Consider the following 72,089-nt stretch of genomic DNA (forward strand, 5'->3'; position numbering starts at 1 on the left):
CTTTCTTTAGGTTAGGGAAGTTTTCCTCTATAATTTTGTTGAAGATATTTACTGGCCCTTTAAGTTGGGAGTCTTCACCTTCATCTATACCTATTATCCTTAGGTTTGGCCTTCTCATTGTGTCCTAGATTTCCTGGATGTTTTGGGTTAGGAGCTTTTTGCATTTTGAATTTTCTTTGACAGTTGTGTCAATGCTTTCCATGGTATCTTCTACACATGAGATTCTCTCTTCTATCTCTTGTATTCTGTTGGTGATGCTTGCATCTCTGACTCCTGATCTCTTTCCTAGGTTTTCTATCTCCAGGGTAGTCTCCCTTTGAGATTTCTTTGTTGTATCTACTTCCATTCTTAGATCCTGAATGGTTTTGTTTAATTCCTTCACCTGTTTGGTTGTGTTTTCTTGCAATTCTTTAAGCGATTTTTGTGTTTCCTCTTTAAGGGCTTCTACCTGTACTTCTTTAAGGGAGTTGTTTATGTCCTTCTTAAAGTTCTCTATCATCATCATGAGAAGTGATTTTAATTCTGAATCCTGCTTTTCCCGTGTAATGAGGTGTTCAAGGCTTGCTACGGTGGGAGAACTGGGTTCTGATGATGCTAAGTAACTTTGGTTTCTGTTGCTTACGTTCTTGTGCTTGCCTTTCACCATGTGGTTAACTCTAGTGCTACCTGCACTCACCGTCTCTAACTGGGGCCTGTCTTTCCAGTTATCTTGCTTGTGTCAAAACTCCTGAGGGTCCAGATGCCTCTGCGATCCTGTGATCCTGAGCTCCAGCTGCTCTGAGTGCAGTGGCTCCTCCAGGATGTCTCAGGATATGGTGTCTTCACAGGAGCAGACCAGCTAGGTGTCTGCCCCAGCCACAAGGACCAGATGAGGGGCGGAAGGGGAATAGTATTCCACAGGGGTGGGGTTGGGTGCCTGGTGGGTCCTGTGTGCCCCCTGCTCCCAGTTGTAGCTCTGGGGCATAGGGTAGTGGGCGAATGTTCTTACCCTCTGCTCTGAGTGCAGTAGCTCCTCTAGGATGTCTCAGGATATGGTGTCTTCATGAGAGCAGTCCAGCTAGGTGTCTGCCCCAGCCACCGACCCATGGCTCATAAAGTAACAAAAGTTCCAACACTAGAACCTTTGGGGAACACATGCCATATACATGAAGCAATCACCCTAGTGATACGTGAGCACAGACTCAGATGCAAATCAACTCTGGGATTTCCAAGAGCAATCCTGTTCTCAGGAAATAGACCATCACTGCCCAAGTTCTCTAGTTTAGAGGGTAGGGAAATTTCACTCAACCAGGCTTTCTCATCTCCCCTGCTGGGACTAAGACACAGCAAATCAGTCTCAGGCCAGTTGGTCAACAGCCAGTCTAAAAGCCTAAGGATAGAGAGTCCTTATGGTATGGGTCCCAGCTAGACCATCCCTCTTAGCATATGGCAGTGTGGAGTTAGCATCTAGATCTCTTTGGAACTTAGGGTTTGTTTTGGGGTTTTTTTTGGGGGGGGGTGGGGAGGGTTGGTTTTTGGTTGGCTTTTTTTTTTTGACAATAAAATGTAAAACTTGAGAAGGTTTCCAAGAAGCTAAATCATAAGGCATAGACTGCGTGATAATTAATATTGATTATCAACTTGGTATGATTCAAAATCACCATGGAAACACACTTCTGGGCATGCTGATAAGGGCATTTCCAGAAAGGTTTAACTGAGCATGGAAGACCTACCCTGAATGTGGGTGGCATCGCACCATCAACCTGGGTTCCTGGCCAAATAAAGATGGGGACAGCAGAGAGTAAGCTGATTTTCAGCATTCATCTCTGCTTCCTGACCTTGGATGCAGTCTGACTGCTTTCCTCAAGCTCCTCCCTGTATGCCTTCTTCATCATGGTTGATTCAAACTGGTGGCTAAAACAAACGTTTCCTTCTGTCTTAGTTAGGGCTACTGTTGCTGCGACTAAAACACCATGACCAAAAGCTGTGGTAGAAATGGTTTATTTCTGCGTAACTTCCATATAATAGTTCATTGTCAAAAATCAGTGAGGGCAGGAACTCATGAAAGACAGAAACCTGGAGGCCTGAGTGGATGCAGAGACTATGGAGGGATGCTGCTTACTGGCTTGCTCATCATGGCTTGCTTGACCTGCTTTCTTATAGAAGGCATGACCACCAGCCCGGGATGGCTCCACCCACCATGGGCTGGGCCTTCTTCCATCATTCACTAAGAAAATGCCCTAAGGCTTGCCTGCAGCATTATTTTACTGAGACATTTTTCTCAGTTGAAGTTCTCTCCTCTCTGGTGACTCTAGCTTGTGATAAGTTGACGTAAATTAGCCAGCACACCTTCCCTATGTTGCCTTCGCCAGACATTTTGTCAGAACGATGAGAAAAGTAGTTGATACAGACACCTGCCTGGTCTCTCTGTGTCTCCTTTTCACCTTTTTTATGCAGCCAGCATGCTGAAAGGAACTCTCAGGACCCTGCAGGTAGATCTACCCTTTTGCCCTTCCCTAGAGAGGATGATGATGATGGTGATTGTGATGGTGATGATGATGGTGGTGAAGGAGAAGGCAGAGGAAGAAGAGAAGGAGGAAGAAGAGGAGGAAGAGAAAGAAAGTGGAGGGGAACAAAGGAGGAGGAGAAAGAGGGGGAGGAAGAAGCAGAGAAGGAAGAAGAAGAGGTAAAAGGAGAAGAGGAAGAGAAAGGAGAGGAGGAAGAGAAAGATGAAGAGGAAGAAGATAGTGGTGGTGGTGGTGGTGGTGGTGAGGAGGAGGAGGGGGAGCACGAGCAAACTGCTGTAGAATGAAGTGTTAAACAAAACAATCAGGAGCCCGTACAAACAAACCCTTGATTCAGCTTCCCTCAGATTCCACCAATAGTCTGAGTTATTCTTAGTCCAAATCACCATGTGAGTCCTGTTGAAAGGCAAAGGACTGCCAGGCCCCCTGGAGAACCACCCTCTCCCAGGTGCAATGCCAGGTGGGTGTGCACCTTCTGCTCCTCTATACCAGCCAGCTAGCTTGGCTCCCCCGTTTCACATCTATCCTCAAATCTGAACCCTCAAAACCAGGTCTGTGTCTTCACAGTGACCTCACCAGTTATTTTCCACAGTGAAAACTCAAAATTTGGGGGAAAAAAAAAGATGTTAGGGACAGAAAGGCAAACGGCTGCCATCCAGAAGGAACGCCTGTCCTGAAGAACTGAGCTGCTCCCCCTCAGCAGCCACACACCAGCAGAGGCAGTAGACTCTGACGCCAGTTAGGATGGCAGCGGGATAATATTCGCTGTTCTTGAGGGATTGGTGTCGCCTACGCCATTGGGCCACACGCAGCACGCCGGAACCCTCAGAGTTCGAGCTAATCTGAAATAGATTTTAGTTGCAGTTTTCACCAGATTTTAAGTGATTTTCCACGGGCCGAAGGAAGAAAAGGGCAGGGAGGACCGGGAATCTGCAGGTGGAAGACGGATCCCTCCCTCATTCGAGCACTGTGGAGGTCCCTCACTCGGGAGAGCAGCCCTGGGGGAGGACGACGGGTGTTGCTGCTCGGAAAGTCCTTTCCTGCTCTCAGCACACCGGTCAGCGCCAGAAAAGGCGTCTGGTGTGCTTCTCCGCCGCATTTTGGAAAGCAGCCGCCAAGCACAGCCTGGCCATGGAAAGCCGAGACACTGCTGCCAGCAGTCAGGGATGGGGTGGGGGGAGCAAGCCAGTGAGGGCTGGGTGGTTTGGCTAAAGGTTTGCTTTACTCTAGTCGTGACTTTGAAGGGGCTGTTCTTTAAGTTTGCGGCAGACCTGCCCTTTCATCCCGCTCTCCGACCTGACTTTTTAATCAGTCCTTAAGAAAGAGTCCCTCCTGTCATCTTCGGCTCCCACCACCCAGAACTGTTGCGTAGAAAGATTGGGCTCATTCGTCTGATTGGAAGGATTAATAAAGAGGTTGATTTCCACCTTTCCTCTCTACGTTGTCCTAAGGAGGTTAAATGGGATATGAGGCCTGGACCCCAGCCACAGCATTCGGGTTTAGGGACCAAAGAATGCAGTGATTCTGAGAGAACCTATTAGCGCGCTCAGGCTAGCCCTTCCCCGGCTCCCCAGCGCACGCAGCTAGCACGCAGCCACGAGAAAACAGTGCGGGCGCGCACCGCTGTCTCCCCCCAGCGGCCGTGCGTGTGTCGCCGCAGGAACCCGGCGGCGGGGGTGGCACGGTGCAGTCAAGCCCGCGGCTCCGCCCCGCGCTCCCCCTCCCGGCCGGCAGTGCCGCCCCCTCCGCGCCGGGCTCGGCTCAGACGGAGCAGCCGCCTCTGCAATGTCAGCAGCCGCAGCGGCGGCGGCGACGAGAGCGGCAGTGGCCCGGGCCCCGCGGTAGCCGCCAGCGCAGCACGGCCCGGCAGGCGCACAGCGCGACTCCGCGGCCACCTCGCCGCCTCCGGGACGCCGCGAGCGGTTGTGCGCGCCGCGGTGCAGCTCACAGACTCGGGGCCAGCCGGTCTGCGGCCGCGCACAAAGGACCACGGACACCCGGCGTCCGGGGACTGCGCCCAGGAACCGGTTAGGGACAGCGGCTACGCCGTGTCTCCACGCCTCCCCTTCGCAGGCTACCGGAGCCCTTGCCGGAGAAGAGCCGTCATATGACAGCGGCGACACGGCGGCCAGCGAGCGCTGGTGCTGCCCGCTCCGCTTTGCCACGGCCGCCGGTTCCTAAGGTGGCCCTCGCCGCGCCCCACTGAGCGGTCGCCTGCCTCCCCCCACACGCCCCGTGCATCCCAGCTATCCGGCTCGGGGATCAGGAACCCCGGGGAGCCCCTCGCCAGAGCCGAGCCTAAGATGGCCACGCTGCTCCGTAAAATCGGGCTCATTCGCCTGCACAACCGGGACACCGAGGACCCCAAGCACCACCACAACCACCGCGGCGGAGGCGGCGGCCAGCAGAGCGCATCGCTGCGCGGCAAAGGTGGTGGTAAGAGCGGCGGCCACAAGCAGCAGCAGCAACAGCAGCACCCGGGGGGTTCTGGCGACGCCAGCCCGGGGCCCGGCAAGGGCAAGAGTAAGCGCGCGGCGGAGCTGGCCGCGCGCGACAAGCAGCCGCAGCCAGCCGCGGGGGCGGCGGGGGCGGCGGGCGCCGGGGGCCCCCGGGAGCGGGCGGCGGGCGCCAGGGCGGGGCCGGGCCCCGCGGTGGCCGCGGCGGCGGCGGGCGGCAGCCTGGTGCCCGCGGCGCGCCAGCAGCACTGCACACAGGTGCGCAGCCGGCGGCTCATGAAGGAGCTCCAGGACATCGCGCGCCTCAGCGACCGCTTCATCTCGGTGGAGCTGGTAAACGAGAACCTCTTCGACTGGAACGTGAAGCTGCACCAGGTGGACAAGGACTCGGTGCTGTGGCAGGACATGAAGGAGACCAACACGGAGTTCATCCTGCTCAACCTCACCTTCCCCGACAACTTCCCCTTCTCGCCGCCCTTCATGCGGGTGCTCAGCCCGCGACTGGAGAACGGCTACGTGCTGGACGGAGGCGCCATCTGCATGGAGCTGCTCACGCCGCGCGGCTGGTCCAGCGCCTACACGGTGGAGGCCGTCATGCGCCAGTTTGCTGCCAGCCTGGTCAAGGGCCAGGTAAGGCGGCGGGGCCAGGAGCAGGGGGCTGGGTTGGGTGTGGGTTCGAGGCTAGGCCTGAGATGGAAAGCGATGTTTGATCCCTTTAGGCTCAGGTGAGAACTGGTCCAGCTCATTCTGAACTGAGCCTGCTGGGGACGCTTCGCCCACCTCCTCCGCTTCTTTTCCTAAAGGATTTCTTCCTATCTGTTTCTGGATCTGGTCTCTGACACTGATCCTAATTGAACCGCGGGGCTCTCTGGTTTGTCCGTTCTCTTGCTTTCTGCTTTCTGCTTCCTGCTCCCAAGTCCTCCCTCCCTTCTTCCTTTCGGGTTAACCTTCACTCCCTCTTCCTCCTTCCCCTCTGACTGTCCTTCTTCCCTCCCACCCCTCTCCTACCCCTCCGTTTCCCCTCCCACCTTCCTAAGTCTCCCATACTTTTTCTGCCCTACCCCACCTCTCGCCTCCAGTCTGCTTAGGTGGTCTCTAGTCAATGTAATTGTCACGAAGGTGTGAACTTTTCCTGAAGCCCAGAATCTAAGTGTCCAGCCTAGAACATCATACTCAGGTACACACGTGAGCGCGCGCGCGTGCACACACACACACACAGAGAGAGAGAGAGAGAGAGAGAGAGAGAGAGAGAGAGAGAGAGAGAGAGAGAGAGCAGGGTTGGGGGAGGATGTTCTTCAAACCTCTCAGGTAGGCTTGTTTAGACCGAGCCAGCCGCCTGCTGCTAAGCTCTCTCCCCTGTTCCCTCCTACCAGCGGCCATCCTGGTAAAGGTGAAAGTTCTCCTGGAAGACTCTATGCAGGCAGGAGTCTGTTAAGTCCTTCCTAGTGGTTACATCCAGGAAAGCTGTTGTAGCTAAGCCCCCTTCCCAGCCTAGTACTTGCCCCTCAAGAAACATCTCTGGGACAGACGGTGAGAAGCTGTGTCTTTCAGACCTTGCTGCTTTTCTTTGCGTCCGGTGTTCCCCCTACTGCGGGGGTGGAGGGGTGGGGGCGGGGGCGGAGGGAGTTTCAAAGCTAAAGATTCAACCAAGCACCGACAGGAGTGCTGAGCAGGTCACCTGAGCCTTCTCACTTACTGCACCACAGGGCTTCTTCACAGACAAGCAGCCCCCAAACTTACAGGGGAAAATGGATTTTCTGACATTCACCTCCTACCCGGCTGCAGGGAAGGAAGGGCAAGATGGTTTTGTTCTCTCGTGCGATATGCTGTTGGCCATATTCAAATCTGCGGTGGGCATTTCCTAAAGTTGATCCTTTTATCGTTTTTACCAAATCCCATTGCTATCTGGCACTGGGGTCTTCAATATTTACAGAGGATTCTCGTTTTCTTTAACACCCCCCCCCCCACACACACACACACAATGACCTCCACGCTGGCTTTCTACAGACTTGCTTATCAGAAGCAATCATTTCTTCCCAGTGCCTGCCTCTGCCCCTTTCACGGCAGGGTACACCACACTCATCAGATACAGCTCATTCTGCCCATTTCTTTCAAGGCCGAACCCTGGGATTAAAAAAAAAGAAAAGAAAAGAAAAAGAAAAGAAGAAAAAGCAAAAAAAGGTCACTGCATCCTGAGCCATCAGGAGCCCCGTCTAGAGCAGGTGCTAGAACAGAGTAGGCTTATGCTCTGACAGCCAGTTTCTTCCATCCTACAGTGAAACACTGGCGGAAATACTGTGTGTGTGTGTGTGTGTGTGTGTGTGTGTGTGTGTGTGTGTGTGTGTGTATCTGAGCGTGTGCCACTGAGAGAGGGGTCCTAGGCTTCCTTTCCAATGGGGCTTATCTGACTGCACTGGGAGGCTGGTCCTCGGAAATAGCCATGTTCATGTGATTTTCGGTCAGTTCTTCACAGAGAAGATGACTTGGAGGCTGGGAAGCGAGAACTGGTATTTGCCCCACAGAGTCTATAGCATTGTGGATGTGGGTGATATTTTATTCTCCAGCATGCATGCTGAGCTCCAGGGAAATAATGGTTTTAAATGAGGAAGCGGGGTTTGTAAAGAGAAATGTCATGATAAATAGTTTTTACCGTTTTTACTTAATGCTGTGAATGATCACATCCCTTGGTGCCCAGCTTCTTCCAGGACTTGCTGTGTGTACATGTTCTCTCTCTCTGTAACCGAAACTGAGAGTCACTGCAGATGAGAGGATTTCTCACTGAAAACAGCAACATTTTCTCCGTTAATTTGATGAGCAAGGAGTCCCCATTCCCTCCACCTAGCAGGTCACATTGTACTGTCTGACGGATGTGCTACTTTTAAAAATGATGGCCAAGACTTGGTACTTTTTAAAACAGCAATTTACTTTCTCTGTGTTTCCTACCCCCTGGTTTCAACGTACAGTTCTCCGCATGAAACAGTCAAGTGCAGTGAAAGAGTTGAAGAGGTGAATACTCATTAAAGTTTTAGGGACCTGGGTATGACAGAATGGCAGCATCTCTAGTTACCTGGGGACTGTGGCGTGTTGTTCGTCCCTTTGCAGATTCATGACCCACAGGCCAGCCACTCCACATGTGGCAGTGACTGAGTTATTTTCATAGTTAGTAGTAATGTGCTTTGAACCCATCCAAATACCTAATTAGTTATTCAAAGCAAGCAGGGCTGCTACGCCCTGTGATTACCTTAAAGGGCCATTATACTTTGTGACTGTCCTATGTGTTTGCATCTCATTTTAGGGCTCATCTTTTTAAGCTGCCGTTAGAAAAAGTTTGTTTGTCCCTTTTATAGCAGAAAACACTCAGTTAGCTTCCTGAACTGGAGGCAATACCCTCAAGTGTCTTCAGAAAGAATTCACTACAGCTTTAAGGGTCTAACATGTAACATCCCCAGAATACGTTTATCTATGATGTCTATAAAGTCAAAAGCTCAGGTTTGTCCCCTAGCTGAAAAATTCAGGAATTTCATGAGGTTTTGCTGGGCTGAATGTGTGCGGTCATGTTACCAGAGTGGCTTTCATGTTGCATTGTGGATGATTCTAAATTGAATGAATACATTTGTCTCTCATATGCTACATTCTGGATATAAAGAGACAAAAGCCTTTTACCTCTTTATGACTAACTCAAAGGATTCTAAAAAGAGACACCCTTCTCCCCACCCCCACCCCCAAGATTGTGTGGACATGGAGCTGAAGGCAATCCTCTTGCATCAGCCTCCTGACCGTTGGGGTTACAGGTGTGTTCCTAAACACTCAGGAAGACTGGGTTTTGGCAATACATGGTTCTGTACTGTTGGATGAACAGTTTCTGGACCTTTGAAATAAGCCAGAGCAAATGTTAAGAGCTTTGGGAGAAGCTTTTTCCTCCTCTGCCACACACGGAACCTTAAGAACACAGTTCAGAGTTCCAGTGTGACAATGTTGCCATTGAAAAGCTTTCAGAGTTTGGTCTTCAAGCTGGAGGAACTGCTGAGGCAGCCCAGAGCTGTACTAGCCGCCATCACAAGCAGGAAACTCCATGTTCTGAGATTACTGAGAACAACCCCTGCAAGCCTAGACCACCTGACTCCAAGAGTCAGGAGAAAGGCCTGTCACAGAGGCTCACAGGCTCAGCAGTGTCTCCAAGAAGGGGCGGACAGCCCACCTACAGCTGCAAATAAAAGGCACTTGATTATGACCTAACTCAGGGTTCTCCTCAGACACTGGCACACCTCCTGAGTGTCCCCATTTAATTAATTAGCAATGATCGTCATCAGAGAACCAGATGGCCTGTGAATGACAGTTCCTCTCCCTTCCTTGTCCCCTCAGAACAGGAGTGACAACAACAGCTAGCATTTTCTGTTTCCAGTGCCACAGTATGGTCCAGCCAAGCATAGAAGACACCAAGCCTTCCTGGGGTGGATTCTTTCTGAGACCACCACACAGGTGTGGAAACAACCACTCCTTGGGGTCCGTCTCTACTTCGGGTTCTCATAACATCTCATAAGAGGTCAGACTCATGAGCCAAAGGTGTGAAAGGCAGTCTCAGGTAGGCTGCCTGAGTTCCTTGATGCTCCAGGTAGTGAGACTTTATTTATCATCTACATGACCATCACCACCACCCACAGAGAAGCAGCAGCAGCCAGCTTCCTGCAAACGGTTTGCAGGCCCTCAGGACCAAACCATCCTTGAGTCTTAGTGTTTGGATAACAGTTGATCAGCAACTGCAAGAGTGCCACATTTCTAAGATCTTGTTGATAAGGTGAGCTGGCAGGAGTCTCTGCTTGTGTGATACCCAAGTGGCTCTGTGCAGCCCAGCTGGGGCCAGTAAGATGGCTTAGCCCAGGGGTCACACCAGAGCTTGCAGTGCACAGCCAGGCCTGTGCAGCCATCTTAAACATACGTGGTGTTCCATCAGCTCTTTGAGAATGTGTATGTGCCCACAGTGTATTTTGATCACACTCACCTCTCACTTGTCTCCCTAACTCCTACCAGATCCACACCCCACACTCCTATCTCTCACAACTTCATGTCCAGCAACTTACTGTCTGATATCCTGCTCATATACTTAGGGATATAGGTTCATCAATGCCTGCCTGAATGACTTACCAGAGGCCAGACCTTAAAGAAAATGACTCTCCCTTCTTGCAGAAGCTATGAGCTGCCAGTATCTTCTCAACTAGGTGTGGGAGCTCATGACACCCCCACCCCCATTGCTGGGATGTCTACTGGTTTGATTTGGTACAGGTCTTTCAAAGGCGACTGTGGCTGCTATGAGATTATGAGTGCAGGAGTCCTGTCCTGCCCAAAAGACATGGTTTTGATCTAGTCCTCCCTGACCTCTGGGGCGCTTTCTCTCTTTCTCCTTCTTTGGTGGTTGAGTGGGCACACGGATGTCATTTACTCTGCACATTGACCGGTTGTCCGTTTTTATCCTAAATGCCCTCTGCCCAACCTTTTGGCACTTTAATACCATGTTTCTATCTATCTATCTACAATATTCGCTCAAGAATAGCAATACGTGCACACGCGTGCACAAACACACACACACACACACACACACACACATATATATATTTTTATTTGGTGGTTGAGTGGGCACACGGATGTCATTTACTCTGCACATTGACCGGTTGTCCGTTTTCATCCTAAATGCCCTCTGCCCAACCTTTTGGCACTTTAATACCATGTTTCTATCTATCTATCTACAATATTCGCTCAAGAATAGCAATACGTGCATGCACGCGCACAAACACACACACACACACACACACACACATACATATATATATTTTAAAGATATATATATATATATATATATATATATATATATATATATCTTTAAAGATATATAAAGTGTGAAGTTTTGGGTCATATCGTGACTGTCCTGGAGTGTGTGTGACCCCTAGACCTCAGGTTGGACACACCACCCTTTGGCACCACTGTGGAGTACCTAGGTCCCCATGGACACACAGAATCACAACTCTTACCTTCCTTAGACATTCTTTCCTTGGCTCTCCCTCCAAAGCAGTGAACCAAGCAACATCATGTGCTTATGGCTACACAAATACACACCACTGTAAAGACCGACCAGGACCATCAGCCTGTGGACTGCTCAACCCTACGGAGTCTAAGCATTCTAACATCGGATGTCCAAAGCTCTGTTGGTTTGCAAGAGCTCTCGTCTGGAGGTGCTGGTGTCTGCCATGGCAGACCTCCATTCTCTCACAGATCTGAAAGCTAGATGACAACGATCAAAAATGCAATAGAGCCTGCTTCCCCTGAGACCTCTGTCTTGTAGATGGCATCGTCCCTCTTGGCTCTCACACCGTTGTTCCTCCGTGTGTGCCTCTGTTCTGGCTCCGTATGACGATATTAGCCCTATTGCATTAGGGCCTATCCTGAGGACCCCACTTTATCTTGATAACCTCTTAAAGGCCCTGCCTGCAGATAAGGTCGTGTTCCCAGGTTTGGAGTGTGTGGGTTCCACATTTAAACAGGGGTGAGGGAGACACACCCATAGCCAACCCATATGAAAATTTGTTAACCAGCTCAGCATCTTAGTCCCAGAGAGCTTGCTGCTGGTTTGTCAAGCATCATGTGCCAGGCTGTAGAGACACAGGATGGTAAATTTTGCCTGCAGTACCAAGCAGAGAAATGCTAGTTCACTCCACGGGAAGTCAGGGAGCCTACATCCTGAATAATGTCAGGTAGGGTCAGGGTACCAAGTGTCTGATTCACCCCCAAGAGACAAGAGTTTTTAAGCTTGTGAGTCACTGTGTTGTTTTGTCCCGGGCTGCATGGAAGGGACAGAGATAATTACCAGTGACGATGACTCTGCAGCTTTAAGTATTGATATGCCTGACTATTTGGAGAAAAAAAAAATAGCTACTTGTTCTCCTATCAAGTAGGGCAGGCAGGAGGACACCGATGGGACTTTGCAGCCTAAAATTAGCCTTGTGCCAATCCCAGTGCTCCGCCCCCAGCACCTAGCACAGTTAATAATAGGAGGTACCGCCTCTTCTGCCTTGGGAGTCCAGAGAATTGGAGATGGCTACAGCAGATGCTAGTGAGTATTTGCTTACCTTTCTGATTTAACTGAAAGGGGGGATTTTTTCTGTTTGAAGAGACAGTGTGTAGGTACCACTGTGTGATGGAATAACAAGTTGAAATCTGACAGTAAGATGGCCTAAGACTCCAGCATCCTCTCCACATCTCCTCTTTAATCCCCAGGAATGATTCTCCTGGACCCAAGTTTAGAGGTAGAAGCACCTTAGTACCCTACCATGTTGGGGACAAATACGGAACCAGCCATAGTGACCTTCACTTGCCTTGGTGTTTGCATTTTTGTAATTGCTTGAAGAAGTGCATATTCATAGAGTATTCACAGACCTGGCAATGGTCAATTCCCCAGATGAACACTGGGACCTAGGTGTGAAGAGTCTCCTGCTGCTCTAAGTGACATTTTCAAAGAAAACATCCAAATTAAGGTAGCCAAGCCTTGACGGGAAGCCTGCTTATTCCTCTGCCGTGTTTTTGTTGCTATGAAGCTGAAAGGTGAAAATTTCCAACAGCCCACCAAGAACTGTAATGACAGCTGTGCTTCCAGCAGGGGCCATCTTTTCCTGGTGAGTGGCTAAGATGACCTGATATTTCCTCATTGCCATCCGGTGATGGGCTATGGTTTGATTGATTAGCTAGTTACTCCTTATCCCCCACATCAGTTGGTCAGCACCCACTTGCTAAGGGTCTACCATGATTTGTAATGACATCATTATTGCCTCTCCTGTGTATCTTTTTCCTACTCTGTGAGTTATCCCTAGTTCTCTTCATGATGATGCATTAATCCTGTAAATCTCAAAGAAATCCTGTGAGTGGGGACACCGGGGTACCAGACTGAGGAAGCCAAGGAGGAAGGAGATTTGGGAACATCCAGGAGGAAAGGCTCACAGATGAGGGTTAGTGAGGCTGTGAAATCGAGAGAGGAGCTAGTAAGGTGTGCCCTTCCTCAAGCAGCAAGGGGACACATACATGGTGGGAGTCATCATGTGTATTCCCCCAGGCTCCAATCTCCCCACATCCTTCACTCCCACACACACCTACCATTTCCATCATGGTGTCTCTTTTGCTCAGACTATGCATTATAAACTTTTGTGAGACACTCCTTTCCTCTGTGTCCTCCTAGAAGACTGTATGGTGACAATTGTATTTTCCTTGTCTTCACGGTGTCCATCTGTCTGAACAGATGCCCCACACCCTCCACTTACCCAACTGCAGTATAGCCTAATAATGAAGATGTGCATTGGGTGCCTCTGTTGTCAGTGAAAGAGGACTGTGGTTAGGCAAATTCAATGGTAGCCATCCTGGGTCCTGGTTGCTTTGAGCGTCCAATCCCTGAGACCTGATGGTCTATTGCTCTGCTCTTTAGAAGCCAGAGACTTAATGGCTCTGACTTCTCTAATTAGAGGCTCTCTGTGGATGTTAACTCCCAGCTCCCTGCTACTGGCAGCTACCATGAACCTCAGCCTGAGGGTTCACTAAGCAGTGAGCAGTTGCAGCAGACAGTGGCAAGAAACAGCAAGGGATGGTTTCAGGTCTTACAGGCACAGTGTGGGCCTCAGATGCTGGACACTCAGTGGTATGTATGGTAGAAATGTGACAGCTCTGAGGTCTACGATGCCGGGATGCTCAGCCCTCGACAGTAACTACTGCAGCTTTCAGACCCAGGGTGCCTGCGACCTCTAGCTCTTTGGTATCTTCCAGGAAACAAGTCCTGCATTTTCTCATCTTCACCCCTCTGTCATCTCTGCTCCCTGTACTTCTGCCCCAGAACGTCACTCAGATGCATCCACTGTTCTCTCAATACTGTTATGACTGTGGCCAGAACCACTACACCTTCCTTTCTTCATGTTAACAGTTTAGCCCACTGGACTAATGACAAAGATCAAACATAGGCAAGGGAAGGCTGCTGAGAAATGCCTTTCATTGTCCAGATGTTGGTTGTCCAGATGTTACACAGGAGGCTTCTCCTAGCTGACTCAAGAGTGAGGAAGCAGCCTACACTGATAACCAGAAAGGGAATTTGGTACAGCCACCTGCCAATCATAGTCCTGGATGCAAATGAAAGGTTACATTAGCCCCAGTCACTGTGGCCCCTCATGCAAATCAACGACTATACCAGCTACTGGCCTCCCTCCTGGGCCACTGGGCGAAGTGCTGCACCTCTAACCTAAGCAAAAATAGACTGCAGGGTCATCTAGAGCTCCCCGCAGCTTGTGATAGCAAAAAGCATGGTGGGAGATGTTTTTGAAACAATCTGGCAGAAAGCAAATGTGACTGCCGTGTAGCTTCCTCATTGTGTGAGGACCATCCGCAAGGACAGTCCGGCTGGCTGCTTGGCTGATCGTCCTTGGCTTACCGCATCTGCATCTGGGGCATGGGATACTAAGTATCTAGCAGCTGTCAATCACAGAGGTAAATGGTCCCACTTTACTTTATTTAAAGGAAAAACAAACAGTAGGAAGAATGCTGGCAGTAAAGACTCCTCACTAACATTAATGATGTTTTGAGAGTATTTAACTGTGCTCTGACTACCTGACGCCCACACAGTTACCCCAGGAAGCATGGGGTCGCTCTAATTGGTCCCACTTTCTATGAGCTAGATGTTTGCTGGTCTTTCCCGTGGATTGTTTCATTAAATCCTGGCAGCAGCCTCTGAGGTAGGCACTGATTTTATTCATACTTCACGGAGGAGGAAATGGGGGTGGGGGGGGATCTCCGATGAGTTCACATATGCCAGAGGCAAAGGGAGAGAGGGTCAGGGCTGAGCCACACCATCAAATGCTCCTGGGCCACAGCCATCCATTCTAGTGGGCAGCAAGAGGCACCTAACTAAATGCCATACAAAGCTGGTCTGTTCACCATGGGTGACTGTGGGTGGTATAGCAGCCTTCATAGAGTGGCCGTGTTGCTTCCGCTCTCAGGACTGAATCATAAGGGGACAGGCAGTGTGTCCATCAAATCGCAGCCACAGCTGTGAGGTAGAAGCAAAGCCCACATCGCACAGAACTTGTTGCATCTATTGTGAGCACGGTAAACATGCTTTAATTCTTTGAAACTGTAAGAGAAAGATAATTATCACCGTTTTATTTCTTCTCTGTACAAAAGAGAAAGGCATTTTAAAGGTTCTGAAAATAACTCGAGAATGGAGTGCTTTCTAAAGATAATTACCACATTCGTAAAATCGGTAAGATTGGAGAAATTACTACTTTAAATATAATTTCTGTAAAATAAATACCAATTCCCCGTCACAATATTTGGCAAGCATTTCCCCTCACCCTCCCCCCCCCAGAGAAACTGTTAGATTTGGTTTTTTTGATGAGGGAGATAAGAAAATTTCTATTATTATACTGATTAGACCACACTTCAAGTTAAAATGTGCCCTGCCCATTAAGGAATAGCAGAGAAAAAAAATCACCAGATAAATGCCGTTAGGGGTGTTTCTAATTTTAATATTGAAAATCAGATTTTCCAAAATTCAGAATATAGAGTGACAAATTTTCCTTTTTTATGGCCGTGGTAAATAATGGCTTTGGGGGTGGTATCTGGAGCTTCTGGGAACACAGCTGCTAGAACCCTGATTCTGCCCTCCTAACACCCAGGCTGACTTCTGAGAGTCAGGAGTCACATGATGTGACTTCCTGAGAGAAGGTAGCCGGAAATTGGGTGTAATTGTATTAAATATATATTGATTGATGCAAGAATTCATTGGTTTGGGGTCCTGGGAGGTTAATGGCATACCTTGTTAACACGCCTTCCTGGCAAAGGGGAAATAAAGATCTTGCAGGAGAAACTTACCAAGAATGGAGTTTGTTACCAGTTTACAGGAATTGTAGGTGATCGGACATTATAAGCCAATGAAACATCACTTTTTGTAAGTCATCAGAGTATCTCTTTAAAAATACTATTTTCTATTCCCTTCCTGGAAAGATACACAGAATAGTATTGTTTTTTGTTGTTGTTTTGTTTTGTTGGTTTGCTTTTTATTTCTTGGTTTTTGTGCATGGTGGAGGGGTGCATACATTGCAGGGAGAGGCAGAAGACAATCTCAGGTGTCACTCTTCAGTGTTCATTCAAACAGAAATAAAAACAAAGCAAAACAAAGCAAGCAGTCTCTCTTCACCAGCTTGGAACTCACCAAATAGTCACCAGATAGGCTAGAGTGTCTGGCAAAGGGCCTCTGGGGAGTTGCCTGTCTCTTGCTCCCCAGTGCTAGGGTCTAGGGCTCCAACTTGGGTCCTTGATATCGCAAGGCAAGCACAGTGGCAGCTACTCTACCTCCTCTTGTAATTGGAAGCCCTTCCTTCAGGTCATGCCTGCAAGTGTCCGAGAACTTGTGGTGTAAGTGCCCAACACCCCTTCCCATCTCCACCCCCACCTCACCCCTGACCCCTGTCTTCTTGTCCTTCCTCTCCCTTGAGGTTGGCCTGGAGGAGGCAGAGGGCAAAAAGGAGGTTTCTGGCCCATGGTAGCAAGCTCATGTTCTCCAGGGACAGCACCTGCATTCTACATACAGGAGAGATGTCCTGCGAGCAAACAGGATACCAGGGGCTTCTGACCACAACCCTGTGCTCGGTGCTCTCTGACCATCTTTATGATGGGTGTTATACAGCATGACAGTCGGAGAAAATGTTTCTAACTGTATCAACCCATAAAATCACATAAGACTTTAAGGACATTAATAAATAAAAATAACCTGATAACGAGCAAGCCTGAACTCTACTGAATTGAATTAAGGTGATGATTCTATTAGTAATTTTCTTTTAAAAGGATGCTGCCATCAGCCTTTTCATTAACAGGAGAGATGGAGGTTTCCTGGTTATTCCTGAGGATCAGGCAAGGAGAGACAGAGATCCCTGGAACCTCTCCCCCCAGCACATGAGCCCCTGCAAGGTCACCCTCACAGAAGACTACCTTTAGAAGCACAGAATAAAATGCATGAGCAAACTGTCATGGTTGGCTACAGTCACTACATTTGTAACAGGATGAGCTGAGCTATGAGGTTAGACAGCACTCCGCTAGAACACTCTCAGGGCTGAGCGGCACGGCCATCGGTCCCCAGGTCTCACAGCCATGTTTACAAATGTGGGCTACCATGTGACTTTTTTTAAAACGTGAAGTGTAGCCATATATCTTTCTCAACCTACTTTAATAAGGGTTCAACCTCCCCTCGAGCCCACCACCCACCAGAGGTGGTGGAAAAGAAGGGTTATTAGGATACCAGGGAAGTGGACCTATCTAGAAATAGTTCTCTGGGGGCGATTCCAATCTTCATTATTCTCAGTCCAGACCACTAGCAAACACCAAACATGAATCAACAGCTGCAACTCAATCCAGTCGGCAGATGCCACACACAAATCAGCAAGGGCAGGTCAATCCAGAAGAAACCGCAAGGTTCTCCAATCAGCCAGAGTCAGCGGAAGTGGCAAGATGTTCTTTAGTGAGTTTATGTCTATGAGGTCACCTCAAGCAAAGCTCAGCAATGCAGTGGAAGGTGAACTAATACATGCACGTCATCAGCGAAGACTAGCGAGCGAGGCAGAGCAAAGCGAGCCGATGCCTGAGCTCCCAGTGTCTGTGGAGTCAGATTTATATTCGTTGTATGCATCCTTTCCTATGTCTGCAAAATATCTTCTCACCCGTGTGCGCCGGCAAAACATCATTTGACGTAACTGGCTTTCCAAAGAAACCAGAAGTTTCCGCTTCAGTGGAGTTCTGTTTTCGCTTGTTCTGTTGTTTGCATCGGGATCTCACTCTTAGTACAAGCTAGCCTGGAACTCATTATGTAAACCAGGCTGGCATGAAGCTCATGGCAATCCTCCTGTCTCAATCTGACAAGGGCTGGGATTTCTATTGATGATGAAGTCATGCTGTTGTTATTGTGGTTTAATTCAAGCAAGTTAGTGAAGGTAACTAAGCTTTCTCCCATCCAGAGTGACAGCCACTGGGAGCCCTTGGTTCACACAAGAAAAGGGCATTGCTATGAGATGGTGGTAGTCTTGGGAATGTTCTTAAAGCTTATTGTCCAGTTCATAACCAGAACGTTGGGAGAGAGGTTTAAGAACCACACCTATTTTGTTTTGTTTCTGTCATGTTATTGTTAGGTGGAGTTAACCTAAAACCCTAGATCTGTTGGTAGACGCAGGCTCCGATCACATTATTCCTCTGGACCACACTTTAGCTCTGGTTTAAGGTGTCTTGCCTAAAGATGAAAACCACTCATCCCACTGCACAAGGGTAGCCCACACTCAGTGCCAATGGTGGACATGGTAATGAGTAAGTGGAAATGCCAAATAGCTGGCCCTTCTCTGGTGGACTAGAACTTGCTAAAATACAATAATCATCACAGGCCCAGCTATGCATTTGCAAGCCACACTCACTATGCAAAGGGATCTGCTGTCGTTATCAGTGTCTCCTGGTCACACTGACATCAAGTTGACTCAAATTTTCCACACTTAGCTCCAACTCAATCAGAAGGAGCACCCGATAACCCCCCTTTTGCTCTGGAACCACTGTAGCCTCCCAGGATGGGCCCTTGTCATCACGGTCTTTGTGGGCTTCACCTCATCAAAGCATCGTGCACAGTGAGACACTGACATCTGACAGCTGAGGCATGCGGGCCTCTAGTTATTGCCCAGCCACCTCCCCCAGCACTGTACTAATTAAACTTTGCTTTCTGTTGGAAGTTGGAAGTTCACACCTTTATAACTCTACTCAACTCCAGTCTCCTAAGAAGACCCACTCAGTGGTAGAACTATTTTCAGTAGGATTAAGAAGTGTGGCCTTCTTAGAGGAGGTGTGTTACTAGGTGTGTACTTGGAGGTTTCAAAAGCTCAAGTCATTCCAGTTAGGTTGTGCTGCGTGCTTTGTTCTTTCTCTATGTCTCTGTCTCTGTCTCTGTCTCTGTCTCTCTCTCTCTCTCTCTAACTTGTGGATAAGATGTAAGCTCTCAGCTAATGCTTCAGCCCCTTGCCTTCCTGGGGCCATGTTCTCCCTACCATAATAGTCATGGACTCACCCTTTGAAACTGTAACCAAGTCCCCAATTAAATGCTTTCTTTTGTAAGTTGCCTTCTTCATGGTGTCTCTTCACAGTAATATAACAGTAACTAAGACAATCAGTATCTAACTACAAAACACACCTACAGCCCAGTGCCCTCTAACCCAAAAGTGGGAGGAAGGGATGTTGGTATAAGAAACAAGAAGCCAGCAGTCATGTGAACCAAGGCATGTTCACTGTTTTCAAGGGTTCCTAGTAGTGACATGACTGAACCATGATCTACTAGGGACACCCCAAGGCTTTGACTCACTCACCTTTCTGTTTAACACAAATTCCAAGGGTATCATCATATAAGACTTGCCAAAGGCCCAAGACTAACAGACCTCTAATTAGAGAAAAATCTACCCAACCTACAGACAGAACAAGTGAGCCCATCAGAGGATTCAGGAAGTACAAGACCACCCAACCCTCACCCAGCTGCACCCAGGGCAGAACAAGCCCTTCTACAGTTATGAGACAGTGGGTCTGAATCTGATGGGAATGCCCAAACTTCACCATTAAGTTAAGACTCCCAGCAATGCTGAGGGATAGTCATTGTGGGGAAATGAATAAAACACCCAGCTATGAAATATACTGTGAGAGACTATTTTGTAAAAGTTGAGTCTCAGTAAGGACGACACGAGTTGGTGTCAACTGGTCCTGTAAGTCAAGAGGAGTGGAACAGAACAAAGAGGGGCACATGGCCATCTTGTCTTCGGGAAGCACGTGTCTGTACGTTATGCAGTGTTTGCCATTTAACTTTTCCTTTGCATGTTGTTCTTTCTCCATAATTATTATAATTGGTGCAATCTTCATTTTGTACCCGGTCTTAATTTCTTCACCTCCCTTCAGTTCCTTTTATTTTTCGGTCTCCTGCTGTTCTTTTAAGCGAGTAAGTCATAACATTCGGGGATAAAAATGTTTCGGAAAACACTGCAGAATATTTGGGAAGGTCTTACTTTGAAATTGGGTGAGTAAACCCTTTACACTTTAGCAAGCTGCGTTTTAAACATGGCATGCATGTAAGGGAGGGAGATTATGAGTTTGGGGAACAGAAATTACTGGACACCAACGAGCCACATGAGTAGGTATGGAGGTACTGTGTCATCAGAACAGACATGGGGGGGTGCGCAGGGCCTGTGACACGTGACACACTCCTCATTGGCCCATGGTAGGCTGGTGCAAATTTATGATGGAATTTTATACCGGAGTTTCATCCTAAAACATTCCTAGAACTTTTACAGACAGATGCCTTGAGTCACACACTAAGCAAAGTTAGGAAAATAGGTCTCGTGATCAAGGACACACACAAGCCCAGATCTCGGTGACGTGTGCTAAGCTCGGAAAGGCTTAGCGCCATCTCCCTAACCTATGAAGATTCTTTTTATTGTGCAGTACTGAGTTTTGCATATGAACAACAAATCCCACCTTGGACAAAATCCCAAGTACAAGGTGATGAGATGCAGTGTCTAGACAAAGAGAACCGAGAAACAACAACGCGTGTTGCTTTCCTAGGACACCACACACAGCTGCTGGGTGTTGGGAGCCGACTTTTAGTAGAAAGCGGCTATCAGCTTTGCAGCCATCTAGAGCCATATTATACCCTGATGTGAAACTTGTTTTTCAACAGCCTACAACAGCTGAAGCACACTCTGATATCCCACAATTTTTTTTTTCTGTTTAGTGCCCCCAGCTGTAAGGCGCATGTGGTATCCAAGCCTGCAAGGCGTGCGGTGCATGTGCTATCCACGCTATAGACGCCTGTAAGGCTTACGTCATATCTACACCTGCGAGGCACGTGGCAAAAGCCTATAAATACCCCAGATTTCCCTTCAATAGGAGAGACAAAAGAGAATACGGGAAACAATGAGAGAGACAATAAAGGAGAGAGAGACACACAATAAAGGAGAGGAAGCTTCAATAAACTAGACTTGAGACTTGATCAGACCCTCTGTCTTGTCTCCATTCTTCATGTCGCTTGCCCCACACTGTCTCTCGCTACACCCGGACCTGCGGAACAGAGCGGCCGTTACAGTTTGGCCGCCCAACGTGGGGCGCCTGGGTGCTTCTCCACTTGGCTGTTTAACATTCTGGGGCCTCGTTAGACGAGGCTGCTTCCCTGGTGTGATGGAGGGTGCTCATTCATTCCTGGATGCATTCCCCAGTTAGAGAAGGCCTTAGATAGCCTGTGGAGGTCACGAAGAGGACAAGATAACTGTTGCTTTTGCAGTGCCCTGCCTGGATCTCAGAGTCTGGGATGCATGTCAGGAGAGGCTATCTTAGTCCTGGAGACTTTTCACTGGTTGTACCACAAATGTCCCAGGCAGCTCAGGTGCAAAGCTAGACACATTAATGACCTTTTGACAATAAATTCATTCTGATTTGAGGGGCCAATTATTTTTAGTCTTTCACTGAAAGGCATTCAGAACTCTTAAGGGCCAGTGGTCCTGCTGCCCAGAGAAAAGCTGTAGCTTGGGGAGATAAAGACTATCACCCTTTCATAGGACCTGTGAAGCCTCATCACAAGAATCAGGACACTTTTTAAGTGTAACTACTAATTTTTATTTCATAGAGTCTCCAAATTTCAGAGCTGAGGGGGAAATGTCGGTAATAACGAACTGGTGTCTGCATGAGAGAAAACCTTTCAGTCTCAGAGCAGGAAGTCAGGAGGAGAGGCAAAGGCGGTTGTCACCAAGTCATTTGCACCAGGTTCCCGTGCTTCTCGAGTTTGATTAGCACCTTCTGGTCACTAGGGATCTCTATACCGAGCTAGGACAGACTCCTTGTCCCCCTTGCTTGCCCACCCTGAGAATGTTCCCGTGGGCCCAAATGTGGACAACACACAGAGGGGCACACGCATCTCTTAGTCTTAGCGAACCTTCACTTTCCCGTTCCCACTTCCAAACATCAGAGCAGGAGTGTGCCAGAGGTCTTCATCAGGGCCCAGTGGTCTGTGTGGGACACATTTTGCTTGTTACTAAGTGCATATGAACAGGTCACAGGTCTCTTTCCAAACCCTAATGTCAAAGCCCCCTGTTGTGTCCCACTGTCCACCCAGGATACCTCACTGTCCACCCAGGCTACCTCACTGTCCACCCAGGCTACCTCACCGTCCACCCAGGCTACCTCACTATCCACCCAGGCTACCTCACTGTCTTTCTTTCCATGAAGCCTGCCCCCTTCTTCCCTTCCAGGCTCCCTCTGAGTGTTTCTCTTCCATCTCCAGAACATCTTTTTGAAGTTTCCCATGCATTCCCACACCCTGGGTGAAATAGGCTCTTAGGAGGTCTGCATGGAGCTACCCACAAGCCATTGCACATGATGTCTGTGGAAGCAACACTGCCCAGCCATCTGTGTTCAGATTTCATTCTTATTCCTCAGACATAGAGGAATTCATGAAAATATCCCCCAGAAGAAGGCTGGCAGGGTCATGGGACTCCTTGGATGAGCCCAGACCTTGCACCTAGAGGACACTCAGTAGATGTCACCAAATGAAGCAGAGCAGGTGCCCTTGGGGTACAGCAAGATTATGATTCATTAGAGAAAGCTGGAGGGTGCTGAGTGCCTGGTAATTGCAGTGTCGGGAGAGTGGACATTTTTAGCAACAAAGCCAAACTCCATGCAAGGACATTCTGTAGTTGACACCAAGGACAGAGCAGTTTCCCTCCTGGAACCATGAGCGCTCTGTGAGACTGGAAATTTCTGCCTTTTCCTCCATATCACATGCACCAGCCACAGTGCTTTGGTGAATGTAAATCAGCGCTGTGGGGTTTGTTTGTGACCGGTAGCCTTTGAAGTGTTATTTCGCAGGGTGCCTGGACACTACAGACAGACTGCTCACTGTCCTGCGCCTGCCAGACAGCCACACGCTGGATGGTTTTTATTTAGGGAGAAATTCAGCGTGACATTTAGTAATGCTTGAAGATCTCTGCACTCGTCTTTTGTTTGTTCCTTGAATTATATGATTTTACTTGCCTGGTTATAGTCAGTCTGAGAACAATTAGTGGTCTGTAGCTTTATCAAACCGGTTGGGGCAAACACTGAACAACCCTGAGTGGAACCCCAGACCACTGCGACACGTGTCAGAGAAAACATCTGTTTATTAGTCTACATGATGTATGTCTGTTCTTACCACACTCAAAAGGAGAGACGTGTGTTAGAGTATTCCCAATGTCACCAACATCTACCGCCAGGGGCCAGGAACAGACTAGGACCACTTTTCCTTCTGACTCCCAGCAGAGACTGACAAAATCCCTGCCTGCCGGACCCACATTCTTCTTCTACATTCTTCTCATTTGACAAAACTCCTGCCTCTTGACTCCTTGCAGATTTGGACTCTGCAAGAACGAGAGTCCATTTAAGTCCACAGAACGTAGCACAGCTGCCAGAGGCCTAGCTGCGTCTCCTGGATGATCCATCTAGCTCAGCTGCCCAAACGACACTAGGCATGTTTCCATACTTGGCTGCCAAGGCTGGCCAGCCCCAGACCTCTAGGAGATTCTCCATATACCTCACAAGTCATAACCGGTCAAGAGAGCTAAGGCTTGGTTCTGTGTGTGCATACACACACCTATGTATGTATGCAAATGTGTGTAAATACGGGTGTATGTATATAAGGCATTTGTAAAGTTAAAATGAATGTTTAAAATACATAAATTTTTATTCAAATAGAATGCACATAAACATTTATATCTTAACTTCAGGGTGTTATCCCCAGTGTTCGCAATATGGCAATCTAAATGACCTTTAGATTTTCTTTCTTCCTCTAAACGCACCTAACCCTAAAAAGTAATTAAATCACAAATGGCATAAATGGATTTTGTCTGCTGCTACTAACTTTGGCCATGAACCCTCATGGTGGTAACAGTTTAATTAAGAGATAGATAGCCCCCCCAGTTCTGTTCCTCCAGGATGCTTTATGGAGGAACATAAAGCTGAAATGGACCCCTGTCTTGGTCTAGAGCAAACCAGGCATAATAGCAGAGGCCTTTAATCTTCACATTTGGGTGGCAGAGACAGGCAGATTTCTGTGAGTTTCTGCCAGCCAGGGCTACATAGCAAGATATTGTATTTGAAATTAATTAATTAATTAATTAATTAAATTTAAAATTGTGCAGACTTTGAGGAAGCAGATGCTAAGGGGCTTTCCTGCTATCTCCATTCAGTGTGTGCACCAGAAATGAATATGGGACTTCTCCAGAGATTCAGAATTACCCAGAAGACATAGCATCTTACCAAGAACCTCTCAAAAGGCCTGTCCCTCCCAGGGCTTATCTCTAAGAAGGTGCCTCTGTCCCCCTCCATTGGTCCAAAGCTGTCCAGGCACCAACAAGCCAACACTGGTTTGTAACCGGGATCAGTATTACTCCGTAGCTCTTTCTGTGACTGTCAGAGGTTTGTTTCTTCCTGAAAGGGACAGAAAGTTCCTGGACAGGGTGGCAGTGTGTGGGATGATATTGATAGTCTAATGTCTATAGCTCTTGAGAGGTTTATCTTAGTAGAGAAGATCGTAGGTTATTGTTTGACAATATGCAGCAGCATGGCTTGAAAGTAGAATGTGGACATTCTGAGTTTTCACATGTCAGAGGGAATGGATTTTCTCTGCATTCTCATGTGCTCATGTGAACGACACACACTTACACAGAAACACAGGATCACCGCCACACAGTGGTCTGGAGCTCATACATCTTTCTGCATGTATCTACCAGCCTTCTTCCTGGTCAGTTACCTCTTTAAAGACTGTTAGCTCCCACTCCCCACCCCACCTGAAGGAACAGGAGTATTGTGGATGACTGAGCAGACAGACAGGATCCTCTAGCCCTTCCCTGTAATCAACAGTGTGCATAGTGTACACACTGTCCTAGTGTGCGTGGTGCATACACTGTCCTGGTGTGCATAGTGCATACACTGTCCTAGTGTGCATAGTGCATACACTGTCCTAGTGTGCATAGTGCACACACTGTCCTAGTGTACATAGTGTACACACTGTCCTTGTGTCCATAGTGCATACACTGTCCTGGTGTGCATAGTGTACACACTGTCCTGGTGTGCATAGTGTACACACTGTCCTAGTGTGCATAGTGTACACACTGTCCTTGTGTCCATAGTGCATACACTGTCCTGGTGTGCATAGTGTACACACTGTCCTGGTGTGCATAGTGCACACACTGTCCTGGTGTGCATAGTGCACACACCGTCTTATTGTGCATGGTGCATACACTGTTCTACACACCAGGTTTCCTCCTGTGTGTCTATTAAAGGAAGCCTCAGAACTGGGGTGCTGGATCGAGGGTCAGGTCATGCTGAACACCGATTGGGTGCACAAGAGCCAGCTGCCCTCAGGACAAATTACCATGAGTGTTTCATAACGAGCCACAGAGTGGGGCCCCTGGCCTCTTCACCCCCAAGCATGGGCCCACCTAGTCTCACTGGTGAAATGTGGCTCATTTTTTTAGCATATTTTCTTATCCTGCTGGGACTCGGTGAGCGTTGGCTCTCTGTAGCTCAGTGAGGCTGACAGGTCCTGGGTCACTGATGAGGTATTGGGGGATTCCAGGAGTCCAAGAGTGCTGACATTTCAGGTGAATGTTGAAGCATATTATGGGGTCCAGCCCTGATTCTAGAACTGGACAAAGGTGTAGGGTGTTGCTAGGCCTTCACAGAGAAATGATCGGCCCCCAGTTCTTCAATCATTCATTTGAAAAAGTAAAACTACTTAAAATTACCCCCAACATATGTGAACCACCACACAGGACACATTGAGAAAAGGTGATGTGTGCATCATCCTTCTAGCAGTGAGCTAAGGGCTACACTTCCGCCCTCTAAGGGCTACACTTCCGGCCTCTAAGGACTACACTTCCGGCCTCTAAGGACTACACTTCCGGCCTCTAAGGGCTATACTTCCAGTCTCTAAGGGCTACACTTCGGGTCACAGGGGGCTAATTGAGCCACTGCCATTGTGCACTGCCCTGTGAACTTGCCCAAGCATAGCGCTGTGCATGGCTTACAGGGCAGAACTCAGTGCAGAGTGGGCCTCAGAGGTAGAGCTGCAAGATAGAGTGAGAAGCGAGCCTGACCATGAACTCTGTAACGCAGCCCCGCAGTCTACAGCTGGCTGTGTGACCTGGTGCCCCTTAAATCTTGCCTCCATTTCCTCCCCACCAGGCAAGATGATGGAATTCTTTTATACGAGTCCTCAGAGCAGGGACTGGCACAAGCTTTACCTATGCCAGAGCATACAGTAGGCATTGTTTGAAGTATTTCAGGGATGCTTATAAAATCAGATGGTATTCTTTTCTCTACTTGTGTTACTTACCCAAAAAGCAAAGCTGTATTACCACATACTCACACAAATTAAGGAACTGTTACGATGTATCCCCAGAAATGACTAGGAAGCACTAACAAACACCTCAGTTTTTTACGAAGAATGTCTTTTTAATTGTATTAGTTCAGACTAAAAAAAATCAATTCCCTAGTTTTCTAAGCTTTTGAAAAGAGACTAGGAACTGGAGTTTAGAATAAGCATGCTTGCTTGGCCGCAACCTTTAGTGTATTTCACTGAAATAGAACACTGTGTTTTACACTGAGGTCCTCATCTTGTTTTGGCAACAGTCACTAAGCTGTTCCACAATGTATCACTGCCCTGTTTCATTGGCAGCATTAAAAAAAACGTGTGTGTTGGGTCTCATCTACTCTGGAGCCAGCCCCAGGTGATCATAGCACCTGTATAATACCAGCAGGTTTGAAAGTGCAGTCCTGAAGTCATACGGAGCCTTTCTTCTCCAGCTGGTTGCAGCACCCTGTGTGGTTGGCATTTTCTTGGGACTCTGAATTGCACAAGACAAGACGTCATGTTAGTAGACAGTGGGGAGTAGTAGGAAGGCAGTGTGGGAGTGCGTGGGGGGGTGTAGGAGTGAAGGAACAACTTGGGGGACTTGGGGGAGACTGGAGGGAGCATCGTTCTCAGGCCATAAAATATAATATTCTGATCATTGCTGGTTAGAACTTGGAATCCCCAGCCTTACAAGAGCTGTATGGCTTAAAGGTGCAGGAAGAGCAGGCAGAATAATCTAGAACCACTGAGGTTGCAGCATGGAGGTGTACAAGCCTCCAGTGTTAGCCTCTGCTGGTGGCTGCTGGATTTCACAACCAGGCTTGTCATGGAGCAGGCTTGTGGAAAGAGACCGTTTCCCTAAAGTGTATTTCGATGACTTGTGCTAAGGGCATCACACCCATTGAAATGACTCAAAACAAGCACTTTGGGGCCCTTGAAATCAGGGTGGTAATCTGCTGAGTCCTCTGGAACCCTAGGGATCTGAAACTGTCGGCTCCCCTCCTCCTCACAGCCTGGAGTCCTGGCAGGGAGGGGAGGAGTCTTCATTCTTGCTGAGAAGATGCTTGCTTCTGCACCTACAGCCTGTCACCTCATTATCGCCTCATTAGCAGACACTGCACAAAACAATCCAAAGGGTGTTCTCGGGGCAAATGTATCCAGTGGTTACCGTATCTTATAGGAAGTTTGGTCATTAAAAGTTTTTCGGGGGTGGGGGGAAGGGCCTAAAGGTCCAACTTTCTCTGGGGAGGCATGGGGGACATCATATTTTAAGATGGTGTGTGGGGCTTGCCCTCTGGGTCACAGAGTTGCTGAATCTTTGCCGCCTCCAATAGAACACCACTGTGCTTGCTCATTAGGGAAATGGGCAGATGAAGAGAGGTTCAAGGTCAAGGCCAGAGCCCCAGACAAGTGTGCTCCTGAGCTCAGCTGCCGGAAGCCAGTACCTGTGAACACATAACACATTTGTACAACCTTTAGGGCATGGTATGGCCTCCAATCCACTGGCTAATGGCCTTGTTTCCTCAGCAGGAAAACTTGGTTGAGCTTCTCAATAGTCACCTCATTGTACTTGTTAGATACTCAAACCAGTGAACCACTCCTCAACTCCAAGGACTACAAATTGCCACATCTGTCCCGTCCCCCGCCCCCCGAGTCTCCCTAAGGTAGCCTCATGTCTAAGTCCTTAGAACAGTGGCCAGCACTGACACTGAAGTTTCTAGGTCCTTGAAATCTAGGCCTGTCTAGGGCACCAAGAGCATCAAGAAGTATCCACGTCACATGTCCACACTCAGCCACCAACATCCATCAAGAACAGCAATAATAATCACTATGTGGCCTTGAATTAGTCAAGCATCTGTCCATGTAGTGGGTGGGTCTAAGGGTGGGTCTAATGTTGTTTATATTCTAATTTGGGTCTCCCAGAACTGTCCTAAAGATGAGTCCATATGTAAGATACTGAGGGACCCTGTCCCCTGTTAATTCTGTTTGGTAACTAAAGATGTCACCAGCCAATCACTGGGGAGAAGAGACATAGGCGGGGTTTAGGTTTTCAGGGCTTGGAACCATGAGTAAGAGGAAAGAAGAATAAGCCACCATGGGATAGAGTGTACAGGAGAAAAGAAAAAAAAAAAAAAAGAGCTGCCCTGGGCTAAGAGCCAAGAGAACATGGCCCAGAGGTCTTCGTAATCGGAACTAAGAGCAGCCTGGATGAAACAGTAAATAATAACTTGGGTTATGGATAGGAGGCATAGAGGATAGGCAGTTGCCCAGCTACAGTGCTGCTCAAGGGATACTAAAATATAACAGCTGTGCGTGTGCCTTTCATCCAGGAATACAAACGGTTTAAGGCAGGAAGGAACCCCGCGCTGGGATTTGATATATTTTATACTACATGTCCACTCTCACTTACACACTTAGACTCACCAAACCCCACAACCTGAGCTCGGCCCTGGCCATGATTTTCTCTGTATCACGCTGATGTAGAACCAGCCACTTTGAGCCCCTGTGAATCCAGCCATGGCAAGAATTCTCAATAGTCACCCTAGAGCCCAGCCCTTCATGCTAAAGTAGACCTGTAGAAACTTGCTGTCACTGTGGGGGGTCTGAAACAAATGCCTGTAGAAGGTCACCAGGTATCCCTCACTCGGGGTAGCCATGGCTGCACTGGGCAGGTACTCTTGCCCAGATGAAGTACCCCACACAGCTTCTTGGTGACATTGCAGCTTTTAGAGAAACAGCTTCCTGGAAGTTGCTTTTTAAAAAACGTGGCATGACTTTTCCCCATCTACTGAGAGAATGAAGACCATTCTCAGCAATCAGACTGTCGACATTGCAGAAAATGTTGACATCACTCTGAAGGGGCGCACAGTCATCATGAAGGGCCCCGGGGGAACTCTGCGGAGGGACTTCAATCACATCAGTGTAGAGCTGAGTCTTCTTGGAAAGAAAAAGAAAAGGCTCCAGGTTGACAAAGGGTGGGGTAACAGAAAGGAACTGGCCATTGTCAGAACCATCTGCAGCCGTGTTCAGAACATGATTACACTGGGCTTCCGTTACAAGATGAGGTCTGTGCGTGCTCACTTCCCCATCAGCATTGTTATCCAGGAGAATGGGTCTTTGGTTGAAATCCGAAATTTCTTGGGTGAAAAACTACATCCACGGGGTTCAGATGGGAACAGGTGTGGCTTGTTCTGTCTCTCAAGCCCAGAAGGATGAATTAATCCTTGAAGGAAATGATACTGAACTTGTTTCAAATTCAGCCGCTCTGATTCAGCAAGCTACAACAGTTAAAGACAAAGCTATCAGGAAGTTTTTGGATGGCGTCTATGTGTCTGAGAAGGGAACCGTGCAGCAGGCTGACGAGTGAGGCCTCAGATTCCTAGCTCCAGAAACAAGATCCTGATCACAAGTACAATTTGGGCTCTGTGAGGACAATAAAGGACTTATATATTGAAAACAAACAAACAAAAAAAAAAAAAAAAAAAAAAAAACATGGCATGAAAAGGAGACAATGGGAAGAAAGTTGATCATTTGGATCTTAGAGATGTCCACGCTGAGATGGGGGGCGTGACCTTGCGATGAGTCTGTCGGAAGTGAAAGTAACATTTGGATGAGTAGTGAATCCTGAAGCTATAAACGCCATCCCTGCACACAGAGTGGTAAACTGAGGACCAAGCAGACTGGGCACAGTGTGTGCAACTCTGTAGAGACTCCTACATTCAGGCTCAGTCCCTCCCCACAGCACAAGTTCAGTGTTCACCTGATATTGTATGAAACAGCCATACCTGGACCCTGTGTTCTATTCCTGGACAGTAAGCCACAGAGCCTGGTGAACTCCTGTCCAGCAAGGGTGTGGGTGTGTGTAGTAGTTGAAACTCAACTTCCTGTCCTCATGAACATATTTGATAAAGGAGACTAAGTAAATGTCCCCGTAGGCTCATTGCTGTGTTTTTATACCAAGAACAAACTATTCTAAAGAGTAATGTGTATTTTATGCAGTGTGTGCCCAAATCATAACATTTTCTCACTTGAATTTTCCAGAAAACATATCTCAAGTTGGTGTTATTTGTTTAATGCCACAGTTCTTTCCCCATCTGCAAATGCCAGAACTGTGACACGCAATGTGGACTTTCTCTGTCGTTAGGAGTCCTGTTGCTTAAGAAACAGACTACAGCCGTGAAATGTCACAGCAAGTGCAAAGGCAGACCTGCGCCTCAGGGTTAGAAACCATCTGCAGAGGGAACTCCAGGCCCGCTGCCTTGGATGCGTGCGCAACCCTGCTCTCCTTCTTAAAGCAGGTTTTCCAGAACAAACAATTTGCCCCCAAATAGTGATGTTCTGCTAGCAGGGACAGACATCAGCGTGTGGCTGCCCTCTTTCTGGCACCCCAATCCCCCGACACGCTCGCTCGGCTGTCACTTTATCTAGTGTTGACTTGTTCCCCCCCCCATCCCCTCCCCCGTTTAGGAGGAGTTTCTCGCTAAAGACATTTCCTATTATCTGTGCTAAGGGGAATTGTGAAACAGGGAAATGTTCTGATGAAGCCAATAGAGGCAGGAGCTGACAGAGAAGAGGCTATAGTCACTGTGGGAAGGGAGGGGCTTGTCAGTGTCGAGCTTCTGTAGGAAAAGGGCAGAAGGCAGGAGGCGGGAAGAATGAGTAACTTTCCTCACATCCTGTCTCCCTGGAAACCACTGCTCTGCTGTGTGTTTCACTCGAGTGTATCCTTTCTGAGGACAAAGGTGTAGTTTCTTCCCCAGGGTGGCTAGCCATGGGTCCATTCACTTTTAGGAGAAGCATTATGGGAAAGCCCCTTGAACAGATGGAGACATCCGTGATGTCATGGGCTTGCAGCAAGTGATGGCCACAGACCGGAAGTGAGCGAAGTTGTCCCCAGCCCCAACAGGAGAGCAGAGGATGAGGACAAGCCGCTGAAGTGCTGAGAGATGAAAGTCTGACTCCATTTCCTGAATGTCCCAAGAAGAAGGAAGATCTCGGGACCTGGGGAGAATCTACAGGTAGAGAAGAATGTGAGCCAAGTCTAAACCAAGATCAAACTGGCTGGGAAAATATCATTGTTCCTTAAAAGTCATTCACAGAGTATGCAATCAGATAAAGTCCTCTTTAACTAGGGTACCAGAACTACTGCTGTGAGCAATGACATATACCTTCATGAAGCTAAGACCTTACCTAAAGTGTTTAAGTAAATGCAGAAATACAAAGAGAGCATAATCTACCCGTCTGCCCATGAAAATGAGGTGGGCATATAACGATATTTGGAGAACCACCCGTATAGAAGTATATTCTAAAAGAATCTAGAGGTATAAAAGAGAAAGAACAGGAGTGGCTGTGTCTCAGTTTGTCCCATATAAAGTACTATCTAAAAAATAAGCAGGGGTTGGGAATGTTTCTTGGATGGTAGATTGCTTGCTTGTCATGCACAAGGCCCTCGGTCTAATCTCCTGCTGGCCTGAAGTCCCAGCACATAGGAGGAGAAGGCAGGAAGAGCGGTCAGGGTCATTTCTTACTTTGTATTGAGTCTGATGCTGGCCTGAGGTACACGGAGCTCAATCAATCCATTCATGCATAGGACTATAGCTCAGATGGAAAGCCCAGCATGTATGAGGCCCCGGGCTCAATTCTTAGCACAGCACAGAAATAAATATTCAAAACAGTGCTCATGACTCCTTATTTTGGAATAAGACTATCCTAATGCTGTGTCAACTGTCAACTTGATATAACGTGAATCGCCCGAACTCTCAGCAGAGTAAATGTCTCCACCGGGCTGATCTGTGGGCATGTCTGTGGAGGACAGTCATGATTGTGAATTGATGCAGCAGGGTCCAGCCCACTGTGAGAGCATCATTCCCCGGGCAAGTGGTCCTGGACTGTGTAAAGAGCTGGCTTTACACGTGTGTGTGCCTGAGAGCTAGCAAGCAGTCTTCCTCGTGATTTCCGCTTGCTAACATTCCTTCCCTGACTTCCCTCAATGATGGGCTCTGGCCTGGAAATGTAACCCACACAAGCCTCCCTTAAGTCACTTCTAGACAGTGTTTTGTCACAGAGACAGAAGGGAAGCTAGAGTAGGTCACACAGTCCTGAGGAAGAGGGCAAGAGGCCAGAAATGGCCATAGAGCAGAGCTGATGCCTTGGAAGTCTTGAGGATTATGCATAGTGGTAGTAACAAGAAACACGCTCAGAGCGCCAGACTAAAGGGGGTCACCAGTGGTAGGAGAGAGCTCCCTGGGGAGGGAGCACCCTGTGTCACTGAGAAACCAAGACAGGAAATATGTGGAGAATGGGGGCTACCACCTTGCTTGTCTGTCCTATGGACCCTGTTCTCTCAGGGCTACTGAGAACGTTTCACAGCCAAAGATTCTTTGGTTAGGACCTGGCTGTCTGCCTTGAGCTGTGTGGCTTCTAGCATCTCACTGATATGTGCCTCAGTTACTTCATGTGTGTAGATGGTTAGACAGTCACTAAGCCCAGCTGCTAAGGTGTCCTGGCATGTCCAATGTAAAGACTGTTCTTGCACGTGGTAAGCCATGCCTGCCTTCGGTGAAGTCTTGCTGTCTCTCCACCATGTTGAGATACACTGTGATAGTCCTGACCCAGGGACTTGCCTGCTCAAGCAGAAGTGTGCTAGTGAGTCTCAAAACAGCAACGTGGAGATGATCATCTGATATCAGGAACATTTTTAGCAGAAATGCTGCTTTTTCTGGGCTTCATTCCTCCAACAAAATACCATCTGTTCTGACGCAGACTCAACAATTGCTAGAACTTTCTTTAGGATGGAGAGGAAAGTGATGTTCTGTGTTTGTGAGAATCTGTGAACTGTGCCTCTAGCACTGCCTTAGCATGGCTGAAGAATTTTTATGGAAATGTTAAATAAAGTGCCTTCACTTTAAAAGATCCTCAGTTAACACCATCCAAATGTACACAAAACCAATGGTGGTTTCACAAAATTAAGAGTATACCTGACTCCATGAATTGCTTAAAAATGGGTAAAATATTTGGGGCTGGGTTAAATAACCTTTGGTCACATAAGATTTCTCTTTGAGGTTCTAATGAGGAAACATTTCCTGTTAACTGGAGTAGCCTTGCATTAAGAGATTGTCCTCTTGGGGCTGGAGAGATGGCTCAGCAGTCAAGAGCATTGGCTCCTCTTCCAGAGGCCGGGGTTCAATTCTAAGCATCAACATGGCAGCTCACAAGTGTCTGTAGCTCTGGTACCAGGGAATCTGACACCCTCACACAGACAAGAATACAGGCAAAACACCATACACGTTAATAATAATAATAATAATAATAATAATAATAATAATAATAATAAAAAACAACTTTAAAATACTGTTCTTTTACCTGCACCAAAGAAAGTCAGATTCTTCCAAAAATGGCCCGTGATCCTTCTCATCAGGGGAGTTTTAATCTGCCTACTGCATTCATTCATTCACTCACTCACTCACTCGCTCATTCATTCATTATATCCTATACAAACTGATCAATTAGAGCCCCCTCCCCGCCCGTTACTGGGCATCCCAACTGAGGGATAGGAAGCCCTGTGTTTCTTGCTTTCCCAATGTCTCTAACACCTGTTCAAATGACAGTTACTTTACCTGCCCTTGGGGACTCCAAGCTGCCCCGCTCCCTTTTAAGGCTCCTTTATGGATAAGCTGCACCTTCTGCCAAAGAAACATTTTTCCCCAAATGCAGCAACTATTAAAACAATAAAAGCAGGAGCGTTCTCAAGTTTTGATACTTTGTAGCCAAATAGCCATCTGCATTGGTCAAACTTTTCTTGTCTCTGCGGTCAGATACCTGACACAAGAAGCCACTTTGGGGAGTAAGGATTCATTCTGGCTCACAGGTTGAGGGGATGAAGTCCAGCATGGCCGGAAAGGCACGGCAGAGCGGCTCCTTGGAGGTAAGAGCATCTCAGTAGAATCAGGAAGCAGAGGCAGACCTCAGTCCAGAGCAAGGGCCATGTTATCACCCTCAGGACTTGCCCCCAACAATTCTTCCTCCATCGAAACCTGCTTCCTAACTATTCCACCAAATGGCACCACCTGCCAGGGACAAAGGCTCAAAGGAGTGAGACTGTCATATTCAAACCACCCCTTCACACATCGGAGGCACCTTAAGAGCTGGGTCTGTGGGTGATTTGGGGTCATCTGACCTGTGTGTCCTCACTTGCTCTTCCCGTGGCCCACAGAAGGTGCTCATTCTCACCCTTCCAGGGGTTGTTGATACACAGGACACAGGGTAAGTACTGGAGATGGCAGAAAGTGACTTCTCCAGAGGCCTATGGTCCACTACAGAGTGAAGGGAACTTCCTCACACCTGTGCCATGTACCGTCTTCATAACAATTGTTTGAATTCCTTACTGTGGGCTCCTATCTGTCCTGCCATCCCTACCCCTTCAGCCTGAAGTTCTAATGTACCTTCAAAACCCAGCCAGCATCGATTTAGCACCTAACCCTGGCAATCTGTTTTCTCCTTTAGCCACTCTGGTCTCTTGTCCTCACTGATCCCTCCCCAAGCCCTGCCCACATGTGCCTCATTAGACTGACAGTGTTGCCGCTGCCAGGGCTTAAACCTTCTTTGCACTGTGACAGTAGCTGAGCTGACCAGACCACCCACCTCAGTATTTTGTCTGACCTTGTGCTTGTCCTAGCCTGATGTGCTGCAGGGGATTAGATGCTGCTGGGGCTTGGAGAGAGTTTGCTCTGTTCCCACTGCCTCTGTTTGTATTCAGAATTACATCCTCTGAAAACACATAAGTGACTAGTCTTACCTAAAATGCTGGGGACATGAACCCCTGCAAGTTTCAAAATGTCTGGAGCACTGTGCCAGAGGGGTTTAAGAGTATCTGTTGGGGAGGGGGTTCTAAATCATGAAAGGAATTCTGAGCCGTAGTGGGCAGTCACCTTTTGATGAAATCGCATCTGAGAAGACAGGAAGCCCAGGTGTTGGTGACTGGGACCGAGCGGATGGGCTGGGATCAGTAGTCACTGGAAGCCCTGGGTCCCTGAAGGTGGCCCGCCATGTAAATCTTCCTCCAGTCTTCCAAGAAGCCCTTCTGCCTGATGCATCCAGGGGCCTGACCCTGATGTTCCTTCCTGGTTCTTGCCAAGGTCTCACAGTCTCAATACTCTCCGCTCTTCAATAACCTTGAGGGTGGATCGATCTCGGAATCAAATATCTGACTCCACACAAGCCCTGAGGGTCATGTGACATCCCTGAGATGGTCTGTGTGAAAACAGGTGAACAGCAGTAGTTCCCCAGGAACTATGGATCCGTGACCATCCCCACAGAGGCGTGAAGGGAGTTAGCATTCTGGGCGGTTCACTTCAGACAATGCCCACCTGGCATTCCAAAGCAACCCACCTGCTCCAAGGACATGCTGCTCCCACCATCTTACCCCTCGGGATCTGTCATCCTGGTTCTCAGTGTTGATTGCAGTAGGAAAGAGTGACTAAGCCTGTGTCTAGGCACAGAACTGACTGGCCTCCAGACTGGTCCACTCGGCCACTAAAACTGCCCTTGAGGTAACAGCCAGGCTCCAGTCAGTAGTTATATCCCTCCAGAGAACTTATCCCTTGTCCTCACAGTTTGATAGCCACCACTATGGTGTTACACTTGCACATACACGCTAACAACAGGCTCACATGTGACAAGCGACGTGCATGTGTGCATTGTCACACATGTGCATTTACCCATCCACCAATATATACTCATAGGAGTTACATACATGCACTTGCACATGCATGTACACACACTCGGATCATGCTAAAGCTATACGTGCCCAGGTCCTCCCATCTGATACTTCACCTTATCCCATCCAGTAAGGTCACCTTCCTGTGGATCCCATGTCCTTTTCTGTGACTTGGCAGCTGTGACTTGGAAGCCGTCTTATCTGTGTTGTGTCTTACCTGCCCCTTCAGAAACTTACAGATGGATTTTACTTAGGATTTCTCTGAATGCCTAACCTAAAGGAAACTCTACCCCAGGTGTGTCTCCTTTCAAGTTTCCATGCACCCCGTGTCTGTTTTCTTCAAGCCTGTGAGCTTTATGTGTCTCCCCGGGGAGCAGCATGACAGAAAGGAAGGCTGAACAAGGGCTACCTGGGTTTGGAAGCTGTTCTGGAGAACAAAATTCATGGCTCCTCCAAACCAGCAATTACACTCCCAAGGGTTTTGAAAGTAAGGATCAACTCTGGAATTTGAGCTCAGGAAAAAAAAAAAATGTTCAGGAGGCCTGAAGCTCTATAAGAGGACTCTGGAAACAGTACACACTCACAACTCACAGGCAAATAGAACACGAATAACAGAAAGGATCTTTACTGAATAAAAACCTATGGAAGTAAGCAATACAGAGCTGAATTGTTAATGTCAAACTCCATGGGCAAAGGACTGGGGAATTAGATAATACAATGCCCAGGTTGCCTGAAGGCAGTTTTGTTACAAACAAACAAGCAAAAACCTGAGTCGTGATATCCACTTTCAAAGTCGGAATTGTTGTGACTTTTTTTTTTAAAGAGAAGGCGAAGTGGCATTTCCTTACAGGACACGGACCTCAGGGGACCCCAGGATAACTTGACAATAAGAACCCAGTCACTGTTTTGCATATTGAAGCCCAGAGCTTTCCACTGGGATTGCAATGCTTACTTTACAGACAACCAGACTGAGAGCAGGTAACTTGCCCATGTCACACATGGAGGGAGTGCAGGAATGAGGATCTAATGGAAATCAGTTGAATTCTGCAACTCCTCCCCACCCAGTGTACGCATGCATGCATGCATAAGCATACACACATGTGCCTGCATGCACCACATAGCCTAAAAATTCCATATCTAAGCCCACAGAGCATCTGGTCATGGCTCCCAGACTCCGGCAGTCTATTTCGAGCCTTTACTTGGGGCTACATTTCAAAGCAAACTCCAGTGCTATCAAGAAAAATCTCTGGGGACACAGGCACCTTCACACCCCTTCTCCAGGCTCCTTCCTACCCTTCTTCCTTTCCTAAGCTGGGCTGCAAGATGTTCAGGATCTGATTTATCCCAGCAGCCAGCACTGTTCCCCATCCTGGGACACAGCCACATACATCTGCTGGGTAGAAGGAATGGGTCCAGGCCCCTTTGCTTGGCCCCATGCCATCTATGGGTTAGGAGTGACTGTTCTCCCCAGGACATTTGACATTGTCTGAGTAAGTACACTGTCATACCTAGCACCTAGTGAAATGAAGCCAGATATGATGTTTATACTCACTCTGCACAGAATAACCTACAGCAGACTGATCACACTCAGGCCTCACTCACACCAATGAAGCCACAACACGCTGGCACCCCATAGTGTCCACACCATGGTCCCAAGGCTCGCAAAGGCAGCCTCAGTTGATCAGCCCAGTGCCCAGCACACTAAATGAATGAGGCCACAGAGTAATTGACAGTGACTTTGAAAACTGAAGGTTAGTGTGCAGGAGGGTACAATGAGAACTGTGCAAAATCAAAGAGGGCCAGTCTTTGGATTCACCTATTAGCCTGTTGACTACAAGGGGGATGTCTTCATGTTTAATCATTTGGCTTCCCCCACCCCTTGCTGCCAAAAGCCAGGACCCAGTAAACTGTTATCAATGCGAGCATAAGGCCCTTAGCTTGATTCCCAGAAACCATATAGAAAAACATGGTTGCTGCATGCTTATAACCCTAGTACTAGGGAGACAGAGACAGGAGCCTAGCCTAATCAGCTAGTTCCAGATAAAGTGAGAGATCACATCTGGAGAATGACAGCTGAGTTTGACCTCTGTCCTACACACAGGAGTGCGCGCGCGCGCGCACACACACACACACACACACACACACACACACACCTATATTTTTTAAAGCCCGTGGCAAAGCCAGATCAAGCCAAAAGCACGTACAAAGTTTTGTTTCACAGGTGCAGTCCCAGCTTCTGTGTTCTTGTTAACACTCTTCATAGTCAGTGTTGGTCTGAGCCCTTAAAGGTTAGGGAGGCAAAGACCTCGCTCCCACGGTGCCACTTACAGGAACAGCCTGTAGCTCCGGAGAAAGAGTGTCAGGAATGTTGTCACAAACTCTGAAGGGTGATACCAAACTCTTGTAGTGAAGGGGGAAGTGTGTCACATCCAAGTCTTTTCTCTTGAAATATGAGTAGATAACTGAGAAGAAGTGAGAGTTATCCAAAAGAAATCTGAGACTAGCCTCTGGTTATTATTTGGAAATAGACAGGGGAGGTAGGTGTTCTGAGAGTAAAACAGACAGTCTTTAATTCTCATTCGGTGTGTGTGTGTGTGTGTGTGTGTGTGGTGTGTGTGAGTGTGTGTGTATATGTGTGTATGTTGTGTGCTGTGTGTGTATGTGTGTATGTGTGTGGTGTGTGTGTGTGGTGTGTGTATATGTGTGTGTATATATGTGTGTATGCGTGTCTGTGTGTATACGTGTGTCTATGTGTTGTGTGTGTGGTGTGTGGTGTGTGTGGTGTGAGTGTTGTGTGTGTGGTGTGTGTGGTGTGTGTGTGGTGTGTGTGTGTGTGTGTGTGTGTGTGTGTATGTGTGTATGTGTGTTCTCAGCCTCTCCAGTCCCTTCTCTTGTCCCAGTGAATCTGTAACAAGTGCTTAGTTAGCTCTCTGATTGCTGCTACAAAAGTTTTGACAAAAGTAATGTAAGGAAATGTGGGCTTGAGTTCACAGACGCAGGGTAAGGTCTATAACCACAGGGAAACCCTGCCAGCAGGAATGAGAGGCAGCAGCCTTCCCTCCCAGCCTCTGTCAGGAAGCAGGGACAGGTAAACTCTGAGTGCTCAGGTGACTGTCTGCTCTTACTCAGTCTGAGACCCCAGTCCATGGAATGTTGCCAGCCGCTTTCAGGGCGAGTCTCAGCACACAGCAAATGCAATCTGGAAACTCCCGTGTAGAATCAGCCGTGGCCACAGGACACATGGGAGCAGGGGTCTCCTCTCCCTGACTCCTGGCCCCACAGAACACATCAGTAAAAACAAGTCAGCCACCTGGCAGGACCGGAAAAAGATGTGCTGGTTCCGACAACTATTAATAGTAAAGTGGTCAGTCTGGAGAGGACAACAGTGTGGGTCACTGCAGGACCTGTGCCTGTGGACGGCTGGGGGCTGAGAGTCTCTCACTGGCTCTCACTGAAGAGCCAGCCTTGAGATGCTGGCTCCTGGCAGCCTCTCTTCTACCATCAAATTGACTTCCCACTGGACTCTATGTTCACGATTCTCCCAGGAAGGAGAAAAAAAGAACAAAGGGCCACTTGTTCCTCTAGGGTTTGTTGGTTGTATCTCCTAACAGTTGGGACTTTCACAACTAGGCAAAATTTATGTTCATAAAAAAAAAAAAAAAAAAAAAGCCACAGAATATTCCAAAATTACTGCAAGCCTGTTTGGGTCCTTTAACTCAGAAGTCTCTGTCGGAGCATCAATTGTCCATACTGTGAGAAGGGATTAAAGAGATGGCTAAAATATTCACCTTGTCCAAAACTATGTGTTCTCACTGCATATATACATCAACTGGTTGCACAAACAACTATGTCTGACACCAAAGCTTTGAACCTTGACCTCAGTCATGGCTGGGTGAGTTTTAAGTCTCAGTGGCCCCTACCGCCCTTCATAAAAGTACGAAACTCTATAAGTAAGCAAGGGGCTTGTACCCTGGTGAGACTTGGGGACGTTGCTACAGTCATCAGGCAGCTACTTCCTCTCCTCCTGTCATATTCTTTCTGCCTTTGAAAGCTCGTTGGGTCTGACTAGAAGCCTTTATAAAGGGTGTCAAATGTCTGAATAGCAGACAGACAAGTGGACCAGGAGGGGCATTGGAAGTACAGAGTATTCCTCCCTGAGTTTCTCCCTTGTGAATGAGAAGACTCCCACTGGACAGGAAGTGCAAGCTCTGGATTCATATATGCAAGCTGCTTTTCTGCCCCAGGTTCCTGGGATCTGGCTGTAGATTCAGAAGCAAGTCCAGGGCCTCCCACTTGGTTTACCAGAGAAAGCCAGGGATGCTGCAAGCTGCAAGCTGCAAGCTGCAAGCTGCAAGCTGCAAGCTGCAAGCTGCAAGCTGCAAGCTGCAAGCTGCCAGCCTCTGGCCCCACAGTCTCGGTAGATACCACTCTCTGTGTATATGTGGCAGAGCAGGACTGTGGTGTAGTCTGGAGGCCTGATTCCAGTTCAAGACTCAGCACAATCCCACTGTGACATGAGCGTAGCATCCCAGGAATGCAGCAAACCTGGACAATTACCTTAAAACCACAAGAAGAGCCGAGCAGGCACCTGAATGAAGGTACTGGCTGGCTGGTGGAAGGCAGCCATATTGGGGGGGGGTATTTGGGCCCCATGTGTGCACAGTTGCTCAAAGAGAGACAGATGTGCATCCCAGAAAAGCATGAGCCTGGTTAGGAGTGAGCATGAGTGTCTTCAAGGTCAAGGGGACAACTCAGGTGAGTTGCCTTTTACAAAGCTGGAAGCCTAAGAGCCTCAGCAGGCTGTCCAATAAGAGCCCACTGTCACCCCAACTTCTGGTGACAAACCATAGGCTCTTAGATATATGTTCATCTTGATTATGAAATCTCCTTTTCTGTTTTTGATGGCCTAGCAGGCATGTCCACCGCCGAGGCTTCAGGCTGCACATGGCTGAGGAGAGCTATGCATTTGACCCAACATGAAAGCATAAAATTCCTGAAAATATTGTAAGGTCTTTTTTTTTTTTTAACATTCTTTTTCATTTAGTTATGTGGTTTTCAAGAGTGAACTTTGTAGATGAGAATGTCTTGTCACAATATCAAATGATTTGGACACCCCTCGCTTCTTCTCAGACTTGTCTCAGCCGCCTTAAGATGGACCAGGTCCTCTTGTCCACTGCAGGACCCAGTCTTTAGTTGTTCAGAACACACACAGTCTTTCTGAGGAGGTGGCCCTGACCTCTGACCCCCACCTGCCTCCTAGGCTGTATAACGCATGGAACAGCAGATTTTTCTGTAATTGTTCCCAAGCAGACTTAAACACATTGTGTGTGTGTGTGTGTGTGTGTGTGTGTGTGTGTGTGTGTGTGTATTTCTATGCCGATCACAGAAAACCCAGAAGTTATACTTGAATCGTGAAGTTCCCATGAGAACACTGTTTGTTTCTGTCTGAACTGATGCTGTTTTCCTAAGGGATCCTTAAGCTGTATCTCAAGGATGCAGGGAGCCAGCCTTCCAGCCTTACAAATGGAACCGTTTTGAACAAAGCAGAGGCTGTCCTGAACCCTAAATGGTTTACAGTCCCTGGCTCCACAATGTGCCCTCCATCAAAGCTGTTGACAGCCCACCTCTGACCCATGAGAGTGCCCACCCTTGCTTGTGGTCAACACATCTTGATTCGAGCATCAGAAATAGCCTACCACCTTATGTGCCTTTGACAAACCTATCAGGAGACAGAAAGGTCTGCTGCTGAGCCTCTAACCTGGTGTCTCTTTCCATCTCACACAGGGACGGATCTGCAGAAAAGCCGGCAAGTCAAAAAAGTCCTTTAGCCGCAAGGAAGCTGAAGCAACCTTCAAGAGTTTGGTGAAGACACACGAGAAGTACGGCTGGGTCACCCCGCCCGTGTCTGACGGCTGATGCCTGCACGCGCCCCAGATACTCGAGCCGCCCGTCCACACTCCACCCTGCCATCTCCTCCACCGCTGCACATCTTCTACCCTTTTCTACTCCAGCCAGAACTGTGTTCTGAATGCAAAGGACACACTTAAGTTATTTATGAGCTGACGTGTTTACGGAGAGAAAGAGCAAACTGTTCGGGATTATGTTTCCATAATAAATGACCGTCTCTAAGTCACTTTAGAACAAACGCCGCCGAGATGATGACGTTACCCAGCCCGCCCCCCTCTGACCACCTGTTGAATTGCCCTTAGCTTCTTTCCATGACAGCAGCCGTGAGCAGCCCCGAGGGAACTCAATGCCCCGCCCACTTCATTTCCATATACAAGGGGCAGTTCCCTGGTCAGGACGCCACCGCACACCACTGGGCCCGCCGGCCCCTGTTTGCTGAGATCTCTGTTTGTTTCTTCTCTTCCTGGCAGGTCAACATAACTTGAAGACGTATCTTTCTTTCTGTGGCCTGTGGTCTTCTGTGATGACATTTAGACCTCATTCATGCTATGACCTTTGGCTCATGAAAACACCAATCTAACATTGCCAGGTTTTAGTGCTGACTTAAAACTACAACTGCCCACTTGATTAAAATGTGCTCCATGCTTATCTTGTGCTGTGCTGCTGTTGGAAGATAAACCAGTGCCATTTGATGACAGGCAGGGGGCGCTGCGGCCACCAGGGGGGTTCAGGACATGAGGTGCCCCTCCCTGGGTGCTCAGATCAGCTGATGGCCTGAGGGAACAGTCTCTTCAGACGTTAGGGATTGCTCCAGCAACAGTGCTTCTGTGTGTGTCTCCGCTCAGCCACCAGAAGACAATTTCCCCTTTGCTGATGTCGTCGGACTCACTTTGTCTTCCGTGCTAGTGACAGGAGACACCAGAACTGCCAAAGGACACCAGGTGACACAAGGGGACTTGCATGACCCGGTCTGTTACTTCACCCACTAGTCACTTGTGTGTCCCTGACTTGAGGCAAGAGCACCCTCGCTGTGGTGTGACCTCCCGTTATTTATTCTCCCCACACTTTCATTTTACTCTTCTGTTAAATCACCTAGAACTTCGAAGAAACTCCATAAAACGAGGAGATAATGTTTATGACAACATGCAGACAGAGGCAAAATGTTCATTCCAAGTGGAAAATCTTATTGGACACATTTTAAATAAAACCATGCATACCTGACACCCAGCCTCGAGAATCAATCATGGTGAACCAGGCTTCCACTGGAAGTCTGTCTGTCTGTCTCTTTCTTCTTTCCTTCCTTCCAGTCTGTCTGTCTGTCTATATATCTTCCTTCCTTTCTTTTTTAATAAATGTAGATGTTCTGTTTGCATGTATGTCTGTGGACCACATGAATGCCTAGTGCCTTCAGAAACCATTAGAGAGCATCAGATCTTCTGGAACTGGACTGATGGTTATGAGCCACCATGTAGGTGCTGAGAATCGAATACAGATCCCTTGGAAGAGCATCCAGTGCTGTTAACCACATAACTAACTCTCCAGCCCCACTGGAAGTATTTCATCTGCATTTAAAGGGTTAATATTTCAGGCAGGGTCAATACCAATACCTGCATGTCACAAGCAGCATTTTACAGGCAGGACACATCTTAAAGGAGCCGATACTCTTGCAAACACCTGGTGGACTAAAATGGTTCCAGGAAGCTGACTTCCTACCAGAAAGCATGGTGCATCGCTGGCCAGGCTCAAATGTTTCCACTTTAGTTTCCAGCTATGAAGGGAGACCAAGCTCGTGGCTGACTCTCTGCAATTACTCAGGCAGTGTGGGCTTCTCATTGGTCAAAGATGTTTAGGGACCCAGAAAAACTCACCTCAAAGGACAGGGAGTGGCTCTTCCCAGTGTGTCTGGAGGCCAACCAAATATACCCAGTGTTGTCATTTTGTTTCTGTCACTGTTTCTTTTGAGATAGGGTCTTGTGTGTTCTTAGCTGGCCTCAGTCTCATTACGTAGGTGAGACCAGTCTCCATCTCCTAATCTTCCTGCCTTCACTCCCAAGTGCTAGGACTGTAGACTGGCATCCCTTTACCCAGTGCATTCAGAGCTGAGGCTTGGGCACCATTTCACAGATGCTAAGGCAAGCACTCTTTCAACTCAGCTACGTTTCCAGCCTTCTGACCACTTTCTTACTCTCCCCAGATACACAAAGCAGCTGCTGGGCTCAGAGGACAGGATATCAAAAAGGGATTTGCCTGTTCAAGTCCCCCCAAAGCAGTCACCAGTCACCAAAACTGGATGGCAGTGAGCATGTGCAGCCCTCCATCCTGAATGCTGGCTGACCTGTGTACCTGTGGCTGTTGGTTGTTACAGTGTGTGTCTTCAGCTGGGGACCTTGAGACCTCAGGACACAAACTGTTCCTCAGATATTTAGGGGGCCAATCTGTAGGCAAGCTCCTATACCAACCAACACCTTCAGGAGAAAAAAAAAGACACAGGTGCAGATCTGGGTCACTGCATTTTATCTGCTGGCTGAGACAAGAGCTCTTCTCTCATTATTCCAGGGTGGGCTTTACCAGAAATATCACCAAAAGACTTGTTGTCACCCCACCGGGCCCTGTGACTGCCATCCACCAAGTGGGAAGGCGATACACCCCATTTTACTTCTTTTAATACCTGGAGTTTGGTTTATGTTGCATGGCCTTTGTATCGTTTTGTAAACATTTATGGAACAAGTCCGTTATTTGCTTTAAGAAATGCGATTTTCAGCTAGGGAGATGGTTCTCTCTCCTGCCTGGCGTGCATACAAGCTGGAAGACCTCATCCAGATCCTCAGAGCCGACGTGAAGGCCATGTGTGGTAGTGTGTGCCTATAACTACAGCCTAGGAGGGAGTGGGGATGACACAGGAGATGCCCACAGCTCACTGGCCAGCCAGTGTAGCTGGCTAACCACTGAGCTTTAGGTTCACTGAGAGACCCTGTCAGAAAACAGTAAGGTAAACACCAACCAAGGGCAGACACCAAACACAGCGCTGGACTCCACGCAAGTGCACTATACCACACACACCAAAGGAAGTTTTTAATTAAGAGACTGAAATGGGTGGGTATTTTTTTATTTAAAAAATTTTAAAAGCAGTAGGGGATCCCTTAAAACACAAATATCGCTATGACTCTGTCAACCAGAAGCCACCTTCCCTGTGGTCTGTGCCAGAGCAGGCCAGTGTAGATGCACCACGCTCACTACATCCTGACCACACTGTTCTGCCCTGGTTGTCCTCGAGGGGCCCTTCTTAAGGTCATGCCTGCTATGGAGCCCTGTGTGAAGAGAAATCTCACTCCAGACACAGAGTGTTCCTCGAATCTCATTTCCACAAAGCTAAGAAATGTATCTCCCTTCAGGCAAAACAGAGGTAACTGAACAGTGGGCAGAGACACTCAACACCCCACCATCTTCCCTTACCAGCTAGAAGTCAAATCAAGCCAGAGGTCAGAAAGCCAGGAGAACAAAAAACACAGACAAGTGAGCTTCCTCACGGTACCAAACCCCTTCTGCAGCAGAGCATCCCAAATGCCCCTCCCACACACACAGCCTGCAGATGGCATGCTGGGACCTCAAATAATCCACCAGGTAACTTTGTAGCAGATGAAGGGTCACTGGCATTTTGGAAAGCCCTGAGTGAGCCCTGTAACTAAACCCACCACCACCCCAGCTACACAGGTGATATTCCTGTAAGAGTCACATTCATAAGCATTTATCATTTTATGACCCAAACTTAGCTCTCAGTTTTTCAGTTTCCGTGCTGACACTATCTATTAAAATTGGAGAAACAATTCTATAAACCAGTGAAAATATGTTGGGTTGCAAGATGTAAAACCCCCTATATTCATATAATTCTGATGGGTCCATTTGCCAGCCTGAACCTGGGTTTTCACCGGATGCAATCTCTTAATTAGATACATGCCACGTTGACGCAAGGGTTGGAAAGACAGCACTTTGAGACCAAAGACTAGCATGTGAACTTGAACGGCTCAGCTCACTGCATTTGGTAAGCTATCACGCAGTGACATGCTGTAAACAGAACATGGTTAGCAAGCACGGTAATTAAATTGTAACTATCCTGTAACTCCATTCCTTCATTTGCAGCCAATCCTGTGCACTGAATCAGCCCTGGTGCCTCTCCGTAACATCAGTATCCTCTCACACATGGGACACATGAGAGTTTGAGAGGCAGCAATGAGAATAACTCATAGAAAGAGGTAAAGCTGTCACCGATCACATCACTCAAGTTCTGGCCATTTGTCCAAGCCAGACACTTCCTCAACAGGAGACTTTGATTGAGAAAGTGAGGTTTATTCACTGTGGAGTAATAAGGAGAAGAAGACTGTGTGGCCCACGTCCTCATCTCAGAGGAAGGACACAGCCCAGCATGCATGAAAAGCCTCTCTGAGTGTAGAAATTACACGTCAGCATTTTAGCAGACCCCTTCTGACAGTGTGAAGAATTTTAGTGGAATTAGCTCTGTGGGGAAGGAGAAGTCATGTGCGAACTGTGTGAGTGGGGTCACAGCGTCGCCTTGATGCAGTCGACAAGGAAGGAGTCAAGGCCAGAGATTCAGTGGCTTAGTCTGGGTCAAAGCCGAAGCCATTCTGCCTCAGCTTTCCACCACTTCGTGGTGCGTCTCATGAGACCTCTAGACAGTTCACATGGGCACACACGAGCACATACTTTTCTCCTGACATTAGATCAATTCAGCACCAGTCCTCCATGGTGTCTGGGAAATACCCAGGCAATCTGCTCCACTCTGAAGCAGTAGGTACATGGATGGAGCCTCCGCAACTGCAGCTTTGGGAAGCTGGTGTGAGAGGCTTATAGCCACAGTCCTTTATTTATTTATTTATTTATTTATTCATTTATTTATCTATTATTTATTCATTTATTTACTTACTTACTTGTCCAAGATCTAGAGACATTATTTAGAGATTTATTACCTAGATTTACTATTATCTATTATTATCATCTATTGACTATTATTATCTATTAACTACTATTATCTATTATTATTAACTATTATCTAGTGATTTACCTACTTGTTTTTACCATGTTCTGCCCCTCTATTTTTACAGCTTTTGGCTCGCACAGTACTAACTATCATTAAACCCTAGGACCCATCTGACAAGTGGCTGTGACTGATGAATTAGGAAAGCCAAGAGGTATTGACACTTGGGGAAGCAGTGAGCCAGGTTTGCTTGCTTTTTGAGCAAACATAGGAGCTAAGCCAAACAGATGAAACTGGAGCCTTCAAAGATCCAAGAGGAGGCAAGATTGTAGTCAGGATTGCAGCAATCTATTCAAAAGCAGAATGGACCGAGGGGGTTTTTTGAGTAGTTTTATGTCAACCTGACACAAGAAGTCATCAAAGTCATCGAAGAGGAGGGAACCTCAAGTTAGAAAATATCTCCATACCCTCGGGCTGTACACAGCCTGTAAGACATTTTTTTAATTAGTGACTGATAAGTGAGAGTCAGGTCCATTGTGGGTAGTGTCACCCCTGGTTTAGTGGTCCTGAGTTCTATAAAGGAAGCAGGCTGAATAAGTCATGATGAGCAAGGCAGTAAGCAGCATCCTCCATGGCCTCTGCATCAGCTCCTGCCTCCAGGTTCCTGACCTGCTTGAGTTCCTGTCCTGACTTCCTTTGGTGATGAACTGCAATGTAAAAGTGTAAGCCAAATAAGCCCTTTCCTCCCCTGTTTTGCCACAACAGTAGTAACCCTAAGTAGCACAGGGGTCAAGCCTAATGGGTCTCCAGGAATGCACAGTTAGAGCTCTTTGCCAACTCTCCTGAAGAGGTGGGGTGGCTCCACTTGGTTAGACCAGCAGCGTTTTGTGTCTCTAGATCTCCGGCAATGGCTGAGAATGACGTGAGCTGGGCTGAGCTCAGAGCTGCTGTAACCTTGCTGCTTGGCTTGATACTATATGACCTTATGTCACAAACAGTGTTGCCGTTTGGACAATGGTAGGATGGGGTGCCGGCAAAATGTCATGGGTTCCTGTGAACTTTTAAACCAGTCCCATAATTCACTCTGGCATTTTAGTGATTACACTTTTCAAATGTCTCCTGTAGTAGTCCTCAGAAAAACAAAATGTACACATCCGTACAATGCAGAGGAAGGAAGTATTTGTCACTGGAAAGTGACAAGTGCACAGGTCTGTAAAGCTACCCCACCCTCATGGAAAAAAATAACGATTTTTGGAAAGCAAGCTTTTGAAACCAATAAATGAAATGTCTTCGCCGGGAAGATCTGCTGCGCCCCTGGTGTTCTCTGCCTGGTGAGAGTTGGGATCTCCAGGGTTTCCCTGTGTGTCAGTCTCTAAGATGCACTGGAGCAGCTTTCTGCCGTGTCATGCCCTTGGATTTTCTGGGCTTTGACTTCACTGTGGCTTGCTAAATGGAATCTCTCAAGCACATACGGGCCTGCTTCTTACAAATCGATGCAAGGTAACTGAACGAAATCTAATCGCGAACACATGTGAGATGGGAGGTTTTTCCTTCTGCTTCGGTTCTCATTGTAAAGATGTGTAGACATTTTTGCTGAAGAACTTCATACAGTTTCTCAACATAATTGAAATACTGTGCTTAGCATTAGACATAGCCTACAACAGCACTGAATTACACAGACCTAGGGCACAGCAATTCCAAAAGTGGCAGTTTAAAAATATCTTAAGCTTAATTTATTTAAAAGGCACTTCAGCTCTTTTATTTTATTTTATTTTATTTTATTTTATTTTATTTTATTACATTGGTACGTAAGTCAAGTCAGGTTCTATTTTAAGCTCTTTAATGGAGGGGTTTCTCAGTCCTTAACAATATTCATAGTAGGTTTTTTTTTTTCCTAATAATGGGCTCTTTTTTTTTTCTTTTAAGCTCTGAAAGCATGGGTTTGGGATCAGCTGCACATGCGCTGTGGAGTCGCACCGCCTGCCTTCCCTGCTCTGCACAGATGTCGGGGAACAGAGCCCTGACACTCACGTTTATGCTTTCCAAACTGAAAATTTGGCATGAGCGTCTTTTCTTGAGGACTCCTGTGACAAAACCAGCAGTCTGTGGGAAGAGGGGAGCTCATTGCCTGGCGTGTGTGAAAGGACCAGGTCCAACCAAGGAAGTGCCCATGATGGCTGCTGGAGCCAGGCTACTCTTTCCTCTTGCTTCAGTCTCTGTCTGAGACATGAGAGACACAGCAAGTGAGGGCAGAGATCCCTAGTGGGTCGGGGGATGGGCAGAGGATAAGCACGCAGTATCACACATGTCAGACAGAGTCAAACCAGCTGTAGTTGTATCTGAAAGTTGGCAGCTGGTAGCTGGGACCCCCGTGCCCAGAGACATTTTTTTTTTTTTTTTGAGGCAAATGTATGGAACCTGGATGCTGATAACAATTTTAGGTGTGCTTGGTGTCATTTTGGTGCACTGAAATGATATAATATAGATGTTCTAGAACCTTCCTTGACTGCCCCTGATGTGCTGCATAAGAGAAGTCTGTTCTCACATCAGAGCACACGCCGCATCTTATTAATAACAGGAAAAGTAGAAGGAAGATCAAGGCAAATCTACACTCAAGCTCTTTGCCAAGTGGAGGTGAACTGTGTGGCTGTTACTTTGTTCTCGGGAACAGGTGATGTATGGCATGCATCGATGGCCTGGGCAGAGGCCACAGGGTGACAACCTAGACAGTTCTGAAACAATGTCTAGTTCTGAGACAGACCTCAGTCCGTCTAAAGCTCACTGACTGTAGACTGAACTGGCCATCACCTTACTGCATCCTCCTACCGTGGGCTCCTGGGTAAAGAATAACTTTTAAAACTTGTTTCTGGTCACTTACAAAGGGCTTTTTGAGTTGTTTGGAGCGATTACTTCCTATAATTTTGAGCATCAAACTCAAACATTCTAAGCAGCAAGTGTGTGCACTTCTTTTTGTCCTCCACGGACAGCGCAGAGAGGGAACTGTGGTCACAGAAGCACACAGGGTTGGAGACAGGAGCAGATATTAAGTGTAATTGATTTTTCTAATCCGATTCTACTTAAAGGTGGTCAATTACTTTCCCTTGTCACTAAAACGTTACATTGTGTCAATCCAGAAGCCGTATCTGACTCTAACTTTAGGGGGCATGCCAAGCTAAAACTTTACAAAGTTATTCACCCTTTCAAATAGTGTCAGCGACTAGCCATTTAGCAGTCCCCACTCTGACCAAATACTATGTGATACGCAGGTGCACACATGACTTGTGTGGTTCCCATTAATGTCTCCATTATCAAGCAAAGCAATGGTTTATTATGGCATTTTCATAATGTATATTCTTATATATTGTTCCTCTGGACCACCCCCATTCCAGAGGCTGTCTTCTGGATTTAGCGTCTGAATTACATAGTGTTGCTTCTCCACAAAATATTACTTTCCCACACAGCACACACTTCCCTGTGCTGCTTCCTGGTCCCTCTCCTCCTTCTCTGTGACATAGAGTCTCCTGGGGACCTTAGAACTCACCTGCTGGGGGACTTATGTCCTGGGCCACTTGCATCTAGAGCCCTGAACACTTTGGCATCCAAGAACAAGACACCTCCATATCTGGATGTCAGAAATGGAGACCGAATTTGTCAAAATTTATTCTGTCATAGGAAGCGAAGCAAGCATTTGGCTTCTAATCTCCCTGTCAGTTGTGCGTTACTGAAGACACTGGGAAGAGTCTCGGAGGTCACTGGGATGGGCCTGGTCGACGGTCACTGGTTACTGCATCTGCTCTCAGCTAAGGCCTCAGCTCCCTGCCAGATTATATACACTTCCATTCTGGCTCAGAGAGACTTTCAAAGAAGCTGAATCTGATATTCTCTATCAAGGAAAAGAGATTCTACAACAAGGAAAATAAAGTTGAGGCCTCGATTTCAGAAGAGAATTACAATGTAGAACTTTAAATTCAGACTCTGCAGTCCTCACTGTAAAGCTGGGAGCAGAAATGGGGGCCTGCTGACTCCTCTGGTCACACCATTGTAAATTATGAAAATATCCACGTTAATACATACATGGGATGCAGCTAGAAGGTGGGTGTGATCTTAAAACATGAATAAAATTCGTATGTACATCATACATAATTACATATGTAATATATAGGTTATACAGAAGACATAGCCAAGTCCCAACTCTCACAGCATGTACATTAATACCCATTTCACTTTCACAGATACATTAAGTAATTCATGATGAGATCATGGTTGGTTTAGGCTGGACCCACAGTCCAGTGGCTCATGTCTTTCAAAGGTAAAGTCAAGGTGAGGTTTGAAAAGTGGACACACAGAGTAAACTGCCCTTGAAGCCTGTAGGCACTGAAAAGGTAAGTCCAGGAGCCAAGGGCTGCAAGGATGGCTGAGTACTGAAGGTTGGTAAAGAGGCATCCATGACTGCTGCCTTGTGTATCCAGGAGAGACTGGCTCTGAAGATATCTCAGCTTCAGACTTCTGGCACTGAGAACTCACATAACAAATTCCCTTATTGTAAACTGCAAAGTCCATATTAATGTGTTATCACAGTGTTTATATGGTGAATAGCACCTCTTTCCTCAGTAAAGGGAGGAAGGAAAAGAGAGGAGAGGGGAGGGAAGGGAGGAGAAAAGAAGGGAATTTTCTATTCCCCAGAGGAATTCCCTCTGCGTCTTACTACAGTACTTTAGAACTGTCACTCATACCAGGATCTTGTCAGATAATGTCAATTCCCATAGCAGCTCTAGGCACTAACTGCCAGAGGGTATCAGGGGACCCATCTTACCAGTAAGGAATTTTAGTAATGGAAATACAGATTCGTGTACAGTGCCTTGGTCATAGTTCCCACTGTACCCTCGGTATACTGCTAGTTCCCTGAGGATGCTCTAACAAACACCACTAACTGATTAAATCCAAACAACAGGAACTGGCTTGGTATACGGCTCGGTCGAACAAACATTGCCTAGCACAGACAAGACTTAAGTTGAATAACCCAACATAACCCACACACACAAAGAAAGCAGACATCTAAGGGCTGGGGAGGTGCCTAGTAGATAAAGTGTCTACTGCAGTAGTAAAAAGAATAAGAGTTCTCCAACACCCATGTAAAAAGCTGGCTATGCCAGTGCACCTGAAACCTCAGCACTGGAGTAGAGGGATGAGGAGGATCCTAAAGCTTGCTGGCCAGTCAGTCCAGACAGAAGGGTGAGCTCCAGGTTTAATAAGATACCCTGTCTCAGAAAATAAGGTAGGAATTAACAAAAGTAGACTCCCCCTCCCCCAGGGTTGAAAGGAATCATCTAGATCAGGTTGGTCTGTGGGGAATTGTCTTGGTTGTTAACTGATGTAGAAGACAGCCCACTGTAGGCAGCGCCATTCCCTAAGCAGAGTCCTGAGCAATATAAGGGATGAGAGAGCTGGTTAAGCGCAAAGCAAAAATGCATTTGCTCTCTTTGGGTCTCATTTGTTCTCGTGTGTGTGTGTGTGTGTGTGTGTGTGTGTGTGTGTGTGTGTGTGTGCTGTGGCGAGTCCTGCCTTGACTTCCCCGCAACGATGGATGTAACATGGAATTAAAGACTTTCCTCCTTGCTCTGATTTTTGTGAACTAATCAAAAACAGAAGTGCATTGATTTCTTGTCACAGCAACAGAAGTGAAACTAGGACACCTGGCCCCTGGCTGCATTACTTCCACACCTGCCTGGTCCTCACCAGCCTCTCCTCCCACCTTCCTCAGTTCCAGCACATTCTAGGCCTTGTGGCCAGCAAGGAAATTTGTTCCCATGACTATGTCCTGGCTTTACCTGTAGAGCAAAGCCCTCCCCTCTTTCCCTCCCCTTCCCTACCTCTCTCCCTCCCCCTCCATCTAGCTCCTCCCCGTCCCCTTCCCTCTTCCCCCTTCCCCTTCCTCCTCCCACTCCCTCTCCCTCCTCCCCTTCCCCTCCTCTGCCCTGAGAGGTGCAGATCACCCCCTCATTGGAGCACTGCCCATTCTCAGTGCTCCACCAGCCTCCCACCTGCACGCCAGGATCCTAATCTGGCTCCATCCTACAAGTAGGCCTGTGTTGGGAGAGGTCGGGTGCTGGAGGCAAGCCCTCGGATAGCTCTCATGGCCAGTCCCCAAACCTGTGAGTACCAGGTATTGTCAGTGGGTCAGCAACAGTATGACTTGTTACTGGGAGAAAGAAGAGCAAGCAGGACCACCACGGTGCCTCTTGGTCTGGGACACGCCCACTCCCAGCATTTCAGCGAGAAATCAGTTGACTCTTTGGGAACTTAGTTCCCAGCTGCTAAAGAGCACCGTCCTCTGATAACTGGGTTTTCTTCCATCTTGTTTGCTCCAAGTAATTAAATGTTTGCCAAGTCGCCAGCTGATGATCCCAGGCCTGCCACTGTGTTGAAGACGCTCCTGAGTCCTGCCTCATCTGCCTATTCCTAGTCTCCTGGCTGGGAACATCATCCTGTTGTGATTATAGCATCAACAGAAGAGGAAAAGAAAATAAAAGTAATTTGGGTGTAAAAGGATCAACGTTCTCAAAAAAAAAAAAAAAAAAAAAAAAAAAAAAAAAAAAAAAAAAAAAAAAACGGAAATAATCACAGGAACCTGTGCTTTTGTACTTGGGGGAGGGGAGAAAGGCACCTCCCTGTTGTCCCACCCTGGCTCTGGATCAAGCACACTGACACTCTGAAAGTCCAGAAAGAAAAGATCCTCGTCTTTCCAGGTTAATGTTCCAAACCCTAGGAGCTAAAACTCCACCCAGCACATATCATCGAGGTCTGCAGCACTGACAGGATTTGCCTCAGGCCTGAGCAGCCCCAGGGTCGTTGTTTCTCTCTCAACTACCGGCTCGAATCCAGCGGGCACGCAGCCCTGCTGCGTCTTTAGCTTGATTGGTGGATTCAGTAAGGCTTGCTGAAGGGCTAGACAAAAGTCAAAGGGACAATTTACCTGAAGGAAGCTGGAGACAATCACCAAGGGCGAGAATCTGAGAAGTCAGACACCGCCCCCTTGTGGCCATCGGCCTCTGGCTGCATGAGCATGCTTGGGGCTGTTAAAGGCCACTGTTTCCCAAGTTCATACAGGCCAAGGCAAAAGAGACACAGGCCATACATGAAACAATCAAGCGTTGCATTGCCAATTCTCTTCTGAGAGTAACGATCCCCGCATTTCTGCTGGGGAACTCGTCTTGAGGGACCAGGTGAGGTGACACTTGATTTGTTATTGGGTGCCAAAGCTTCACGACCAGATAAGATTTCTGGTGCCTTCCAGCCCTGGGTCCACATAGAAGACCCAGAATCCTCAATCACAAGCAGATCCCAGGCTAGCCACACAAACAAGACTTGGGTAAAAATATCGACCTAGTACCCACCCTGTGATTTATTTTCTTTCTTGTTTCTTTATGTCTTTCCCAAGCTCCCTTTCTTTCTCGTCATTGTGAGCAGCGGGCTGAAATAAGGCATGCACCGATAAAAGATGTTTGATCCCGCTTTGGGGTCGCTCAGCCTGCATCTGCATTTCATGTGGGGCCCAGCAGGGACCTCGGAAATAAAAAAGCCCTTGCAGGGAGTGGGCTGTGTGGGCCCAAAAATGAGAGAGTTCACACTAAATGGGCCCAAATTGCCCACTTGAGCTTCCTAACATCTTATTTGTGTGGGTTCTTTTTTTCTTCCCACTTCAGTAGGGGGGAAAGTAGGATATTTTCTGTAATTTTTTTGACTTAAAAAGAAAAGGGTAAAGGGACAAAGAGAAAACAGAAATAAAAAGGAGAGAGGTGGTCAAGCGACTGGGTGGTGGGAGGCCTAAAATAGCCAAGGAGCTGGTGCTTCCGGAGAATAAAGAGCCGGAGGGATGGGGTGACCTGCTTTCCCTGAGGCTGGTCTTGGTCTGAGGATAAAGGAAGGAAGCAGATGCAAACGCTCTCAGGATGAGCTGAAGCGACTACAAGTGTGAGGTCGGTAGGCATCTACAAGAGATCTCACTTCAAGGACTCAGGGTTAGGCTGGGGCTCTGTGGTGGTTTGAACCGATATGGTTCTTATAGACTCATGTGTTTGTGTGGTTGGCACTCTTAGGAGGTGTGGCCTTGTTGGAGGAGGTGTGGCCTTGTTGGAGGAGGTGTGGCCTTGCTAGGGGAGTTGTGGCCTTGTTGGAGGAGGTGTGACCTTGTTGGAGGAGGTGTGGCCTTGTTGGAGGAGGTGTGGCCTTGCTGAGGAGGTGTGGCCTTGTAAGAGGAGGTGTGGCCTTGTTGGAAGAGGTATGTCACTCTGAGGGTGGACTTTAAGGTCTCCTATGTTCAAGCTGCATCCAAACACCTTGCTGCCTGCAGACCAAGATGTAGAACTCTCAGCTACCTCTCTAGCACCATGTCTACTTGAATGCTCTGATGCTTCCCACCATGACGATAGTGGACTAAACCTCTGAAACTGTAAGCCAGCCCCAGTTAAAAGTTTTCCTTTATAAGAGGATCTGTGGTCATGGTGTCTCTTCATATCAATGAAAACCTGAGACAGGCTTTATTTACCGATGAGAGATTTTAGCCTCATTCCTGGTGCTCAGTGCTGCCACCACCAAGCCCAGAGCCCGCCCTTTCCCCTCGTTTCACTCCCTGCAGAAGATGGCAGCTGTAGCAGGCACAAGCTTCTCTCTTCTCCACGCCACAACGATGGGTACACGACCTTCGAGGCCTCTTAAAGGTTTGTCCTCTCTTCCCCACACCAGGCCACCTGGTGCCCCGCTCTTCCAGCCTCTCTCACAGGTTTAGGCCCCAAGGATATTGGTTCTCTCCTACCCATTTTACAAGGGCATCAATAGGTACCTGAGACTTCTCTCATTCTCCCTATGTAGCCAAAACTCAGCTCCTTCTCTGTGCCCTCAACTCCTGAGACTCAAGAACAGTTCCACCTGCCCCAGGAGACTGAGGCTCACTTCTCAGCTACAGGAGCCTGTGTGCGTCCACCTTGGTGCTTCAGTCTGCCCTTGCTGACATGTCTACCTGTGTGTCCTGATGCTTCCTTCATTCTGCATCTTCAGAATGAAGAGGCTCAGGTCTGAAGCCAGCTCAGCTTTGCCAGGAGAGCTCCTCACGTGATGGACAGCGCCATGTCTCCACAGAAACACTTGCCAAGTAGGAAACACCAGGGGAGTCCCTGCCTGCTCCTTCAAGTGTCCTCTTTATGGGGTTGGTTTTCTGTTAACATTTTCTTCTCCTATAAAGTATCTCATGAGACAGGAGCCTCTGTGACCTCGGCACGGCCATTTCTTTAGCATCCAGAATTTTGCCAAGGGCTTGACAGGCACGACGGTTTTTTTTACAGTAATTTCATTGTGTTGCTTTCTAAGCACAAACGTTTCTAAAGAAATCTACGGTGCTGGTGACCTCTGATGTGCAGCTGAGAGCAGCGAGCAAAAAAGGGAGTCTCTGTCCCAAGGCAGACATGCTGGACTGAGCTCTGTTTCCTTTCGGCTCTTCAATGTGCTGCAGCTTTCAAAACACAAACCTGCCCCCTCCCCACCCCAACTCCCCAGCCCCCCACACCCCCACAACAGTCCCCCACTCCCCCCACACCCCCACCCCACCCCCCACCCGCGCTGTCCCAGACCTCAGGAGAAGGCACTGGGTGAGAGGGAATCTGCTCCTGGTCTTCAAGTGAAGCACAGATGCCCCTCCCACTCCCACTCCCCTTCCCTTCCCCCTCCCCTCCCCCTCCCCTCCCACTCCTGTCCCCCTCCCTTTCTTTGTCTGTGCCCTCAGGCTGTTCCTCCTGCTGTGCTGGGGGGGGGGCGTAGCAGATCTGTGGGCTCCTGCTCCCACACTGCTGCAGCAACACCCCAGTGGCTTTCTCATTCTTTCCTTTCCATCCCCCCCACACCCAGGCTTGTGCTTTTGAAATGGCTTTTCCAAAACATCTTTGAGAGGTTAACTCTCAGGCACACAACTCTGCCCTTTGGAAGTGTATAATTCTGGGGTTGTTTTTGTATGTTCAGATAATGTGCTCCGGAAGACAGAACCCTTTGCTGCTTCCAAAAGGAAACCCTGTGCCTTCAGCCATTTCTCTTACATCCCTCTGTCCGTGAACAAGTTCTCCTGTGCCCCTGGTGTTCTGGAATCTTCTTTCATTTCTACAGAGAGCCCTCTTTGGGAATTCATTCCCTGTAAATGAATCATAGCATCTGCCCCTTGCGAATGGTTTTTCCAGGGAGCATCCCACTCCTGTTCACCCCTGCTGGAGCAGGCATGAATGCAACATTCCTTTCCACAGCCGGCACAGTCCCTGCGCAGACTACTTTAGTTTACACATCACCCACTAGTGGATGACCATCTGGAGTGTCCCCACATCTGGTGACAGTGAAGAAGGCCTCTGTGAACATTCATGGACGGTTTTCATTTCTCCTGAGCCAGCATGGAGGAGGGGCGTGGGGGGGGGAGGCATGGTGGGGGAGAAGCATGGTGGGGGAGAGGCATGGTGGGGGGGGCATGGTGGGGTGAGGTGATAAGTTTGTAAATAGCTGTCTGGGCCGTTATGAAATGTTTTTTTTTTTTTAAGTTGTCAACCCGTTGCTCTATTCCCACCAGCAGGGAGGATCTGGTTTGTCTGTCACGTGATTTTTCCCATTGGCAATGCTGAGAGCCAGGTCATCCAGGCCATGCACTCTGTGAGGCTCTGCTTCCTGAACACTGTATTACTCCCCAATAGTCCGCCCCACCCTGTATTAGTCAGAGTTCTCTAGAGTCACAGAACATATGGAATGTCTCTATCTATTAAGGGAATTTATTGTGATGACTTAGTCTGAAGCCCAACTACCCCCAACAATGGGCATCTGTGAATGGGAATCCTAGAATCTAGCAGTTGCTCAGTCCCATGAGGCTACTTGTTTCAGCTGGTCTTCTGTAGAAGAAGGTTCCGACAGTTGTGTTGGCAAGTGAATGCAAGCAGGAGAAGAGCGAATCTTCCTTCTTTCAATGTCCTTATGTAGGCCTCCAGCAGATAGTGTGGCCCAGATTAAAAGTATGCACCACCATGCCTGGATCTGGGACTTGCTTTGTCCCAGGATGACATTGAACTCAGAGATCTTCTTGTCTTAGTCTTCTGGGATTAAAGGCATGTACTACCTTGCCTGGGCCTAAGCTTTTCATGGTCACTGTGCCTCAAGATCCCCATGCCAAGCCGGGCAGTGGTGGCGCACGCCTTTAATCCCAGCACTTGGGAGGCAGAGGCAGGTGGATTTCTGAGTTCAAGGCCAGCCTGGTCTACAGAATGAGTCCAGGACAGCCAGGACTACACAGAGAACCCCTGTCTCAAAAAAAAAAAAAAAACAAACAAACAAACAAAAAATCTCCATGCCAAGATCCAGGGCAGAAACTTGTGTCTTCCAGCCTAAAGACCTGGATCACAGGTGAGCCCTCCAATTCTGGATTGTAATTCATTCCAGATACATTCCAGTCAAGTTGACAACCAGGAAGAGCCATTACATACCCCAGGCCATTCTGACATCAAGGACTCTGTCACCCTCTTCCCCAGCCCTTTCAGGAACACTCTGAAAGGCAGAATGATGACCTACCAATCAAGAGCCACCATGACCCAAATAGGACTGAGCAAGAGCCTATGGGGAGTGGGTGTGGCAGCCAGCTAAAATGGCGCCTAAGCTTACGAATGGCACCTGACTTCCTCACGCAACCCGGTCAGAGCCACGTCTGCAGAACTACTGCGCAGACTCACTGCCACGCAGAATCAGGCCATTTGATGTGTGTCAATGGTGTGTGCCCACGTGGCAGGCTCTGAGTGACCAGGCATGGGAATAATAGTCCCACCCCCTGTGCAGAGCATATACAAACCACCACGCCTGTAAAGTAGCTTGGAAAGGAAGAATAGGAAGATGAGAAATTCTGCTCGTCCTCTATAGCAAGTTCCAGATGAGTCTGGAATCCATGAGACTACATCTCAAAATCAAACAGCTGCCTCTAGTGGAAGTTTCTCTTTTCCCATGGTACAAAAAGCAAGCACAGATCCTGTGCAGGTTGGGACACACTCTGGCACCAGGGAAGACTCCAACTTAATCCCAGAAATTCAACGAGTAGGTCTAAGGCTGACACAAAACCTTTGGAATGGGGATAGTTGCAAAACAGTGGGGAAATGGGTCTTCGCCTTCTCACATCATGGGTACTGATGTCTGCTTGGTCATAGGCTTGACAAGGTCACAAGGTCGCTGCACTGGTAACTCATGGCCTGCTCTTTTGCAGGCCCCTTGGAAGACAATGCTATCCCCAGTCATTGGCTTTCACATAGCTCAAAGTCTCAACTAACTCCTTGTTTCAGGCAGCTCACCTCCTGGTGAGTCACTAATGTGCCACATGGTCACCTTTGCATGGGCTGTGCTCTGCCTGAGCGTGCTGTCCTCCAAGGCTTCAGAGTGGCCATCGTCCTTATCACCAGGGTCACCTCCTCAGAGATTCCTCTGAAGCCCAGCTGGCTACCATCCACCAGCCTGGCAGGCCCTCCTCCAGGTTATTATCAATGGGTTGTACTGTCTGTTTATCCTTTTAATTCCTTTCCCTCCATCCAGGACATGTCCCCTCTCTCCACTAATCTGGCATCATCCTCTTCCTTGTGAAATCAGTGAAGGCATACAAAGTTGTTTGTTTTTTTTTTTTTTTTCCCAAAGACTCACAAATCCATTCTTGGCTTTCATTTTGGTCCCCGTCAACATCATCCAGTTCACACTGAGAACCCTGCATCCTTCTCCAGGTCTGGAGTAACAGTGGTAACAGACACGCTGCAGTTTGGGGTAATAAAAGCCAGCTTGGCATCCACCTGTTGTCCCAGGCCACCACAGGCTTGACCCTTACTCACCACCCCCTCTGCTGGCAGCTGCTGTTCAGAAACCAGACCAACCCTGCTCTGCAGCCTGTCACAAGCACCTGGGCTCTGATGTCTTCCAGCTCCACAAATGCATGCATCTCTGCATTTCCCTCCCAGGAAAGGAAACATGCCCCCTAAATAGTCAATCTTATCTGGCAAGGGGAAAGGCCAAGGCATTAATTTGTTACACAGATTTTCCTGAGCCAGGTGCTGTATGCAGAGACCCGTGCTGAGCACTGGATGGGAAGATGAAGCCCTAGCCTATCCAGAGCCCCCGGGCCCAGCACAATGTCTGTCCTTCAGTACAAGACCCTCTGACTTTCCTGAAAGCACTGGTGAGGGGAGAAGAACTCAAGGTCACTTCTATGTCCGCAGCACAATGGGGACAGGGAGCCACAAGCATAGACAAGATTAAACTCACTCCACTTTCCAATGAGGGTGGGCACATACATCAGGATTCCTTACTTGGCAAGAATGCTACTGTTGCTGTTTACCGTGATGATGGTGGTGGTGATGGTGATGATGGTGATGGTGATGATGGTGGTGATGGTGATGGTGGTGATGATGATGGTGATGGCGATGATGATGATGATGGTGATGATGACATGATAAGGACACAGCTGCATGGATGACAATGACCGTGAGGGTGCTGTTGATGTGATGATGATCAGATCACAAAGATGCAGCTGATGGCAACGGTGTGAAGATGTCGCTGATGTGATAACATAGATGCTGATGAAGATTGGAGCTGAGGAAACTAGTGATATGATCGAAGGCTGCTGCTGTCGATGATGGTGATGGTGGTGATGATGGTGATGATGATGGTGGTGGTGGTGGTGATGATGGTGATGATGATAGCTAACATTCATGGAGGACGTTGTCATTCAGTAGGTTCTATTACAACTTCAACTTTATTCTGCAGATGAGTTTTCTGGACATGGCACCTAAGCAGCTGAACTCAGAGACTCTGGACTGTTTGTCTCTGGAGAGGGTCTGTATCTGGAAGTGTCTCGGGGCTGAGCCTGCACTGCTTCTCTTCCTGTCTCATGACAGGAAGTAAACATAGCCATGGTAGGAGAGCCAGCATGAGCCAGGGAATCAAGGACGTGGTCCTGTTCACAATGGTCCGCCTTTCTGAGGGACTTTAGGCAGTCACTCAAGCTTTCACGTAGGTTTCTCCATCGGTGCTTTAACCATTAACCCCGCATGTGCTGGATGGTTCTGTGTATCAACTTGACACAAGCTGGAGCTATCACAGAGAAAGAGACCTCCCTTGAGGAAATGCCTCCATGAGACCCAGCTGTAAGGCATTTTCTCAACTAGTGATCAAAAGGAGAGGGCCCATTGTTGGGTGATGCCATCCCTGGGCTGGTAGTCTTGGGTTCCATAAGAAAGCAAGCTGTGCAAGCCAGGGGAAGCAAGCCAGTAAGCAGCATCCATCCAAGGCCTCTGCATCAGCTCCTGCCTCCAAGTTCCTGCCCCTTGAGTTCCAGTCCTGACTTCCTTTGGTGACGAACAGCAATGTGGAAGTGTAAGCTGAATAAACCCTTCCTCCCCAACTTGCTTCTTGGCTATGATGTTTTGTGCAGGAATAGAAACCCTGACTAAGACACCACACTATGGACACTGCTGGAGCTGAGATAGAAGTAACGGTGCTAGCTGCAAGGTCCTCTCATCACACACATAGCTGTAGGCAAGTAATGTGACAATGGTATGACCTAGGGACAGTGTGGCACCAGAAAGTAGACCTTATCCTTCCAGGGGAGCCAGAGAGGCTTTGCAGAGGTGACTTTGGAGGCAGGGGAGTGAGATTCAGAGGCTGGAAGGAGTTCACGTTGCAACATTGTGTGCACATCTGTGTGTGTGCTCTGTGAGGGTGCAGACACGCATGAGCAGCGTGCACAGGTGAGTGTGTGCTCACACAAGCATGTGTACATGTCAACATGCCACACTAGGGAAGAGGTGAGGTTTTCACTTTTTCCCAATAGCCAGTAGTTTTAGAGTCACCAGGTTTAGAAGGAACAGTGTCCATCTGTCAACAGTAAGCAGTCCAGGACTGTGAGAGGCGGGGCAGAAACGAGGTCAGGGGCACAGAACCCTCTACACTCTGCTGCAGACTCCACACCTGACGGAACACAGTCACCAAACAATGGGACTTTCCCAGACCCACCAGCAATATAAATAATGACATATATAATATGTAATATAAATAATGACTTCTATATAGTTTAAAGCTTAGACCTTTTGCTTGGACATACTCCCAGCCAGCTCATCTTGACTTTTCTGGCCTATGACTTGCCACATGGCTAGCTCTAGACCGTTCTGCTTCGCTTGGGTCCCTGTCTGCTCCCAAATCTCCCATATCTTCTGCTTTCTTCCTCTGCATCATTCTTTCCCCCACCTGACCCCCAGAAGTCCCACCCCCTACTTCCTGCACAGACATTGGTCATCAGATCTTTATTACAACCAATCAGCATTAAGACAAAGTCTGATGCAATTCTCGTTCACCTCGAGGTGTAGAGAGATTCTGACCTTCAAGTGTCTGAGCAGATAGGGAAGGACAAGTATTTACAAATATAATAAGGCCAGTGATGGGTCACAGGAATGACAGTACCCATATCCTGCCAGCATTTAGTTCTGGTACAGAACTAACAACTGAGAATACTGAGACACACTTTCATACAATGTAAACATGGTTATCCCAACAATTATCCCTAGTTCTAGAGCCGCTTTCCGTGGCTGTAGACTAGTCTTTGCTGGAGGCATCACACAACCACAGACAGGCACAGGTAGGGATTCTCGTGAACGGGCTGCCTGACTTAGAGGGATCAGCTACACATCCACTGGGAGACACGGATAGAGATTTTTTTTTTCGTTAACTTTTTACGATTTATTTTATTTTAAACGAGTGGTTTGCCTATCTGTATATATGTGCACCTTGTGCGTGCCTGAATAGTTGTGAACCATTATGTAGGCATTGGAACCTGAACCTGGCTCCTTTGCAATAACAGCAAATGCTTTTAACCACGGAGCCATCTCACCTATTCCCTGGGTAGAAGTTCTTATGAATGAGCTGCATAGCTCATAGGCACATGAGATAACGTTTAAATAATTATTTTGTTTCAGTGTTTAGAGTCATCAAATGGAGTTTTTCAGATTTAAAAAAAATCTATAAGTATTTTTCACTTTCCCTTGGCAATGTAGCAGCACACCCTGGTCCTGCAAGGGAAAGATGTGTTGTCTCACATCCTTTATCATTCTCATTTAAATTTCCCTTACTGTTGCAAAATTTTTAGACAATTGTTGCCCATTTGGGTTTCATTTTGACAGCCCCATCTTTGCCCATTTAAAACATTAGGTGTTGGGAGCCGACTTTTAACAGAAAGTGGCTAGAAAGCAGCTATCCACATGCTAGCCACGCCTCCAAGGCTTATGTCATATCCACACAACTACAAGGGGCGTGGCAAAAGTGTATAAATACCCCAGATTTCCCTTCAATAAAAGAGACTGGATCAGAACCTCTGTCTTATCTCCATTCCTTGCATCTCTTCCCCTTATCCTCTCTCTCTCTCTCTCTCTCTCTCTCTCTCTCTCTCTCTCTCTCTCTCTCCACCCTGACCCGAAGACCTGAGCGGCAGTTTGACGCTGGGCAGTGGTGGCATAAACCTTTAATCCCAGTCTTTGAAAGGCCAAACCAGGCAGAGCGGAGCAGGCCGCAACATAGTAACTATTCAGGCATTGTTAAGTCTTTTGTCTCAGGCCAGGTAGAGCGGAGCAGGTCGCAACAATTAGGTATGTCTTATCTTTCATTTTTAGATTATTTTTAACTTTCAGATTGTAGAGATTAACATTCTGCCATCTCTCTTACAAACGTTTGGTGAGAGAGCTACCATCGGAATGCTGTTGGTGGCCTTTTCAGTTGTGCTGCATAGATATTCAAATTGCTATAACTGGTGGATTAATTTTAAACAACTAAGTTAGATTTCTTTGTAAGGCTGTGCTTGTTAGTATGTCTTTATCCCAACTAAATCTTGGCTTTTGTCTTATGGGTAAGTCATGTGACTTTGTTCTCTGCCAGTCGTCTCCCCCACGGGCTCTAGTACATCCCAGCATCAGTGGTCCAATCTTTGCCTCTGTCTCCCTCTTCACAGGCTCCTCTGCTGTGGTGGATAATTTTATTTGGTAACCTGACACTATCTAGAATCATCTAGGAAGAGTGTCTCCGTGGAGGACTGTGTGTATCTATTTGGCCTGTGAGTATGTCTATGGGAGGTTGTCTTGATTGCGTTACTTAGGGAGGGAAGTGCTGACCATCTGGGTGACACCATTCTCTGGGTTTGTATCCTGGCTGTGTAAGAACAGGGAATTTGAGCTGAGTGAGGCACTCACACCTTGACTCTCCCTGCTCTTGGCTGCAGTGGTTTTAGATCCCTGCCGCCCTGACATCCCTGCTGTGGTGAAATGTAACCTGGAACTGTGAGCTAAAATAAACCCGTCTTCTCTGAGTTGCTTTTCACCAGAGTAATTTCCCACAGGAGCAGAAATGAAAATAGAACACCCTGTGGGTCCCAATTCTTATTCTCCTTTCTCCTGAATACACTTGATACTGGATTTAGGCCCACACCGTGTCCACAGTCATCTTGAGACCTAAATGTCCTGCCATCCACAAAGATCCATTTTCCAACAAAGCCACTTTTACGGGTCTGGATGATTTAGATGTCTTCTGTGGAACCAATAGTCTTCTCACTACAAAGATAGATAGATAGATAGATAGATAGATAGATAGATAGATAGATAGATAGATTCTTAGTTAGGGTTTTACTGATGTGAACAAACACCATGATCAAGGCAAGTCTTATAAAGGACAGATTTAATTGGGGCTGGCTTACAGGTTCAGAGGTTCAGTCCATCATCATCAAGGATCATGGCAGTGTTCAGGCAGACATGGTGCAGGAGGAGCTGAGAGTTCTACATCTTCATCTGAAGGCTGCTAGCAGAATACTGGCTTCCAGGCATCTAGGATGAGAGTCTCATAGTTCACAACCACAGTGACACACCTACTCCAACAGAGCCATACCTCCCAATAGTGCCACTCCCCGGAGCAAGCATATATAAACTATCATAGCTAGACAGACAGACAGACACATATATATACATAGAGAGATACATAGATAGTGAGAGACAGACAGAGACATAGGCAGAGAGAGAGAAACAGAGAGACAGACAGACAGACGGAGACAGACAGAGAGAGAGAGAGAGAGAGAGAGAGAGAGAGAGAGAGAGAGAGAGAGATTTATAGACAAAAAGAACAAGACTCCTGTAGTGGAAAGAGTTCTCATTCTAACCTAAAATTCCTAAATGTCAACTCTGCAGTGGCCTGTCATGCTCTAAAGAGCTGGAAGGTTGGGTAGCAACTCTGAGATAGGACAACGTCTGCAGTCCTATTTGGGCCAACATCCAAATAAGATGAGAGACAGGCAGTACCAGGTGGGAGCTCTGAGGGTGTATCTGCCAAGTGCTCCTCATGGAAATGCCTACAGAAGGAGACTCTCAGGAGATCACAGTGCCTGGGCTGAGCTCAGGTGTTTGTTCATGTCTGTGTGAGAATGTATCATATCCTTGCTCATTGAGAACCCATGAAAAATAACTATAAGGGAATTTCTACAAATCTTACAACATCATGGCAAGAATTATGAATGGGAGAGGAGAGAGGAAGAAACACACGTGTTCCAAATCTCATTGGGGGATAAGGAGAAATTAATTTAAAAGTTATAGTTAAGAGGATGGGGACAGAATTGAGAAAGCCTTGTTTGGAAATGGCTGCTATGCTGTTTACCCAAAGTAGACGTGTTTACTGTGCCAAGACCCCAGAAATGATGTTGACAATGAGGGAAATAGGAGGGGGAAATACAGCCAGTCACAAAACTAGGAAGGAGTGCCGAGAACGAAAAACACCCAGGTCAAAACAGCAGCATGAGGGAAAGGAGGTGAGAGAAAAAATGAACAAGGGATGAAATTAATGAGACAGAGGACAAGAATAATTCCCACAATGAGTCACACATGTGGTCCTGGAGAAGGGGCAGGGAATGTGGCTGCTGAGGAAACGGCTCTGAGAGCTGACAGAGGACGACTAAAAAAACAAAACACGAGTCTCTGAAGCTCACTGGCAGGATTGAAATACAACTGCCGAAGACCCTGAGACCTCCCGGATTCAAACCACATTTATAAAACCTGTGAAAGCTACTCTGTTCCCTAGTTTTGTCTGGACCATATAGTAAAGATGCATATTTTGTCTATTTATGTTAAATCTTAATATTCTTATTTTAATGCAATAGTATCAGGACATCTATAATCTCCTCACATATCTATGTCCCTAACATCTATGTAGCTAACATCTATCTGTCATCTATCTATCATGTATCTATTATCTATCATCTGTCTTTATATCCATCTTACCATCTACCTATTTGTTATCTCTCCACCTTCTCCACCTATCATCTAACTACTTATTATCTATATATCATGTAACTAATTTCTAGCAGGAGTGTTCGAGGACCTAGATGCCAGTCAAAATGTATAACTTGTTTCAATGCATTATGGAGGAAATTTTAATAATAAATCAAAAAACACTCAGCACATCTGACATGCTTGCCTGTCATTCCTAATGAGGTCTTTCAGCCAAGATTATTTAAAAAAAAAAATCCTTATCCACAGAATTCACTATCATTTAAAATGGCAAAATACCACCACTATTTTAATTAAAGTCAGGAGTTATATATAGAACTGACTGCTTTTGTAATTTTTGTTTAACATAGTCTGGGTAATTCTAAAGCACAGTAAAGTAATCAGTACAAACCCCAAGAAAAGGGGACATAATCACGTTTTATTTGCTAAGATTATTAAGTATTAGAAAGCCCAAGAGGCTTTAGAATTAATATGAACACATGCATACAAAATAAAGTGCAATTATCAACCGCATTTCTCCACAATATGTTTCTAGAAATAAACCAAGGACCATAGATAGTAAGGAAAATTATAAAATCTTATTAAACTTATTTATCTTATAAAGCAAGATGAGAAAGAATAGAAAGGCATTCTGTAGTTTCTGATGGGAAGGCTTCATATCACCTCCACAAAATTGGTATTTTTATCCAATTGCAGTTAGTGTCCCAACAGGACTTTGCATGGATTGGTTCTGAGGAGCAGGAAGATGAGGGCCTGAGAAGCACGGAGGGGTTAAAGAGCCTGGGAAAAGCATTGTGGAGCGATAGCCCATCCTGCTGTGAAAGCTCTCATACACCAAGCATGTGGGCATGGATCAGGAATCAGATGGAAAAGTGGTACCTGGGAAGGCTGGACTAGCCCCCGTCCTCTGAAGAAGCCAATATTTAGCAGCAGGGGGGAAAAAAGTTGCCAGATGGCCCCTGCTATGGCTGAACACACACGGAGCCATTCAGGAGACTGACTCCTTAGCTCTGAGCTGCTTTCTAGGGCAGATGGATGGAAGGTGACAGTTCTCTGGGATGGAGACCTTTGCAGGATGCAGACGGCAGGTCGGAGTCAGTACCTAGGCCAGTGCCAGAAGTCAGTACCTAGGCCAGCTCCATGGCCGGCGGCCCAAGCACAACCTCCTCTTTTCACTTAAAATGGGCTCTTGATCTAGTCTAGAACCTCAAGCTCTGGCCAAGACCCGTGTTTAGAAAACTTTCTCCAAGTGAGATGGTGGTTTTCTTGGTGGACTAGAACAGACTTTCTGCATCCTGGCCTGTAATTTTTTTTTTTAACTTATTCACTTTACATCCTGCTCACTGCCCCCGTCCCATAATCCTTGCCCCCATCTCCCTACCCTTCTCCTCTGATCGGGTGGGGGTACCCGTGGGTATCCCCTCACTCCCGAACACAGCAGATATACAGATTAGTCTTCATGTGGGCCCTGAACAACTGGAGCGGGGGCTATCCCAAAAGCTGTTGCCTGTACATGAGATATGTCCTATGTGGGCTGCCTTGTCTCGCCTCAGCCAGAGAGGATGTGCCTATAATGCCTTAGAGCAACTGAAATTAGGATTCCACAGTCAGGGCCTTCCTCCAGCTAAGCACCCAGAACTTTGAAACTGCACCTTAGCTCACACAGTCCTTAGTGGCCACAAATGGAGAAGGCAAGCCTTGGTCGGCCACTGTGATGTGCCATATGGAGGGTGAGTACCTTCCTAGGGAGTATGGGCTGCTGCATCGGGCTCTGTGGGGTGAAGCTTCTAATCAGCCAGGACTAAGCCAGCTTCCACTGGTACTTACCAGGAAGCCAGCACCTCCTGCTTTTCCCCAGGACATGGGTAGAGCAGCTAACACCACTAGAACCTTAGCTATGAGGGGAACAGGACACATTTATATTTCAAAAGACATGGCTTTGCCTTAGAAAAAACAGTGTCTATTAGTTAGGATGGGGAAGTTGATGCTAGACAGACAAGCAACAAGGTTTTTCCAAAAGCAGGCCCATAAGAAGTGAGCAGTGGTCAGGGACCATACAGAGGAGGGGCGGGGCAGCCAGGCTTCCAAGAGCTAAGAAACAGTAAAATGAGCAGGTAAACCAGTAGGGTTCAGATGGCCTCAGATGGCATGGGGAGGTGGAGGAAGAGCAAATGGGTCAGACACAGATTCTTGCCCTGAAGGGTGACCAAGAGTCAGACAAGAGTCAGAACTTAGGGATAGTAAGGACTGCAGAGGACCAAGAGGCTCAGTACACACCCAGATCCAGAAAGCTGTGGATGCCACACCCAAGGGAAGGGAAAGATGGTGGATCTCTTGATGATGAGCAACTGGGACTGTCAAGGAGGATTGCCCATCAGCCTGTACTTTCTGCCTAGGTTCGGGGCATGTGTGCGGTGCCTTCCCTGAAGCTGAACCCCACTCCGGTTCTGTCCTCTGCAGCCCTAGTTTAGGGCCATGTTTTGGTCCTGAGAAGTCTAGTTTTGACCCAAAACCTTACATATGATCTCTCAGGCCCAACTGTGAACAACTGCCTGGTGAGAGATCCTCCAAGATACATTCTGGGATTGCCTCACACGCTGCTATCTCTGGAAGGAACTTCACTGAGAAGGGCTGGGCAGATGTGGCCATCTGTGTATCCGATTTCCCAGCCTCACCCTGGTATGAGATCATCTACATACTTGCTCTCCCAGCTCTGGCACCTCCCACGTCATCATGAACACAACTGAAGTCCTTCCTCCACACGGACTGTACGTGCTCACTCCTCTTCTCTGGGAGACAGGATTCTCTAAGAGTCTGTGGTTCTCCTGAACTCTGAGATGATGCTCCATTTGTCCTTGCCTGGTGCTGCTCCATGAGAAGAAAATGTCACACTGGAAGCCCGTGCCTGCAAAGTAAGTGACTGAAGGACAGACAGACGCTCTCAGTTTGGCACATGCCCTAAAATCACCTCCCTCTATCTTGATTGTTCTAGTGCCCTTAACTGTAAAATCCTCTGGGAGAGGAGGAGAGGCAGCTGGAAAGAATTCACTAGCAACCAGCTCCCAAAGAGGCAGGCATATTGCAGTAACTTTCCCCCAGGAAGAGCCTCAGTGAAGCCTTCCAAGCCCACTAAAGGCTAGGCTAGAGCTTTGAAAACAGTTGCTGCTGGCCTCACCTGTGTGGCTCATGTCTCGTGGGCACAGTTTTTCATGCCTGCTGGCAGCCAGTATGTCTTTCTTCCCACACAACACTCTAAGCTGCTGAGATCACACGGACCAGCTTTATTCTAAATCACGTGAGCACCTGTAAGTCCAGCATCTGTGTCTCAGTTTCAGTGTCTATTGCTGTGGTAAAATATCATGACCAAAAACAGCCAGGGGGAAGGAAAGGGTCTTTCAGCTTACAGTTCCATATCACAGTCTGTCACTAAAGGAAGTCAGAGCAGGAACTCAAGCAGGGCAGGCAGTGGGGCCAGGAGCTGAGGTCAATGCCACAAGGGAGTGCTGCTCACTGGTTTGCTTGCTCATCTTGCTGTCTTATAGTTCCTAGTTCCCAGGGCTGGCACTGACCACAGTGATCTGGGTGCTCCCACACCAGGCAAGAAAATGCCACCACCATCTTTTCCACAGGCCAGTTCTACGGAGGCATTTTCTCAATTAAGATTTCTTCATCCCAGGTAATCCAAGCTTATGTCAAGTTGACATGAAAATTATCCAGCAGAACATGGACCCATGGCAAATTCTCGGAATGGGTGAAGGGATGGGTGAGTGAATGGACCCTCAGGCCTCTAGAGAGCTAAGGAATTACCAACTGCTCTACTGCTCACGTCTCCCGCAGCCCAAGCACCAGGCCTGAAGTTGCTCAGCTAACAGGAGCAGAAGGTCTTCACCTTCAAACCCAGACCCAGTGAAAATGTCTTTTTCCCTTGGGTGTGCCTGCTTCCTTTCCTCTGAGTTTATGTAGTGTCCCTGGAGCACAACAGGTCTAGAGAAGAAAGACGTTTCACTTCCAGTCTCTTGGGGTCTGCTCTCACTCAAATGCCATGCATCAAAGACCCATAATCCACATGGATAGGGTCTTACCCAAATCCTAAATAAGGTTCTTCTAGGCAGTAGCATCACCGCGGAGGTTTGTGAGCGAGGACACCACCCTCACCATTGGACCACAAAGACTGCAAAAGATCCCAAGCCCAAACCACCCAACTGAGCCCAATAAACACCTATGGGAGTGGGGGGGGGATGGATGGTGGGAGATACTGTACGATTTTTAAAATGATTATTTTTGCCTTAAGTCGCTAAGTTGAAGTGAACAAATACTCAACAAAAATAATGGGACAGAAAGTAGTTGTTCAAACAGAGATAGCAGCTGGGCACCTACCAACAAGCCTCCCACTCCACATTAGTACAAATGAGCCTCCGCTTGGCAGAGCCATACCACTCTTTTACATCACTAGAGTCCTTGGAGAGTCAGATGTCACTAGGCACCATCAGCATCATATGCCAGAGAAAGAAGAGGATGTGTCATTTAGGTCTTTAAAATGCACACTTGCAAGGCATTTCTACTGTCCACTTGGTGAGATCTAGAAGCACCTGGAAGAAGGGCGTGCCTGTGGTGGATTTTCTTGATTAGGCTAATTCAGAAGATCTGCCCACTGTGGGCGGCGCCACTCCCCAGACTGAGATCCTGAACTGTTTTTTTTTTTTTTCAAAGTGGAAAAATTGAGTTGAACATTAACAGTCTCCTCTCCTTGCCTCTTGACTGTGAATGTGATGTGAGCAGCTGCCCCGATCTTCTGTGTTGTCATTTGCACTGTATGATGGATAGCTGTAAGGAAATAGACCTTCATTCCTGAGCTGCTCATTAGGGAATTTTATCACAGCAACAGAAAAGGAACTAAGACAGTCCCCAAGGCCACTCACGCTGCAGCCTGAGCCCATGCAGTATGCTCGCTCGTTCATGTCATGTTTTCTCCCAGGCTCTTTCTCTGTAGACGTAAAACTGTTTGCCCAAAGACCCAATATTTGAGCATGAGCAAGGTTTTTAAATAATTGATCATTAAAAAGCTTCAATGTAGACTATGAGTCCAAGCAAAACCCAAGATTATCATATGAATAAATATAACTGGGTCAATAGTACCACTATGGTAAACCCCTAATGTCAAACAGACTAATGTTTGTGTGACAAGAATTCCGGTCGCTTCAAAACTCACTAGAGTCAGAATGTGGTGACAAGCATCGGTAATACCAGTTCACAGACTATAGAAGCCAGCCCAGACTACCCAAGCCTCTGTCTCCATTAAAGGGTCAGAATGTTCTAGCCAAAACCTGAGAGCAAGCAAGAATCTGTTTGACTATGTAGGAAGAAAGCTCTTTGCTAGACAGCAATGTCTTCCTCCAGCTGAGGGTTGATGGAGTGTAAACTCGACCTTGGGAAGGCTAGCATCCTTCCTGCTCCCAGGAGGACATTAAACAAGTGTGGTCTTTTCTGTGGAAGTTTCACAGCTACATTAAGGCCCCAGCTAGACTATGAGTTCAGTAGTGGCCGAGAACAAAGATGCCTCCACTGTGGAGAGGAGTAGTCAGGACTGTCTAAAGAACTCAGAGCGTCCTATCTCTACACCTCACACAAGGGTCTCAGAAGACCCCACATATTCTCTTCCATATGCAGGATCTAGCCAGTAATGTATGTATTATAAACAGATGCACTTG

At 47.6% G+C, this 72,089-nt stretch overlaps 1 protein-coding gene and 1 pseudogene across 1 annotated transcript; both read left to right on the forward strand.

Annotated features, from left to right (window-relative positions):
- Positions 1-4,637: 4,637 nt before the first annotated feature.
- Ube2ql1 (ubiquitin conjugating enzyme E2 QL1) lies at positions 4,638-43,266 on the forward strand. The gene is made up of 2 exons (XM_034523697.2): positions 4,638-5,590; positions 41,923-43,266. Exons 1-2 carry the CDS (start codon positions 4,808-4,810, stop codon positions 42,052-42,054), a joined length of 915 nt encoding a protein of 304 aa, XP_034379588.1. The 5' UTR covers positions 4,638-4,807; the 3' UTR covers positions 42,055-43,266.
- LOC117724064 (large ribosomal subunit protein uL6 pseudogene) lies at positions 28,327-29,854 on the forward strand (annotated as a pseudogene).
- Positions 43,267-72,089: the final 28,823 nt, after the last annotated feature.

Source organism: Arvicanthis niloticus, chromosome 19 (genome assembly GCF_011762505.2).
Source record: "Arvicanthis niloticus isolate mArvNil1 chromosome 19, mArvNil1.pat.X, whole genome shotgun sequence".
Classification (NCBI taxonomy): Eukaryota; Metazoa; Chordata; class Mammalia; order Rodentia; family Muridae; genus Arvicanthis; species Arvicanthis niloticus.

What these genes read in the sequence shown, in the direction of transcription:
- Ube2ql1 (XM_034523697.2), top strand. Translation starts at nt 4,808, where the DNA reads ATGGCCACGCTGCTCCGTAAAATCGGGCTCATTCGCCTGCACAACCGG. An exon ending in CCAGCCTGGTCAAGGGCCAG is followed by an intron (nt 5,591 to 41,922) that starts GTAAGGCGGCGG and finishes CATCTCACACAG; the next exon opens with GGACGGATCTGCAGAAAAGC.